This window comes from Phaseolus vulgaris, chromosome 3 (genome assembly GCF_051622355.1).
Source record: "Phaseolus vulgaris cultivar YP4 chromosome 3, ASM5162235v1, whole genome shotgun sequence".
In the NCBI taxonomy this organism is placed as follows: Eukaryota; Viridiplantae; Streptophyta; class Magnoliopsida; order Fabales; family Fabaceae; genus Phaseolus; species Phaseolus vulgaris.
This window is the reverse complement of record NC_143500.1, coordinates 39,529,676-39,599,582: the sequence shown is the minus strand read 5'-3', so window position 1 is coordinate 39,599,582 and position 69,907 is coordinate 39,529,676. Positions and strand designations below refer to the sequence as shown.

Below are 69,907 nucleotides of genomic sequence, written 5' to 3'. Positions count from 1 at the left end.
TGTTTATCTTGCAACATGAGTTAAAAAGGTTGAAACTTGAGCTCCGGGACTGGAATAAAAATTCTTTTGGTAATGTTCACAATGCAGTTCTTCTTAAGCAGGGTATCCTCCTTGGTATTCAAAAAAACTTAGAGACTGCTAGTTTGTCTGATAGTGATGGACTTCTCTGTCAAGAAAAGATTGCTAAGGAGGAGCTTGATCATGCTCTTCACTGTCAATATCTGTTTTGGAAAGAAAAGGCTAAGATGTTATGGTTCAAGGATGGAGATCGAAATACCGCTTTTTTCCATGTTGTGGTCAAAAGGAGAAATAATTCTAGTGGGATTCATCGTCTACGGATTGATAATGAGGTTACGGAGGATCCTAAAATCATTGAGGATCATATTTTGGACTTTTATAAAAATCTTTATGCTGAGTCTATTTCTAATGTTCTGGATGTTGATAATATGGAAGATTTTATTGGTACTTATATTCCTACGATGGTTTCCTCTGAGGAGAATATGATGTTGATTAAATGTCCTGATTTTTCTGAAATCAAGAATGTTGTTTTTAATCTTAACGATAATAGTGCTCCTGGTCTTGATGGTTTTGGTGGTGTTTTCTATCATTCTTGCTGAGAAATTATTGGGACAGATGTTTGTAATGCTGTTCAACAATTTTTTAAACAAAATTGGGTTCTCCCTGGAATGAACAGTAATGTGGTATCTCTTATTCCTAAGATTCAGGGTGCTGATTCCATTAAAGATTACAGGCCAATTGTTGTTGCTAATTTCAAATTTAAAATTATTTCCAAGATACTGGCGGATAGGCTTGCTCTTGTGGCTGCTAGAATCATTTCTCCTAATCAATATGGGTTTGTGCAGGGTAGACAAATTCAGGATTGCATTGGTATTGCTTCTGAAGCTATTAATATGCTTTCTAAAAAGGTTAGAGGAGGTAATGTGGCTTACAAAGTTGATATTCATAAAGCTTTTGACACTCTGAGTTGGAAGTTCTTATTATTAGTTTTGAAACGCTTTGGTTTTCACCCCTCGTTTGTCAGTTGGATTAGTACAATTCTCTGTTCAGCTATGCTTTCTTTCAGAATAAGTGGTAGTTTGGTGGGTTTTTTTCCCTGCAGTCGAGGTGTAAGACAAGGTGATTCATTGTCTCCTTTACTTTTTTGTCTTGCAGAGGAAGTTCTTAGTAGAGGTATTCTAAGCTTGTGAATGATAAGAAGATTTTAAATATGGCTAGTCCGAAAGGTTATCTCACTCCCTCTCATATTTTGTATGCTGATGACATTTTTATTTTCTCTAGGGGGGATATTAAGTCTCTTTGAAATTTGAGTACTTTTCTTAAAACATATGGTGATTTTTCTGGTCAATATATTAATAACTCTAAAAGTAGTTTCTTCACCATGGATAATTCTCCAAGATTTGTCACCAAAATTCAAAATATTATTTCTTGTAGTCATGGTTGTTTGCCTTTCAATTATTTAGGAGTGTCTATCTTTGTTAGTGCTCCAAAGTGTCGATTTCTTCAACCTTTGGCTGATAAAGTCAAATTGAAGCTAGCATCTTGGAAAGGTAAATCTCTTAACATGATGGGTCGGATCCAGCTGGTCAATACAGTGATTACTGGATTTCTAGCTTATAGTTTTAATATGTATAAATGGTCAGTTTCACTTATTAAGCAAGTTGAGCAGTGGTGCCAGAATTTTATTTGGACTGGTGATATTATGAAAAAAGGTATCGCTACTGTTAATTGGGCGAAAATTTGTTCACCTCTTGAGGATGGAGGCTTGAATATTATTAATCTTCATCATGAAAATAATGCATATCTTCTTAAGCTTGCTTGGAACTTCGCTTATAGCAACAAACCTTGGTCTTTACTCTTGAAAGCCAGAGTTCTTAAATCAAAATACGAGTTTAGAATGGTTTATAGATCCTCATCTCTTTGGCTTGGAATTAAACAATTTTATTCTATCATACTTGATTATACTTCTTGGACTGTTGGTACAGGTTCTTTTATTAATTTCTGGAATGATAAATGGTGTTCTACTACTTCTTTAGCAAATATTGCAGGGTTATATGATGGGGCTAACATTCCGGATACAGTCTTTCAATTTTGGTCAGGTTATGATTGGAATATTCCCTTATCTTTACAGTAGATGCCGCATTTTTTTAATCATATCATGGTTAGAGAGGAACAATATATTCCTAATTGGATTCTAGATGAGTTTGGTCGTTTCACTCTTAAATCGGCTAGGACTTTTTTCTTGGAACCAGGAGTTCCAGGTGGTTGGGGTAAGTTCATTTGGTCTTCATCTATTCCGCCTTCCAAAACTTTAGTACTCTGGAAAAATTTTCATGGGCGACTTCCTACAGATCTGCATATTCAGAATAAGGGTCTGTATAAATGTTCTATGTGTACGCTTTGTGAAAAGCATGAAGAATCTATTCAACATCTATTTTTTGAATGTTCTAATGCATTACATATTTGGAGTTAGGTTCGACAGATTTTTCTTACTTCTCATTTCTCTAATAAGGATGATCTTCTTTCTTTTATTAAGAGTGATGGTAGTCCTTTGGTTAAATTGATTAAACTTGCTGTGATAACCTTTTCTATATGGATGGTATGGCGTATGAGGAATTATGCTAGATTTCAGGATAAGATTGAGGTTTCTAAGGCTATTTCGGTAATTAAAGATTTAACTTGTCTAGTGGGAAATTCGTCTGAAGCTTCAATGAAGAATGATATGTTGGATTTCAACGTGATTAAGTTTTTTGGTATTAAGACTCGTAGTGGGAAAGTTCTTCATCCTCTTCCAGTTAGATGCGAATTTCCTTCACCAGGCTGGGTTAAAATTAACATTAATGGGGCTGCTAGGGGGTATCCTGGTCTTGCTACTTGTGGAGGTATTTTTCGTGGGAGTATGGGAGAATTTATTGGTGCTTTTTCAGGGTTTCTTGAAGTTCAGACTGCTTTAGTTGCTGAGTTTTATGGAGTTATACATGCTATGGAGGAAGCTCAAAAGATGAGACTTATTGATGTTTGGCTTGAATGTGATTTTGTCTTGGTTTGTGCTGCGTTTACTGCTAGGACTAATGTTCCGTGGATGCTTCGTAATCGATGGAATACTTGTCTTAATTTTTGTAGGACAATCAGGTTTAGGGTTACTCATATTTTTCGTGAGGGAAATACATGTGCTGATAAATTGGCTAATTTAGGGTTCATTCATAGAGATTAATTTCATTGGTATAATAGACTTCCATCTAGTTTGTTCTTAGAATTCTTTATGAATAAGTATAGTCTACCTATGTATCGTTTTTGTTAGCATGTGAGTTTTGGTCTAGTCCCCCATATTTTTGTATTTTCTTTCTTTTTCCTTTTTTTAATAATACTTTTTTCATGTGATGGCAGATGATTGTTGTTACTTAAGGTATCAGCCTAGCTGAGATGTCAAGTTGCATAGTAATGCCTAACATGAAAACTTTCATTAAAAAAAATAAAACTACTCATACTTCAAACTAAATTATCAATTATAAAATTAGACTTTTGACTAATCATTTCATCGGTTATTAATAGAGAATTGGTCTAAAATATACAATGGAAGTAAAATCCATAGACATATGCAAACCAACCTAACTGAATTTGCGAAACCTGTTTTGATGGCAACAATTTTTATGACTTATTTTTGTCTTTGTTAAGTCAATCTTTAAAAAATAACAAAATTATGGTTTGTTAAATAATACATCAAGATAGAATGTATTTAATGAGCAGTGACGAATCTTCATAAAATATTTTGGGGGTGTCAATATTTTTTTTTATAAGTGTGCAAAAATTTAGAGATTTCAAATATATAAAATATACTAAATTAAAAAATATATATTTTTATTTATACACAAATTTATGTATATAAAAAAAAGGAGGGATCAAGGCCTTCCTCGTACAATACTAAGTTTCACCACTAGTTGCGAGTAGGATATCAATAGTGTAAATATATCACTACCTTACTCAATAAAGAAAGAACAAAAATCAATCATGTATTATGTCAAAATCTTTAAAAGAGAAAACTTTGAGTTTGATGTTCAGGAGATATCAACTCCTCAAATTGGTCAACTATCAATACATTGTTAAATTAAATGATTTTGTGTAGTTTCAAACTACTTGTTCTCGCATCATTATCACTTATTTCTCTTACCATTTATGAATATTGAACATTATTGTCTCAATGTGTTTGAATATTTATAAAACTTGTAAAATTTAGTTTCATTCAATTTAAAATAAGATGATTCATCATGTTATATGACACCAAATTTCATTCCAATCCTCACATGTCCTCAGAAAGTCAAGAAAATCATATACTACTAAAATTCATACCAAAATTAATGAACCAATTAAAAATAAACCAAACAAATATTCCTATTATCAACACTAGAAGTCATAGTGTAAGAAAAGTTATCCATATAAACAATAACAATTTTTAATTTTAATTTTAATTTATTTAAAATATTCATCTCCTTAATATTTTTTTCATTCAAATTAGTGATCTACTTATTATTTTTTATTTCTCAAATTACATTAAATTAAAATCATTAATGAACTACATTATGCAAAAATGTGGTATACGTACTTAAAAAAATACAAACATTAATTTAAAATTAAGAAAAACATGTTAACTTTTAATTTTTCAAAAAAAATAATAAATCACATTTTTAAAAAAATTAAAAAAATTGATTGAAGAAAAAAAAATCTACTTAAATAAATCATTAAAAGTGTGCTTAGAAGCATGATTTTAATAAAATAAATTAAAATAACGATTTAAATAGGAAAAAACAGAATTTAAAAAATAAAAATAATAAAAAGTTCTTGAAGACACGATTTAAAAAAAGTTAAATAAAAGGAAGTTATGTTTCTAAATACAATTTCACTAGTCGCTGAACATAATGTATCCAAATCCATAGAAATTTTAAAATTTCTTTATTTCGATAATAAAAAGAATGAATTATTATCTATAGTTATAGTTGACAACTAGTATTTATTTCTTAAAATATAAAAGATAACTAACATTTACGTGTATATATTTGAAAATAACAATTTTTGGAAAGAAATTACAAAAAATAACAAGTGATATTTTAATGTGTTTTGTAGCATGGTAGAGAAGGACAGGCTCTGAAACTAACTCTTATCACTGGCCAATGGCTTGTGTTGCAGGCAAGTAATCATCAAGAAGAAGAAGAAGAAGAAAAGAAGAAGAAGAAGAAAAGAAGAAGAAGAAGAGAGGCAAAACCATGGCGTGTGTGTCAGTGTCCCCTTCCATTCTCCACTTTCTCCCCGCCTCCTCTGATCCTCCCTACAACCTTCTCCAAAACCACCCTTATCTCACTCTCCTCTCCAATTGCCCCAACATCGCTACCCTCAAACAAATCCACTCCCTCATCATCAAAACGGGTCTCCACAATACCCTCTTCGCTCAGAGCAAGCTCATTGAGTTCTGCGCCCTTTCCCCTTCCCAGGACCTCTCCTACGCCCTCTCTCTCTTCCATTCCATCCAACATCCCAACATCTTCATCTGTAACACCCTCATTCGGGCCCACTCCCTCACCCATTCTCCCAACTCCTCATTAGAACTCTACAACCAGATGTTACACTCTGGCCTCCACCCCAATTCCCACACCTTCCCCTTTCTATTTAAGTCCTGCGCCAAAGCCAGAGCCACCCACCTGGGGAAACAGCTCCACGCCCACGTCCTCAAGTTCGCCCTCCATTGTCACCCCCACGTCCATACTTCCCTCATTCACATGTACTCCCAATTGGGTGAATTGAAGAATGCGCGGTTGGTGTTTGATAAAAGTGTTTTGAGAGATGCTGTGTCATTCACCGCTCTTATTACTGGGTATGTCTCCGAGGGCCACGTGGACGATGCCCGACGCCTTTTTGATGAAATTCCCGCCAAGGATGTGGTTTCGTGGAATGCCATGATTGCCGGGTATGTTCAAGGTGGTCGCTTTGAAGAAGCCCTGGCTTGCTTTAGCAGCATGCAAGAGGCTGACGTGTCGCCGAATAAGAGTACAATGGTCAGTGTTCTTTCTGCTTGTGGGCATTTGGGATCGCTGGAGTTGGGAAAATGGATTGGTTCTTGGGTTAGAGATCATGGGCTTGGTTCGAATATTCAGCTTGTTAACGCTCTCGTTGATATGTATTGTAAGTGTGGTGAAATTGATACGGCTCGTGAGCTGTTTGATGGGATAAGGGAAAAAGATTTGATTTCGTGGAATACTATGATTGGTGGGTATTCCTACCTGAGTTTGTACGCGGAGGCCTTGGCGCTGTTTGATCTCATGCTTAGAGAAAAAGTGACGCCTAACGATGTAACGTTCTTGGGCGTTCTTCCGGCTTGTGCTTGCCTAGGTGCTCTTGACCTTGGCAAGTGGGTTCATGCATATGTTGATAAAATCTTGAAAGGCACGGATAATGCTTCTCTTTGGACTAGTATCATCGACATGTATGCAAAGTGTGGCTGCGTTGAGGCCGCAGAACAAGTGTTTAGAAGTAATGGGTCTAGAAGTTTGGCTTCTAGGAATGCTATGATATCAGGGTTCGCTATGAATGGACATGCAGAGAGGGCTCTTGCACTTTTCGAAGAAATGATCAAGGAGGGGTTCCAGCCCGATGATATCACGTTTGTTGGAGTATTGTCTGCTTGTACTCAAGCTGGTTTGGTAGATCTTGGACACCGATATTTCAGTTCAATGAACCAAGATTTCGGGATCTCACCAAAATTGCAACACTATGGTTGCATGATAGATCTCCTAGCTAGAGGTGGGAAGTTCGAAGAAGCTAAAGTTATGATGGGAAATATGCAAATGGAACCGGATGGGGCTATTTGGGGTTCCCTGCTTAATGCTTGTAGGATTCATGGACAGGTTGAATTCGGTGAATATGTTGCAGAACAACTCTTTCAATTAGAGCCAGAAAATTCTGGGGCATACGTTCTTCTGTCAAACATATATGCAGGAGCTGGCAGGTGGGACGATGTTGCAAGGATAAGAACCAGGTTAAACGACAAAGGAATGAAGAAAGTTCCCGGATGCACCTCCATAGAGATTGATGGTATTGTGCATGAGTTCCTCGTTGGTGATAAGTTGCACTCACAGAGTGAATATATTTATAGAATGTTGGACGAGGTAGATAAGCTTTTGGAGGAGTCTGGGTTTGTGCCTGATACTTCTGAGGTACTCTATGATATGGATGAGGAATGGAAGGAAGGGGCTTTGACTCAACACAGTGAGAAGTTGGCTATCGCCTTCGGTTTGATAAGCACAAAGCCAGGGACTACAATTAGGATCGTCAAGAATCTTCGTGTTTGTGGAAATTGTCATTCGGCTACCAAGCTAATATCTAAGATCTTCAATAGAGAAATAATTGCGAGGGATAGAAACCGTTTTCACCATTTCAAAGACGGGTTTTGCTCATGCAATGACTGCTGGTGAAACTTTATCTCTGTTCAATGGTATATAAAATTTGCACTTGCGTAGAAGAAAGACCAATGATTTTTCATTCTTGTGATTAACTGATGTTTGGTACATATGTGTTCTCTCATTGTATATTGAATGCAAACCTTTCTTTATCATAAATTATAAATACACATACAACAAAATAAAATTATCTTTATCATTTATGAAAGACGGGTTCTGTTCAAGCAATTAGTGGTGGTGAAACTTTATCTACCTGTTCAATGGTAGATAACAAACACTTGGGTAGAAGAAAGGCTAATGATTTGCATTCATATAACTGATAATCGGTACAGATTTGATCTCTCACTATATATTGAAATGCAAGTCTTTCTTTATTTTAAATACATATATATTTTAAATACATTAACCCATGATCGGGTTAATGCTACTAGCCCGATTAGAGTAGTGCAGCTGAATCCAACAACCAAGTTGTCGGTTTGGAATTCATGGGTTGGAGGGTGCGTTGAAGGAGTTCTTTCTTGCAGTTGCCAAAACTGTCTTGTCAGCTACTATGAAATATGCTGCTCCAGCCACTGCTTATACAATGTGCTAGTTAGATCACTAATTCCAACAATGATAGTAATTGTTATGAGGAAATCATTGGAGCACCCAAGAATGAGTAATAGTTACCTGTCGAAATTATGAGAGCTTGAGCAGTGTGATTCAGATTTGCTTTTGCCCAAGGCAGCATCTTTACACTAGCCATCTGCAGATCAAAGAAATGTAAACAGATTATGATTCATGATAATTTCATGTCTAAAATAAGAGGAAACAAAGAAAATTGAATAGGTGGAGTGGAAGTATTAGTTACAGTTGGGATGGCAGTGGCAATAGTAGCAACAACAGCTGCCTTGGCTCCTGCCATCACACCCTCTGTTGCACACAAATGAAAAATGCAAATTAAAACCAAATAATATTCAGATATAGCAAAATTTGCAGATCTCATCAATGAGCATAATTCTGAACCACTTACACTCCAAAGCTTATCACTCCAGACATGAAATAAGGGAAAGAAAAGAGAATGTTATGCATGCATTACCTTTAGAACAGCGCTTGGCCAAGGCCAACTTTTGATCCAGGGAAGCCAAGCTTGTCCTTTCAAAAGAAGAATTAGCAGCAACATTTCTCTTGGCCATCTTCGAAAATTTTGTTGGACAAAAAAGTTAAGAATGGAAGTGTTGTTAAAACAGATGAAAAACAGGAGTAGCTTTGGTTGAGTAGCTGATGAAGTTGCTGGCATATTTATACTGAAATTTGGAGAAGAAATTAACTAATTTACTTAAAACTATTTCCGAAAAAAAGAGAAGTTGAGGAGTTTGGCAGGGTGCAGTTTGATGGTTTCAATTGAAATCCACTGTCTCAGACAGTTGTTTTCACTCTAGTTTCGGTTTCGGTTGATGCTTTTGTTGCTTCCTAAATTATTTTCAGACTTTATCCAAATTTGGGTATGTTGGATTTTTGTGGGAATGGTCACGTGTCTAGTGTAGGAAGGAATGAAGGTGCTTGTGTTATACACAGGTGGCATAAAAGTCCAAAAACAATTTCACTCTCTTTTGTTTTTACCTATGGTTCTGTATCTCATTGTTTACTCCGCAACATTCTAGTAAGATAATTAAAGGTAGAGCTGGTGGTTTAGATGGAAGATGGACAAAAACCATGGGCATTTCCTATTTATCAATCCCAAAAAAATAAATATTTTACAAGCTTCAAGATATCAGTCAATATCATAATACATTTTCAGGGATAGGTTAATAGATTATTGTACTTGTATCTACCACTGGAGTCTTTTTCTTAAAACAGAACAAACAAATAAAGGATGTGATAAAGTTTCTATATAAATTACAAATACATTTATAACCTCGAAACATGTTCTGATTTTTTTGGAACCAGCAGAATCTGTGCAATGTAATAATTTTATTTATATGATCAAGTGCGTGGGCAAAAACTGTTTGTTAAACGTGATGAATCATTACGCACAATAACCATGAACGACATTAAACATCGGCATCTTTGTTAGATTGCAACACACGTGGTACTCAGCATGTGCTGTAAATTCTCACTGTCGCACTCTAAAAAACAGTGGCAGTATAATAAGTTTTTATTTTCAAAGAGAGAAAAACCTAGGAAACATATTTAATAGATATACCCAAAAATAAAATAATTAATACTGAAAATATAATATTATAAAAATTGAAACAAACTGATTTAGTCATCATGAGTTGCAATCACTTATACTTTTTCCTCTTTTAAACTGATGCTATATATGTTCATCATCTCCACATGATATAGTTATTTTCCAGTTTCCAACATTTAATATAGTAGCCTGAAAATGTATATGCTCAAATCTAAATTAGGAAAATACAACAAATTTTATTAAACTATTAGCCTGAAGTATTAAGTGTTCATGACTTTAATTTACTAAGCATTTATTTCTCTGTCTTTCACACAAAAATTGTGGTCTTATTACCATCTTAACTCACTATCAAATAGGTTATTAGGGGTAGTTTCCAGAGAGGTTTTGGGGAAAAAAGCTGTACGTAAAAATGTGAGATATTTGTCGGTATTGTTATGTGAATTACTAATTTACTTCCCATATATTTTCTCAGTTAATAATTTTTTAACAAAAAATTTAATATTTTAAAAATATATTTAAGGATAAATTTAACATTATAAATAATCTACTAATATTTATTGATTCAATAAAATTAATTACATATAGTAATAAATTTTTTTGTGGCTAAGCAGAGGAAATTTTAAGTCTGCTAAGAGCTAAGATAACATTTATAATGAGTCAGTTGCTTCATCCAAAACATTGTCTCAATCACTCTATCATAACTAAAAGTTTTTTATATACAAATTCCTTCTTAATCTGATAAAACACATTTTAAAAATTAAACCGTTACAAAGTCATCAAGTTCTAAAATAAAGAATAATTTAAACATATTAATATTTAAAATATTAGTGTTATATATCACTGTGACATATCTGATGATTGTAATTCTAGTTCAATTAAATTATTTGTTTTTCTCTATTTAGTTGTTCAAAGAAAGAAATAAAGGAAGTGAGATAAAAATGGGTGAAAATAGAAATGATTTGATGAAAAAGAAATATATTAAAATAATAATAAAAGAGTTATTTAATTGATTAATTTGTTGACAGTATTACTTTATTATTTATTATATATTTTCTAATTATAGGGAGTAAATGACACTTGCAGAAGAAGTTGGGGGAAATAATATTAAAATGGTAAAAATTTCAATGTAAAGTACACTTCGAATGGAGTGTGATTAGTATTCGTGGGTGTATGTTTTAATCAAATAATCTATATTGAAATCTTCATGTGAGTTTGTTTGAGTGGTTCTAAGAAGAAAAAATTCTAACAAAAAAAATATTACATTTCCTAGATGTTTATTTAAACTTTAACATAAGAAAAACATATTTTTTCAATAAATAAGTTAAAATAACTTATTTTGATAAATTACTGTAACTTATTAAAAAAAGTTGGTCTGGAAGCTATTTTAAAATACACGGAGAAACATATTTAATAAAAGTATGTTTGTTTCAATCAACAATTTGAGTCGAGCTTTTTATTAAATTTTTTTAGCTTTATTTTACTTTTTATTTAAACTTTAACTTACAGGTTATAACTTTAAAATAAACCAGACAAAAACAGAGTTTTAGCGTTAATATTTGTTTGAGTTTGTTGGTCATGTTTTGACGTGATTAATGCTTTATAATTCATGTTTTTCCTCCATTGTACAGGGCAGTTAGCACAGAAGAAGCCATACTTTACCAGGTTAGGAACAATGTTCATGACTCCATCTATTGTCTTATTGTTTCAATTTTTTTTAACTTTTTAATCTTACGTAAATGAATAAAAAGTTATAGCATATTTTATTATTTAAGTATTTAATTTTATAAACTTTACCGCTCAAATTTAAGTTTGATACATTTTTTTATTCCTATATTTTTTTTATACATTTTATCATTATTCTTTTCTACGTTTTACTTATTTATATATTATATATTACATTGATTAATTAATGATGTGATAGTGTTGATCCGCGATACCAGATTTTATTTGATGATAACAATACATGTAATATTGATATTGACATGAACTAAAGAAATAGATAACTTAATTTTGCTACTTAAAATAAATACAATTTTTATTTAAAATTGTGAGGAGGAAAATATATATTAAGAGAGTCTTAAATATAGGATATTACACTTTGGAAAATGAGTCTTAAGTATAAGATATTACACTCTAAAAAAATAGGTGATAAACTTAATTAAGAAAGTTTAATTTATAGCTTAACTTCTAAGTATTTATACACATGTGTTTGTTTATCCGTCTTTTTATATATATATATATATATATATATATATATATATATATATATATATATATATATATATATATATATATAAAAATGGTTGTTGTTAAGTAGCCATGACCACTCGCCTTCACATTTACCTTAGTACAGCGAGTCACTGTTTTTATTTTTTTCACTCTAGCAAAAGGCAATATTGTCAATAGTGTCAATATATCTATAATGTTAGGGAGTGTTTGGATAGGTGGATGGTTTTAAAGTAAGGAATGAGAGGATATTGATTGAGAAGTCATCTTTGTGCAAAAACGATTATAAGATTAACAAATTCCCTCTATCCTTGTAGCTTCAATGGATCAATACTGGTATTGCAGCTCTCCCATATATACATTAACCATTCTTTAACCAACAACATATGTCCCTATGTCATCCCTTGATAATAATTTACACTCAAACAATATGAATTGTGTTCTTTAGTTCACATCAAAAGAAAAAAAATAAAAATCTTATAGTCAAACATGTACTATCAATTCATACAATATTTTTAAAACAATATTATTAGATATTACATCTAACCACAAATAGTTAATTTAAAAAATTTATGTAACTCAAACTTCTTTTAGAACAATTATTGTCCATCTTTTGATGAGAGTTGTGAAATTATATTTTTTTTTAATTTTAAAATATTAAAAAAAATGGTAGATTTCTCAATTGCTTGAAGAAAAAATGGTTATTTAAATAAATCTTGATTTGTCCAATTGGACATTATTTTTCATAATTTGCTAATGCGTAAGATTAATTATTTTTTTAGTTTTGTAATTCATTTTTGTGTATCTCTAGTTTTTATTCTGAGTTTTGTGATTCTTAGATTGTACCATAAACAAATGAAAACACTCTCATCTCCAATAAAAATATCATAAATTTTACCTTAACCACTAACATTTACCACCAATAATTACAAGCAATGATAAAAAGCAATCAACACACTTTTTTTTTCACTGAATGAATATTGTTGGACAAAAGAAAGCATACAGTGCAGGGAGAAATTGGAATTCAAATAGTCCATAAGTACCTCCAATATCCTTTACTTTCAAAAATTTGTTTGAATGAAAAACTTGAGTGTAAAGATAAAATATGTGCAATTTTAAAAGTAAAAAAAATAAAATGTGCGAAATGAATAAATAAATATTAAAATAAAGTACTTTTTGTGTTATTTTATTTTACACCAAATAAGTCACATGAATATTTAATTAATAAATAAAAAATAATTTTATAAGTACTATTATTACATTTTTATAAATTATATATTTTATCTCCTTTACTATGAATCATTTTACAAATTAGTTATAATTTCTTGAAATAATAATAAATCAGTTGAAACATGCATGCTAAATCTCCAAAACTAGAGGTGGGGAGTTCGAAGAAGAGAAGGCTATTTGGGATTTTGCAGTTGATGTTTGTACGATTCATGAACAGGTTGAATTGGGTGATCAGAATAAGTCTGAATAAGTCTTTCAATGAGAGCAAGAAAATCTTGAGGCATACTTGTGCCTTTTGTCAAACATATATGTTGTACCTCTGTAAACATTCAGGGTCAAAATATTCACAGAATAATACTCTGAGGCAGATAAAGAAAGTGTTCTCCATTCACCTAATTATAAAAAAACAAAGTAAAGTATCATATATGTAAATGTTTTTATCCAAACTCTAACTTATTATATGGAATTCTTAATGTTCTTTTCTTTTTGTTTTACTATTCCTCTCTTGTTTCAAAAAAACTTATTTGTCAATCAATTTCTAAAAAAAAATCATTTTCATACACATCTGTTCGGCATATTTGAATAAATAATTACAATTCAAGAATTGCCTTTAATTAAAAATTTATGTTATTTGTCCAATTTTTATTGAATGAATGTAATTCGCTGAGCAAATTTCTGAAATTAGATTTTTCTTGGTTTCTCTTCAATCTATCGCAAATTTTTACTTTCATATCATCAACATAATTTGAATTAATATTCTATTTGGTATTCTAATATCAAACCTGTTTTTTCCTATTTTATTCACAAATTAATATATTTAGATTTATTGTACAACAATAAACAATAGAGCTATTGGAGGAAACTGGGTTTGTGCCTAATACTTCTGAAATGAAAGGCCAATGATTTGCATTCTTATGATTAACTGATGTTTGATACATATTTGATCTCTCACTGTATCCTTGAATGCAAACCCTTTTTTATTATAAATTGTAAATACATATTATTTCATTTGTGATGAGTTCGATGATCGGTTAATGCTACGCAATAGCTCGATGAGAGTAGTGCAGCTGAATCCATTAACCAAGTTGTCGGTTAATTTATGGGTTGGAGGGTGCGTTGAAGGAGTTCTTTCTAGCAGTTGCCAAAACTGTCTTGTCAGCTACTATGAAATATGCTGCTCCAGCCACTGCTTATACAATGTGCTACTTAGATCACTAATTCCAACAATGATAGTAATTGTTATGAGAAGATCATTGAAGCACCCAAGGATGAGTAATAGTTACCTGTGGATATTATGAGAGCTTGAGCAGTGTGATTCAGATTTGCTTTTGCCCAAGGCAGCATCTTTACACTAGCCATCTGCAGATCAAAGAAATGTAAACAGATTATGATTCATGATAATTTCATGTCTAAAATAAGAGGAAACAGAGAAAATTGAATAGGTGGAATGGAAGTATTAGTTACAGTTGGGATGGCAGTGGCAATAGTAGCAACAACAGCTGCCTTGGCTCCTGCCATCACACCCTCTGTTGCACACAAATGAAAAATGCAAATTAAAACCAAATAATATTCAGATATAGCAAAATTTGCAGATCTCATCAATGAGCATAATTCTGAACCACTTACACTCCAAAGCTTATCACTCCAGACATGAAATAAGGGAAAGAAAAGAGAGTGTTATGCATGCATTACCTCGAGAACAGCGCTTGGCCAAGGCCAACTTTTGATCCAGGGAAGCCAAGGTTGTCCTTTCAAAAGAAGAATTAGAAGCAACATTTCTATTGGCCATCTTCGAAAATTTGGTTGGACAAAAGCTAAGAATGGAAGAAGTGTTGGTTAAAACAGATGAATAAGAGGAGTAGCTTTGATTGAATAGCTGATGAAGTTGCTGGCATACTTATACTGAGATTTGGATAAGAAAATAAATAATTTATTTTAAACTATTTCCGAAAAAAGAGAAGGAGAGGAGTTTGGCAGGGTGCAGTTTGATGGTTTCAACTGAAAACCACAGTCTCAGACAGTTGTTTTCACTCTTTTTTTTATCATCTCAGTTGTTTTCACTTTAGTTTTGATACTTCATGTTTTTGCTGTTCCCTACTCCTAGATTTGCTACTTTACTTTTCATAAAGTTGCAAATGACATTAGTTTTATCCAAATTCGTTCATGAATTCTGGTCCATCCTCTGAAATTGTGTTTATAAGTAGTTTAATCTTATAAAATTAAATTTAAAAATAAAGATTATTCTTACTTAGATGATATTTTAATTTAGTCATATATTACTGGTCAGTGTCTCACAATTTGACAAATTGAATGGAAAATTTGCAAGATCAAAAATAATTTGATTGCTAAATTAAACTTTAAAACCATGTTAGAACTGGATTTTTTGTACTCAACTTATTTCTATATAACTAACTTTTAAGTTGAAAATTCTGGCTCAGTTATACTGTTGAATCGGATTATATGTTTTCCACAGGTTGACTTATCCTGTTATAACCAGGCAAGAAACAACGTGCTTACATTATCCAAACGTGGGACATAAAAATGAATAAAACCAAATATTCCGCCTTTTCACTAGTGATCCTGCATGTCTTTGTTTTCCTGCTGCATTGAATAAAACTCTCTCTTTTTTGGCAATCGCAAGGGCAGGAGCAGGTGGTTTAGAGTTTAGAGCAGAGATAGCCACAACAAAACCATGGGCACTGAGCTCTGATGCAATAATGAATCCAAATATTTAAAAACCAAACATTAAACGCAGTAGAAGAGGGGTTAATCTACATTCTCATTTGTAAAAAAAATCACATTTTTCTTACAACTTTATTTTATTTATTAATATTTTCTAAAATATATTCATTGTAATTCATGCCTGGTATTTGGTTATACCATCATAACATGTATTGTTGTAAAACGATGGATTGCAGCTAGTGGGTTAGCACTTATCTTCATTGGATCCGTTGGAGTGGTTCTGCTATGTTGCTTTAGATTGCAACACGTGTTGAACTGAATGCAGAGAATGGCACTAACAGCAGAGAGGTGTTTGGCGTATTTTTGTGGCAAAGGGAGGGAGAGGCCCTGGTTTTGGTGGTGAAGTGGGTGGCCAATTGTAAAGTTAAGCGTCAACATCTTAAGTTACTCTTTTCTGCAATTTCGGCATCTAACTTTGATTCTCTATCACATCCTCACTTTCCAATATTTTTTTTCTATTGTATAACTCAAAATCCATACAAAAATTTGCATTCTATTTATCTCTGCACGCCATCTTTTCAACACAGAACAAAAAATCAGTAATCACTATTTTGTATACTGTGATACTTATACCTCTTAGTTTCAAAATAAACATCTTTATTTCTTTCTTATCGTTCTTTTTCGTGAAATGACGTTCACATCTTTAATTTTTACGTGGACACTTATATTTATAATAAACAACATTTACCTCACTTATATTTTAAAATACCATATAAGATAAAAACATAAGCATTAAATTTTTAAATATAAAATTAATATTTTTTATATAAAATTTGAATGATTTAATTATTATATATTAAAATATTATAATAAACAAATTATAAATTGTCTTTAAAAATATAAATATTATATTTATGAGAAAATAATAATTTAATATCAAAATAAATAAATATACTATCATATTTTTTTTATAAAACTCTCATAATTATGAAACTTTACATATCAAACTAAAATATTGAATAACAATAATTATCAATCATCACATGAAAAAAAAATATTATCAGAAAAGGAAATACAATAAATATAGAAAACTAAACCAGCATTTCCTTCACAGAAAATATAAAAAATCTTAAATTTGATTTTACTACAATAATATTAACTTATTATATACTTACATATAATTTTAAAGCAAACACAGATATAAATATAATGGATTGTGATAGGTACTTCATTAAAAAGAATATAAGAAAAAGTTAATAACTGTTTTAAAATTAAAATATGGTAATATTCTTTTAATCTTAGAAACCGATTTTTAGGTTATTGATTATAACCTAATATTGCGATATTATGATTATGGGTCATGATAATTGACACATTGCGCCAAAATACACCTTCAATAAAATTTTGATTGATGAAGTAGATAGATTTGTTAAAGGGTAAAAATAACCTTTAAATGTGTTGTAATCTGGTGCAACTTAAAAAAGCAGTTGTCAAATAATAATTTTTCTATGATTATTAATTGTCCGACGAAATATTTGTAAATTATGTAGATTGAGCATGAGTACAACTCTCCGAGTCACACCGTGTATGCTATTTAAAAATATATTAGTAAGATAAAAGTTAATTTTCTATTATTAAATCATTTATTTTTCTTTTTCTTTTTTAATTTTTATTTATATTTTAGTAGATATTTTATTTGTAAATAAACTAAGAAACATTTTTTTTGGTAAACATAAAAATGATATTCATTTAAAAAACTAGAGATACGAGTATTATTATATTAAAAATATTAAAAAGATGTATCTATTTTAAAATTGTAACGAGGTGTGAGATTTATTTAACATGGCTTTAATAAATATAATTTCCTCTAATTTTTTATACGAAATATGCTATGCATAATGAATTTAATTTTAATTTGGACATGACAGTTTTGACGGGCTCCGTTGGGGTATATAAAAAGGTGTTTACATACAGAGGTTAAGAGTCACATTACAAAAAAAATTGTTTTATTTTACCTTTACCTTCTTTGAGTTGAATAAATCAAGAGTTATATTCTCACTAAAATTAAATTAATGAATCCACCTTTACATAAAAAAAAACTTTAGAGAATCCACCTAGAAATGGTATAATAAGGCAAAGGTTCTAGCAAAAAGTTAACGAAACCCCACATAAAAATTTTCAAACTCACCTAAACCAATATGAGATATGTTTCGATGTTCCATCATACTTTCACCTACAATTTATGCATGGTTAAATAGATAGATAGATTATGTTATTATTATTTTTTTTGTCTCTTGGGGTGTTACATGGTTAAAAATGGAGATGCCCCAACTTCGGTGAAACCGCGAAAATAGATTAAAAATTGAGAAGTTAGTTACCAATATTTATTAAGGAAATATTAATTTAAAAAAAAAGTCTAAAAAATTAAATTTGAATTTGGAGAATACAAAAAATATAACAATGTAATTTTTCAAATGAAATAAATATTGCACACATTTTAGATCTAATTAAAGAGAGAAAATGTAAAACAAAAAAAATAAAAGTTAGACACATGTAAAAAAAATCTAAGAATATGAAAACACAAAATAAAGGTTAGACACTTATTCAAAGAAAAACAACTAAGATTCATGTCATTTGATATTTAAGCTCAGAGCAAAGATTGGTGAGACCCAGCTTTGAACAAATACTCTTGAAAGATTAAGGACTTAAGACTTTGGTAAAAATATCTTTTAGAAGTCTGGTATTCATGTCATTTGATACTCAAGCTCAAAGCAAAGATCGGTGAGACCCAGCTTTAAACAAATACTCTTGAAAGATTGAGAACTTAAAGATTGAGAACTTAAGACTTTGGTAAAAATGTCACTTAGTTGTTATGTGGTGAAAATGAGAAGTAAATTGATGAGACCATTCTTCAATTTTTCTCTAACAATGTGACAATCTATTTGTATGTATTTCATACGCTCCTAAAACAAATGGATTTGTTGTAACTTGTTGAGTCATCGTCACAATATAAAAGAGATGGAGAAACAACCTTGAACATCAATGAAACAACTAACATATTAACTTTCTGCCATGATGTAAACAATAAGTTGGTAAGAGTAGAAGCTTTTATGGTTTCATCAATGAAACCTATATTATTCTTTGAAATGAGACTCATTTGAAATGAATGAGACCAATGATGATAGTTTGCTCCCTCAAGAATAATATTGACAATGAAAAATGAATGATTATGATATGAACGAACATGATAAGGTGAACAAAGATCTTGTGAGAGATAACAACTTTATCCATAGATAAATGTAGCTATTGATACCATGTTATAAAAAATAACAGAGATGAACAAAAGAGAATAAAGAAGACAAATGATATGAAAATAAATATTTCTTCTATGTTTCTCCTAAAATCAAAGCAGAGGGTCTGATTATATACAAATAGAATACTCATTCTAAGTCTAACTAAAGAAAAAGAGTGTAAAACAAAGAACTAATAAATGTTAGATACCTCTGAAAAGAAAAACAACTAAGAATTAGAAAAAGACAAAGTAATGCATTACAAGAAAATCATTAAATAAAAACAAAAAAAAATAATTAATCACTATATTAACTAAATTATATACTATTTTAGAGACTATAAAAATTATTGGTATATAAAGTAATTTCTATTACTAAAAAAATTTATAAACTAATTTTTAAATTGATATTTAATTAATTATGAAGGTTCTATCTACCAATTATCTAAAATTGATTTTTATTTAATAATTTTTTGGTAGTGATTAAATTGATATTAGTTTTCTTATAAAAATTATGTATCCATATATATATATATATATATATATATATATAAAAAATATATATATACTTTGTAAAGTAATATTATGTTCTTTCAATTTTTTTTATTTGGAGATAACAAATACTTTGTTGAAGTATTTTCGTAACTGTCTCTGCTTCATTGGAGTTAAACATGTGTTATAAAAATTCAAGCGTCTTATTCAACGAAGCTATTTGACAAAATATTTTTATATATGTAGACAACTAATAAGTAACTATAATAATGTGTCTCTATTAAGGTTGGCACATACTTTAAATACTTTATTTTATTAATTTATTTTTTATAGATAAAAAAAGTGTCTCTAATTTTCTATGTATGTATATGTATGCGTTTCCACCGTGGACCATTTAACGGAAATGTTTTCCCAGCATTCATACACTACATCTCAGGTACATTGAATTCTATAACAAGAGATTAAAATATATTCAATTTAACAATTTAACTTGTTAATATAATCACCCACGAAGATGTTGTGACAAGATTTTGATGCTGCAATGGGCATGTAGAAATTCACATGGCAACAGTTATTTGAATATCCATTATTATTGTATCCACCAATGATTCATGAAGCACTAGGTTGAATACCTATGTACCCTAACACTAGATTAAATACAAAATTTATAATGCATGAATTAGTTGTTCAACATCCTCGTAATTGTCCATGTTATGGATCCTGTGCAACTATATATAGTTGTTTATATAAAGACTTTTTAACAACGGAACAAATTGTGTATGCCTCTATAGACTATTAGAGAGATTTTTTTTTTGCCTAAAATGATTAAAAGGAAAGAGAGAGAGAGAGCAGAAAGGTGATGAAGATGGTGAAAGAGACGCTCAAGACAGGGAAAATGATATGATAGATCACTATACTTATGATATTCAAAGTGAACTATATGAGTTATTATTAGTTTTAATTTAATTATTTCGCTGTCTTTACAGCAATTTAACTATTTAATACATGTTTCTCTTAAAACCAATAATAATTAATGTAATGATTAGTGTAATAAGTTCTCTTTCTAAATAAATAAAATAGTCTATAAGTGGTTTCACATGAGGTAAAATAAAAGACAAGAAGGGGTAAAATAAAAATGAGGAGAATGTAAATTACGAAAAACATATATTTACATAATTTTTATATATGAATAATATAACCATCAAGCCATAAAAGACAAACAATGTCCTGCGGAACGAGTAGCATACAAACAAAAATGACCTTCCATGTTCCGCTTGTTGGAAAATGGTTAGAAATCTATATTAAGGCATTCCTAATAGAAGATGTTGCAACACAACATTGGATGAACTTTTTTTATCATGAACTCCTAATCCTAGTACATACAACACCTCACCATAAACTAAAACCCACATAATCCATTTTTCTCCAATAGCCCCACACATGCACGTCTTTCTATTAAGAAGTAGAAAAAAAAACTTATTAAGAACGACCAATAATGAGGTTTTATACTCTCCTGGTAGATAGCTTGCCATAAGGATGTACAAGATATGGAGAAGGAAGAAAAAATCCTTGGAAGAGAGAAAGAGAGAAGTTAATTTTGGAGAATGAGATTCTTGTTATTGAAAAGAAGAATTAAAATGTCCAAATTTCTAATAGCACGCTTACCTTGCAAAATTCACCCCTTACTCACTAGCTAACACCTCACTCTCATATTATTTTTTTTTAACTTTAAAATGTTCTTATCCCACTCATTGCTAAAAAAAGTTCAAAACCTTCAGATTCAATTTTGTCTTTAGTATCTATAACTCTCGTATAAGCACCCATTAGATAATATATATATAATCAAATAAATTAAAACTCCAACAAAATTTTAAATTTAATTTTCACTTTCACACACTTATATAAGTTTAAATTAAACTTTAATGGCAATTTTATTAATCTATAGAAGTACTTACCTTAATTCATTTTACAGTACCACAAAAATATACATTAATAAAATATGAATGATTATTAAAAAATATAAGTTATACATGATAATGTTGTATAACATGGTTGTGGTGCTGTTTATTCAAATAAAAACAATACAGCTTGAAAGATTATCGGTACATGTTGATGGTGAGAATAAATTCATATATAGTTTATCATACTATTACATTGGATCTCCACGTAAGTATACTTAAGCAAGATTAATATTAGAAAATGTGACTTACAAATAATTTATATCTCATTCTTTTTTATGTCAAAAATAGTTTCCCTGTATACTTTACCTCTTTCTCATCAATCATCCCTTCAACTTGTAAAATCAATGTTTCAAATTCTGTTTCGATTAGGAGACTATTGTAATAATTACCCCTATAGAATTAAATTAACTCTAATATTTTCTGAAAACCCTGTGACTTTTATTACCAAACTTAATAATTGATTACCCATTTCAATTGAACTTGAGTAAAGAGAAGCAGCACCCCTCAATTTAAACATAGAAAGCATTAGATAATCACCATACATAAAACTGAAAAATCTGATTTTCAATCTTAATTGTTGTTGAGAATTCAACTTAATTTTTGGATGCTTACGTCACCAAATAGTTCTGACCTGCTTGTGCTTCAGTTTTGCAGGATGGGAAAGAAGGAAAATTTGAAGTGCGTGGATATCCATGCTAAAAAAGTGAAGGTGAAACTAGGCTGAGATGGAAGAGAGATCACGAGTAACGAGGGAAATCCAAGAAAGAAAAAGAACTATCAAATCATATTAGTTGGGTTGGAATGGTATAGTGGCTCCAACATAATTAAGCTTTTTCACACAACACATCTGATGCAAATTAAAAGCATGATTACTTTTGTTGCCTCTAATTATTTGATGAAAGTTGTGATTTTCTGTTCTGTGCTGAAGGAAAGGAGAAGGGTGCCAATTTATGTGTGTCTGCAATTGGACGACATTGTCTGTAACCTGAGGGGTCTGTTTCTGCTAATAGACATGTCACCTCTGAGAGTACAGTGTATCAGTCCATAATTTTATCAATGAAACTCATTTTCAAATACATCTTATGCTACTCATATCTTCTTCATTGATCAAATTAATAAATTTTTCACGAAGATGATGATAAATTTATTTTAAAGAACTTATAGAAAGTCTCGTCCCAAGGTAAAAAATGAAATTGTTGGCGGCCAAACCTTTGATAAACAACCTTCAAAGCCCCGAGATTGAAACTTACCATGCGCTGTCACAAAGAAAGGAAAAAACTGCAGCACTGACATAAACTACGCAGTCCTCAGTCACTTCAACCCGAGATCTAACCTTCAAAAGAAAATAAAAGGGCTGAAAGAAATGAGAAAAAGTCAAGTAAGTACTTGACTATTTGGACACACATAATCTTACAGCTCATTCATGCTTAAAGAACTGAACCAATGACATGATAAAAGCTGATGCTTGCCCATATAATGCTGTACTCCATTAGAATGAAAATCTAAATTGTGACTCATGCTGTCTTCTTTTTATTGATATATGGCAATATTTACCACTTAAATGACAGAGTCTGTGTCAAATTTAGGAAACTCTTCTCTATGGAGAAGAAAGTCACCACACCACCATGGTTTTTGAGTTAAAGGGGTGTGGTTCCATTTGTCAGTATGTATGAATATGTTATATATTACTTTTTTAGTTTTTCTCATTATATTCTTTAGTGGAGATGTGAAATGAATCTTAGGAAGTCACAGTCCACGTAAGATACTTCCAACTAAGACTAAGGCACAATGTAAAATTGAAATAAGTTGTTCTCTCTCTATACATATACAGATAAAAGATACTAGTCTGCATCTTTATGTTGCATTTTTATAACCAATAGAAAATGAAGAACTTTTACTCCAGGAGGAAAACAGTCCCTTTCTTTTGATTACGGAGGCAGAGAAAGAGAAGGGATTCGAAGTACGTAATGAACGTTTATTGTAATTCGAGCTGCCATGGAAGAGAGCACCAAAGTTTTGGTTGTCATCCATAATGCACTGACTCATGGTAGGCATTTGATTTATTGATACTTTAGGTAAGAAAAGGGTTCCTGTTGGATTTTGATTGGTTTTCTTTGGTTTAAATGTTACGATCAAATTATTGCTGTGATTTTTTCACTGCATTCAAAATGGTCCACACTGCCTACAAGCCTTTTATTCCCCTCTCACCTCATCATTACTGTTAGCAACACATTCCCAAATCGCCTCTACTTATATTATTAACTAATTCCAGACATTCATTACCCCTGATTTGAGAGATTTGAGAAATTAAGGGCTGTTTAGATACATTTCTCTCTCCTAAAACCATGTAACCCAATGATCATAAAAACTCAGATGAGCTTTAAGAACCTTAGTTTATTATAAAGGGCAGTAGATAATCACCACAATTTATATTTTACCAAAAAACAATCAGAAAAAAAGAGCCCCATGAAACGTTTTCTTTTTTATTTCTTTTCTTCGTTCGGTGAAAAGGACATGTGAATGCGCAGATGTGAAAATAGCCATACGAGAAAAAGGTATACAATGTTATAAAGTATTGTTAGAATAAAGTGATTTTTATCTTTTCTTCCCTGCAATTTTCTCATCAATGAGAAGTGTAATTATTGTCATCACATGACTTCTTAAGCTTTCATGAAAATCACATTAGGACAATTATGGGATCCCACTTTTTTTACACCTACAAATCCTCAACTACTGATAATTTTATTGGTAGAGACATATCGGTATTATTATAATGAGAAATAAACTGTGAGTTCAATGCATAGTGCCCTGGTCATACATATACTACCTTTTCTAATTCTTTCTCTCATCAGTACATAGAAAAAAGAAAAAAAAAACAGAAAACAAGGGGAAAAGAGCCCTTAATATCTTTAATGGCAAACACATATTTGCGGGAAATCCTATTTTTGCTACTATTTACATTTTTTGCAGTTAGAAGTATTCAAAATGATGATTTCTAAGCTGATATGGCTGATCCCTGTCTGTTTTGCTTAGTTTTGGTACCAAAACCCTACTCCTAATTTTGTTCATATCATTAGGGACTTCAGGTGGCCTAACTGATCTAATTAAGGCCCAATTTACACCCTTGAAGAACTCATGCCTTTTGATCTCAACAGAACCCATACAGCTTCCAATTCTCTTATTTGGATTCTTCACTAACAGCTTGCTTATAAGGTCTTGAACTTTCACCATCTCTTCATAATCCTTGCTGCTGCTAGCTGCAATTCTAGGGAAAGCCAATGGTTGCTTCAAAATGTTGACGAGAGTTTTCTCATTATTTTCACCTTTGAAGGGTGTTCTCCCGTATAACATCTCATACAAGAACACCCCAAACGTCCACCAGTCCACTGCACTCCCATGTCCTTGCCCCAATATCACTTCTGGTGCCAAGTACTCATGTGTCCCCACAAATGACTTGGATTTGGCATCAATAGGCTCAGCCACCAGCTCCGGATCAAGCTCTTCCACCTCAACATTTTCCCTTATAACTGTTGTCACAGTCGCTTTCTTTTTCTTGCTTGATGCCAAGAAACATGACAGCACAGGCTGCATGGGGGCAGTGCAGGCTGGCACAGATCTCTTTGTACTCTTGATACTGCGTTCCACTCTCGTCTTACTCCTTAACAGCTTGGGAACAACGTCACATTTGAGCGAAAGATCAAAATCTGAAAGCATAATGTGTCCATCCTCCCTCACAAGCACATTCTCTGGCTTCAAATCCCTGTACACTATGCCCATCATGTGAAGATACTCTAATGCCAATAGAGTCTCAGCCGCATAAAACCTGTGTAGCGTTTTCCAAAATTTACCCCAACGTTAACACCTCACAATAAATAATCATCATAATTGATGTTAAGTTAATTACACTCTCATTCGACCATAAATTACTTTATAGGTTTTATGAACTTTTAAAATATTACTATAAAATTGTCAGTGGTTGAGTACTCAGATATAATTACTTATTTTTCAAATGCAATATTAAAAAGTTGAGAAAAGAATAAACATAGTTCTGAAAAAATAAGCTGAAACTTTCGTAAAGGAGAGAGGGTAAAAGGCTTCGGATTCTCTACACTTGAATGAAAAAGCATGATTAAGAAGAGAGAGTCGGATTAGTGATGAATGAAGTAATAAATGGTTTGTATGAGAAACATGATTAAAAAGGTAAGGAGATAAGAAAAAGTGCTTACTTAGTGGAAGTAATGGAAAAGCGCTTCCCGGGCTGGCGTTGGCGTGCAGCGTACAAGTCACCTCCGGGGCAGAACTCCATGACCAAGCAAGAGTAATGAGAAGCGTCAAACTCAGTGTACAAAGTAGGCAAGAAGGGGTGATCAAGCATGGCAAGAATCTCCTTCTCCATCTCCGCCCTCTGCAGCTTCTTCCTTATCGCAAGTGCCTCTCGGTCCACCACCTTCATCGCATAAAAGCACTGCGGCAACCCCACCACAGGGTTCCTTATCTGGCAAAGGTACACGTTCCCGATGTCGCCGCTTCCCAGCCGCCGCAGCAGGCGGAAGTGCTCCAGACCCACCTGCCCCTTGTCCCGCCGGAGCCGCCGCATGACCTCCCATGCAGCCTGGTTCGCCTTGTGGGGCCTCGCGTGCGGGCTCTCCAGGGTGGAGGAGCACAGAGAGACCGAGCTCCGGCGGCGCCGACTGCCGAAGCTGAGGTTGGTCATCCAGCTCCGGCTGGATTCCGGCACCGTGATGGAGGAGGAGCTGCTGTCGTAGTCGGGTTCATCCCTACTCGGAGGTGTGGTGGTGATAGCGGTTACAGTGGTAGGAGCATTCATGGTGGGTGCATGTAGGTGTGCGAGAGTTTTTGAAAGTGTGTGGGTTTGTGATGAAGTGAGGTTTTTATATTGCATAAGTTGGCTTTGGTATGGTAGCTTGCACATGCGAGACCAAACAGTGACGTGGAACAAGGAGCAATTAACAATTTTACAAACTCACTTTTAGTAAATTAATTGAATGGCATGTTAACTAAAACTAGGTTCTGAAACAATTAAAGCCAATTTTTGAGCGTCCATTTCGTGTTAATTTTTTGGGTATATAAATTGACAGAATGTATATATAAATAGAAATGGGAATCTTTTTTACTGAATGAGAGGCTACAGGGCGGCAAGATGTTGATCCTAGGAAGAAAATATGTCAAAAGAAGAATAGTGAAGATTCCTAAAATATTAATATTCTGTGTGATAGGCTACGTTTAGGATTGGATTAATTTTTGGTGGTTGAAAGATGAGATTTTGTGTTGAGAAGGAGTGGTGGGAAGAGGGCATCAAGGTATTTTTTGGATGATCCTCACGTTCTTACCCTGTGGGATTGTATGAAATGTAACGACCAAAAGGTGTAGCAACTAAGCTTTTCAACTTGTTTATGTTTGAGGCATGTTATCTCAGGCACCAGAACTTCTCCCGACCAACCCACTACCTTTTGTTCACTCTAAAACTTATTTCCAAAAAAACCAATTCCCAAACTCCACTATTCATTCTCTAAGCTTAAAATTCTCACTTTTCTTTTTTCCAATCATTTTTTTTATTATCTACTCTCTCGTAACATTTACTGCTTATTTTAATCTAATACATCAATATTCATCTATAATAGTTTTTTTTTTAAATACTTTTATATTATACTTATTATTTTAAATTTACTATTCTTATTATTTATTTTATCACTTTTAGCCTAATATAATTCAAGATATTTTAACTATTACACAGATTAACACCATAAAAATAAAACATTTATTTAAGTTTATATTCTTTATACTTTATTTATTTTGTTTTTTATCTAAAGATATAAAAATAAAATTGATAGTATAGTACGTTGTATGAAAAAATAACAATAAAACATATGTAACCAAAATTGAAGGTCTATGAATAAAAGAAATTCAAATTTCAAAATGTAATCTATTGGGACACGATAAACGAATCAGTATAAAAATATGGTATATTTTTTTTCTTTCTTTTTTTTCTCTATATTTTATGTTACTTGTATTTTCACTAATGAAAAAAAAAGAGAGTTGTTGAGTACCTAGTACAAATAAAACATATAAACAAGTAATTTGTTACTATCTACCAATTTTAGAATCAAAATAATTGGTAGCTAATTAGATATCAATTTAGAAATTTTTTATCAATAATAGAAACTAATTTAACTACCAATAATTTTTTTAGCCTCTAAAATAATATCTAATTTAGTTAATATAACAATTAATTATGTTTTATTTCTAAAATTAATTTTTATTTAATAACTTTACTGTTGTATTAATTAAACGACATATATTTACTTGACTAATAGTATAAATTAAATTTGAAAGATGTTCTACATTGGACTTTGATGAGAAAATGTAGTACCCTAAATGCATTAAGTTGTGGGGTGTGATACTGAATTAGATGTTAACATATGACTTACTCACTATGAAGGTGTCATAGGCTTTTAGTGCTTAGACTATAAAATGGATGAGTGATAAATGTATGGATGTGGTTGTCCTTTTGAATATTGTAAATATCAATTTGAATGATTGTATATATGGATCTAATTTCATATAATATATATGAAATTTATGAAAATTTATGAGTTGTGATTTATGAATGTTAGCTTCCGATTGAACGTTGTTTTGTGTGTAATTACTAATATAATCGTGCTTAATATGTGAGCGGGAAACGTTGTACGTGTTGGAAAACATCCAAAAACTACATATATAAAAAAGAGTGAGATGTGTTACTGTAGAAAAACAATGTATTGTAATTATTATTATTTAGTGTTGTAAAATGCTAATTTGTTTATATAGTGAAATGAAATTATAATTTAGTAGTTTTAGTAATCATTTTGTATTGAGTAATATGAGATGTTATACGCTTTTCTTTTAAAGAAATGTACTTGTAAAAGATGTTAAAAATTACTTACACAAATATTAAGCAAATTAAAATTTAGAATATGTTAGTACTAGTAGTTTGAAAAGGGTTGGATTAATATCAAGAGAAAATGGATGTTAGGCTTGGATGAATAGTATAATTTAATTAACTTAGAAATGTTTAGTGTGAAATAGTTTGGTTTAATGAGAGAAAATGGACAAGTAAATACTACACTCTGATGAATAATATGCTTTAATTAGACGAAAGGTGAGAAAAAGAAAAAGAAATAATGCTTTTTAAAATTTATAGTGAATAGTGACAAACATGTTATGCGCTGCATTTGAAACAGTTTGTTGGAAACCAAGTTTTAGATTTATGAAAGTGGAACCAATAATGCACAAGAAGACAGCATAAAGCACGGCGTTAAATGAGTATTTATTAATTAGGTAAATATATGATTAAATCATTGACAATATCATCGTAGGTAATGTGTGCTAAGTTTTATTTAATTTCCTTTTGTTTTAAAAAATTAGAAGTTACTTTAATAATTAGCTTTCATAAAAAAAAATCATGTTTTTTAGACTTTTGTTCATCAGAAAGAAAAAAAAAAAACTCTTATTTTATTATATTCAATCTGAGTATTTTTAAAGAGAAGAAAACAAGTTTGAAAAGTTAACTCAAACGTTAGTTTAGTATTGATATAATAAAACACGTTAGTTTAACAGATAAATTTCCTCTAACTTTATATGTTTAACTGATTACTAATATTTAAAAACATTACTTGTAACTCAAGAAGTATTTTTGACTAGAAATTAGAATAATAAATGTTTAGCATAAATTTGTTCACCTTTTTATGACAAAAATAACCAAGTTTAACTTCTTCGTCCTCTCCACATATGAATGTTTGGGACATTGGATGCACACATTTTGAAATGCTAAAATTGCTATAAATCAAATTACATCTATGCGCGTTTCGTAATTATTTTTTACAATAAATTAAGGATATAAAATTATGAATTAATATATTTATAAATTAACAGGTAAATAAAATAAATATTAAGTTATGAATTGCACGAATAACAGTTGAAAAGTTATGTTGTTCGTAATGAAATTTTACTCGTGACCCAACCATGCATGTTAATGTATCTTTTGGTTTTATTAAAACAATTCCTGTTTCCTTTCATTTACCTTATTGGGACAAAATAGCAAGGCTCTGTGTATAAAAATGGAATTATTATTTTAAAATCTTAAAAAAATCAACATATTTATTTCTTATATAAAGAAAACTAGTAACAGTTGTCAATTTATAAGCAAACATCAATCTTAAATGTTTCCCTTTTTGGAGGGCAAATTAATTAACTAAAGTAAAGTTTGTGATGTTAGATGGCTTCAAATAGATTATAAGATGAATCCAAGACAAATATTTCTTCTTTTATTTTATTTTTTTTGTAAAAAGAGGTCTTTATTTTATCACCGTTTAATAATAACGATAATAGAAAAAACGTCTTAAAGGTGGATGGTCAAAAGCACACTCTCTTTGTGTTAAAGCTTATGCAACCGCAAATCAAGAACATTTTAATTTTTTTTAGTTTTCTTTTGGACTAACAAAGCAGAAAGCAGAAGCAGCATGCAGAGGACATCGTAAACTCTGCCATGGATGCTTCTTTTTGTCTGATCAACTGATTACTTGAACTCTTGTTTAAGGATATATCATATATATTTGGATTCTTTCGTATTAAGTAACCAATGCTATGCATGTGAGATATTAAAGAAAAAGACCCACAGAAAATGAAACAAAATTCACTGAACAAAACAGAGCAATAAATTGTTACCCATTAATCCCTGCAACGAAATCGCCGGTGAGGAATGAGAATGCAGGAAGAACCCGTGCCCCGAATTGAATTCACCACCCCGAGTTTTGAAATTGGATGGGAAATATTATTGGCTTAGGTGTGTCCGTATAAATTAATGTATGTAATTATTAATCATACGGTACAGTGTATAGAGTAGTGTAACGATCTTAATTTATGGTATCCTTGCGATGCATGTGAAGCAATATTAGCTTTGCAGGTGTGTGGGTTGGCCACTTACTTTGGTCCATAGCCGCGCCCACCTCACAAATACGAAATATCTCGTATATACTTTGGAAAAAGTGGTGCACTGCTACTAGCTACTACTACGACTCAATGATGTCATCTTAATCATGATTCTTGGAAATGCTCTAGCTCTAGGATTTGATTTTGAATTGAACATGTTTTGATGAAGCATTGGTGCATCACAATCTGATGTTGTTCCATAATGTAACAAGTTTATCACTTCAAGTGAAAACTATGATATGGTCCATCTTACATGCTCGTGTTTGCATTGCATTATTATCTCTTCGTAAATCCCACTTCATTGCATTTTTGCAAAGGCACGAATGCACCATCATGTACCTCACTTTTGAAACTTTATACATCAGTCAATAAAGGCTTATCCCCCCATCTTTCTTTCTCAAAGTAGTCTGACTAGTTGTCATGTTTCCATTTCATTATCTTGATCTTGTGGACCCTTGAACGGTCATTTTTCCTTTTCACTGTTAACTTAATAATCATGCATGGATCACAAGAACAACAAAACATATTCAAGCCCAACTTATTCATGCAAAAAAAGCGATGATATAGGTTGATTAGAACCGAATTGGATGTATGCTTGCTGGCATATGTATGTCAAACCAGATCTTGTTTCTCGTTTGATGGCATCTGTCATTTGTGATTCTACAGAATTCCCTTTGAATTGTTGCTTCTTGCTATTCATGTTGAGGCAATAATTTTAATCATTCTAGAGTGTGTAACTGTGTATAAGGAAGTACATACATAAATTTTTGTTTTTTTTTGTTTTCCATTTCTCTCCTTTTTATCTGCAAGATCTTGTCGCGTACACTTTTGGTCACAATTCTGGTAGCAAACCAGCATAAATTGCAGTCATGCAGAGAGGCAAACATATAGGAAGACTCGAAGCTCCATCACTTGCTCCATAACATTCTTCTCCCCAGACCTTCAAAAAGTGCCCTCATCTATCCTCCAACGACCCACCTTTATGATGTCTACTTGTTTGCATGCTAAAAGGAAAAGAACCCACAAAGAGTTTGGTGGGATAGAAAAAAAAGGCAAAAACTTTAAAATAAGAAAAAGAAAAGAAAAGCTAAACAGAACAAAATTACTGGTTACTCTTACCAGTTTAATTGGCGATTTCGAGTTTAAATTCACTTGGAGTTTTTTCTTCTAATCACGTTACTTTTATTCGCAACACATAAATTTCAAATTTTGTTAAGGAGAATGTGCAGTAAAGTAACTAACACTCAGACTCACTATGTTAAAACATAAAGAAAAGCTTGTTACTTGTAGTAGTAATCCAACTTAATTTGAATATGGCTGATTCTGATAAACGTTCTTGTACCAAGATATTGAACTGGATTATGTATGGAGCCCACTTATATGGATGCCACAACAGGGAAAGGAAGAGCAGAAAAGTCCAGATATAACTTGATTTGCTTAATTTAATTTTTTTTCTTGAGATGTGAGGGAGGCACAATTAATGGTCTAAGATTTGAAGTGTAGTTTGTTTGTTGTTGAGTTCAACATAGAAATCTGCAGGTCACACTTTGAGTCTCAGCAATATTGATAATGAATTGACAGAATGTGGTAGATTTAACGACATGAGATGGTGAGAGGATAACTGCAAAGGAAGAGGAGGCAGAAACAACCAACTTTAACATCTCTGAGAGGCAGCAGAGTAGTCAGAGTTCCATTCCTTTAATAATTTGGTGCATACACTGAAGAAAGCGTGGCCAATCTGGCAACCGTGCAATGTGATGAATCATATACCAGAATGAATATAAAGAAGCAGTGCAGAAGGGAAATTGAGAATCAGAACCTAAAAATTAAGCATTAAAAAATTGTGGAAGCATATAATATTGGGAAGCATAAATTTCAGTGAAAAGTGGAGGAAGTGTAGAAGGACACGTACGGATGCATATAGCGGGAAAATAGCAGTGGCAATCTTATGCGATCTTCATTTGTTGTTGTCTGGGACATATCATAATGGGCATGCCAGCTTCTGCTCATGGGGTCCAAACTAAAACTGTATATATTTTTATTTCCTCTTTTATGCATGAGTTTGAGTTTAAAGCTATTAAAAGGGATTATGGACCATACAATAAACTATATACTTTGGCTTTAAATATGTTTCTTCAAATTACTGTTTACCCACAAATTATATGAAATAATTCTACAAATTCATTTAATTTAATTATTGATAAATCAATTTTTTTTCTCTTACCATTTCTTTCTAGAAACAATCATACAAAAATTCGTCCAAAAATACTCATATAATTATTTAAACATTTAAAACAAATAAAATATTAATAAAATTTAATAAATAAGTATTGTATTTTTTAAAGACTAAAAATATATTTAAATTTGTAAAGGAAAACTTTGTTGCGGGAGAATTGTGTTAACCTCAGTCCTCATTTATAAGGAAAAAAGATATTGAGAGTTAAAATATTTTACAAAAAGTATCATCAAATAAATTAAAAGTAGTTAAAGTTTTTTTTATATATTTAAGAAAAAATAGTGGGATGGGATTTATTTTTGAGAAGGGAAGTAGTATGAATTTATCACCTAATTTAACTTATATATTAAAATGGTGGATAATTTAATTACGATTTTTCTTTTACAGGAATCTAATTATACTTTTGAGTCTCATGGTTGTATGAACTTAAGTAAAAACTTTTCAATTTGAATGCTTATAAAGACTTCTCATAACATCCTATAATTTAAGTAATAATCATATTTTTTTCCTTTCAAAAACTAATTTAATTTTATAATACAAAATAATTAAAAATTAAAACAAAGACTTTAATTATGTAAATAACAAATAAAATAGCTAGTTGAACGACGTGTAGTTATCATATTGAGCTATAATCTGTGAACTTATAAGTAGCTTGGTGTTGCATTATGCACCCCCATTAATTTAAATCTGCATTCCCAAGAGGAGGTGAAATGACAAACATATCTGAAAAAATATATTTTGAATTATATATTTCAAAATGTATTTCTAAATCTATCCAAGATGTATTAACACATTTTGGATTTGTGCAATCAATAATATTTTAATACATTACGGATAGGTATGTGTTTCTTGAAAAAAAAAACTTATAAATAAAGAAATTGAGTATATAAATTTGAAAGTATATAAAAAATAAAATGAACACTGTGCATAAATAAAGTCAGTCTCGTTTGCAAGAATAACATATATACATGTAATTCCTAACATTTAGGTAAACACTTGCATCTTGTACTAACATAATATGAAAATCATAATTTAATCTCCGCATAACAATATGTAAACCATAATACGTCTACAGTTGTATGGAACAACCTTCCTGAAATTTCACTTACACCAGTTTTCATCATATAATGGTAAGTAGTTGGAATACGAATATAAACACACTAAAACAAACGTCAGAAAATACATAAACAAATTGTGAATCATGCACATGTCCTATACATATGAGTCTGTGCATATTGACATTTGTGGGAGGCTTTCTTCGTAATGGAAATATGGTGATATTTTGTTTCAACGATAATCACACTAAAGTAACATTATATATACTAGCAATCATAGATCCCATATCGAACATAATCATCCATTTATCTATGTTAGCCTGTTAAGACTACAATGTTAGTTAGATAATCATCATTGTAGCGTGGAAGTTGGAAAAAAATGTGTTTGGTGTGTCATAACTTATCATTGACATCACATTCACAAGTAATCTTTTAGTTGGTCTACCAATTCATAGTTACCCAACAATGTAGCATATTCATATCACCATTGTCAATTTCTTTAAACAACTCCATTTTGACAAGTGGTCACGAATCTTCCTCATTCCCAACAGTGCATTTATAAATCGATAATCATAATGCCCATAAGCCTTGACATCATGTATGTGAAGGTGAGTAGTGAGATTAAATTGATCCAACATGTATTGCTTTAATCTACAAGGGGACCATCACTTTTCCCCTTTTATTACTTGACTTCCATGTAAAAAAACTATCATTTATTAAATGAATAATATCAACTAGGTCAAAATATGAGGGATCACACTTTGTAGATCTCACCAATTTATTTGATTGACATTTTTGGATCCCTTAATTTTCACCTTATCTATTGGTGACACATTGATGTCATGTGTGTGCATACTCATGCATTTCAAATTACATGTTTTGGAATACAATCTGTATTACCAAAATGTATTTTGAAACGTAGAATCTGAAACATATTTGTTTTTTGGATTTTACATTTTATAATACATATTTTATATTTTAAATTCTATGTTCTAAAATATAAAAATACTAACTTATAACATTCTGTACAATCCAAAGGTCACCAAATTATACATTCTAAAACTCAACTTGCAAAATAAAAATTACAAACTCACAAAAATCATCCCGTAATTCAACCGATACCACCGATCGACACCACAAGCACACCAACCACTCTCTCCAACCAGCGTGAGCCACACATGCAGTACCAATGCTCCAAACCTGAAAAAATGCTACAAAGGAGCACAATGTCACCAACATCTCAACATTTACTTTCAAGTTGTTTTCAAAAGGGTAAAGTGGTCATTTAAAATTATATGGGATGCAAGATTAAAATATGAGGTGCAGAATGCAAACCCCTAAGTAGCATGTTGCGCGTGGGCCCATATTTCGGCACAGTCTGTAGATCACCAACCCAAATGCGACGGTCATGCCAGAATTGAAAAAGTGGGTGATGTTTGTATTATGGGAGAATTTAGAAATTATTCTAAAAAAATAAATACTATATTTTGAAAAAAAGTATACCTTCAATTTATATAAAATAAAATAATGAGGTTTAAATTAAATTTTAAATTCTGTATTTTATAAAAATAAAGAAATAATTTAAAAATATAAAATACTCTCAATCTACTAATTCAATTATATGGATCACTTCATTAACCATTCAAAAATTTTAATTATTTATTTTTAAGAATATACTGTTTATTTACGGTTCACATTCCAGTTTAAATATTTCTAGCTACTATTTAAGGAAATAATAAGTTTATAAAAGTAATTCACCTTCAATAAAGCATTTGAAATTTAAAAAGCATTTCATTGTATATGATGTTTTTCTATTTAAAGCTTTTAATAAATTGAAAATATTTATACAATTTTTATTTTTAATTTTTAATTTCTGTCACAAGAAATGCATGTATCTAAATTCATTAAAAATTAATTGAAAAGGTAAAGATACAGATGACATAAGTGTTGTTTTTAAACTTTAAAACTAAATTAACTAAAAACAAAAATCTTTAAAAGAAAACACAACAATTAATAAAGGAGGATAGAACATATAATAGTACAAGATGAAGACAAAATATTAGTATAAATGAGAAAAAGATAACCAATATTGCATAAAACTTTGAAAATATCTCTAAAGGAAAACAAAAAATCTAAACTTTTTTTTAAAAAAAAAGGGCAGTATTCTTCTTCAAACGTCCTCTTGTAAGACAAAAAAAATATTATAATAATATAACCAAATATCAGACATTAATTAAAGTTAGAGTATTTTAGAAAAATATCATCACGTAAAATAAAAGTAGCCAATTTTTTTTTTTTGAAAAAGTGAGTTTTTTTTTTATAAAAATGAATTATATATTACTATTCATAAGTATTATAACAATCAGTGAAATTTATTACGTTGTTTACCTTCTTTTTTCTTTCTCTTCAACTTGGAGGATCGGATGAAAGTTTTGTCCCTTCCCTCAATGCAAACTTAATATTCGAGTCAAATGAGCTGAAAAACTATACTATTTTGGACTTGTTAAATTGCTCCATCACTGCATAATGAAATAGGTTGTTTCTTCTCCACCTTCATTTTTTTATGCATAAATCAAGTGAAAATACCATTTTATCTTTAAAAAATACATTTTAAATCCTACAATTTAAAAAAAATTAAAAAGTATTTTTTATTTATTTACACTTTCTGGATTGTAGAATTCGATTCTGAATTACAAAATCTGAAAAATATTTTTTAATCCAGAAATACTTTACCAATCTTATAGTCTAAAATACGTTCTAGATTTCATAATTTGAAATATATTTTTTTAAAGAAACTAATTTTAAATTATAAAATCTGAAAGGTATTCTCAATCCATAAATAATTTCTGCACTGTATAATCTATAATTTTTCTGAATTACTCAGTACAAAATAAAAAAAAACCATCAATAAAATAGAAGACATCAATAAAATCAAAGGTATTTTAATGTAGTAGGTATTTTAATGTAGTGGTTCTAAAAGAAACATCCCTGAAATAACGTCTGGTATGGTTCGCCCATGTTGGACACATTCTTGGGATGCAGGATAGACCCGTTGTACATACTGTACTATAATAGATCCTACATTTTATGCATCACTCAGTTTTCCTTACTTTCCAGGCCTTGGAGATTCTAATCACAAACATTGTAGCAACCACAAGGTTGCATGATTCAGTGAGCGATCTGCCTCATAAAAAGCTGCATTATTCTTATCGCTCACAATTTCATCTAAAATTCACACCAAAACTAAATACATCATGTAGGTAGAGAAAAGACCATGCTTTACATATTCAAGTCACATCCAAAAACTAGAAATTTCTTCCGGAAGACTATGGAATTAAAATACATCTCAAAAGGTTGTTGTTGTTGTCAAGTATTTAGGAAAGAACTTGTAAAAGATTGTTTGAGATGTTTTAGTGTGGCTACATGAATGTAGGAAATGCATAACTATAGAAATTATATCAGATATTTTTGTAAGAGTGTAATTGTACTCTAGTATAACTGAAACTTTTGCCTACAAGAGGGTGACTACTCACAAGGGTGTGAGAGATACTCTCATAAATTTAGTCAAAATTTTGTTGACAGAAGTTTGACTGCTCACAAAGGTGTGAGACACACTTGTATAAAGAATAGATTACAAGACCACTAAGATATATGAGCCTCAGCTTACATGAGACATGCTATGCATTAAAAATTCATCCACAAAAGTTGTGAATTCTATAAGAATTTAGGAGGTATGCTAGCATAAAAAATGCAACAATTGTTAAATGCAACAACTTCATAGCGATTTTGAGCATTGTTACTGCTGTGGTAGCATTGTTACTCCTATGGTACTTTTTGTGATACATTACATGGGATGAAAACACTAGAACACATTATTTTGGTTATCATGAACTTCTGATGGCAATAAATGACTAGTGTTCTCAGGGCTTCAACATACTTCTTTGCAGTTTTGACATTCGACTGAGCTTTGTTTAGAATCTTAATATTGATTGCATTGTTGATTGTGTTGAACTTGGGAATGTTTAGACAATGATCTTGATATTAATCTGCACGTTCCAATTCTTCTCGGTTAAGCTATCACAATGCTCAATATCCATGCCAAAAAGGTGAGAGATGACATTATGACAGTACATTGTTCATTATACTTTTAGAAATTGTAAGTAATGCCAGCTTTATTTAATTATGATTTTGATGAAGATGAGATGACTATCTTTTTGCTGCAGTATAGGTGACAATATTTTGCTACATAATCTCTGTAAATCCCACTTCCTCTGTTAAAAGAAATGAAATAGAAAAACACTAAAACATTTTTTTGACATTTTTGTCATTCAAGTGACACTGCAACTTACTTTTCCATGAATCTCTTCCATTGCTAGTAAAAATAAAAGATGAAGGAAATATGTTATACTATTTGGATGGATATAATATTATAAAAAATAGTAAAATTTATTTTTATCTTATTTTTTACCTTCATTTTTATTTTCCTCCAATTTGGAAGAAATGGGATGGAGTGAAGGTTTGTTCCTCAATACAAACTTAAATTTTGAGTTAAATTAAATGTATTGATGTTTAGGAGTTGATAACATTGTTCCTTCACCATTGCACGCTGAAAGAAAGTCTGATATGATTGGCCTATCTTGATAATTTTTCTAGGATGCAAACAAGACATGATGAAGATAGGGTTGAACTTGGAATTTTAGCTTTAGATTCTTGCACATCATTAAATTCTTGACCACCTCCTATTCATTTCAGAATAGGCTTTAGGAAATATATTTTGCATTCCGAAATAATCGTTCCAGAAAGAACTGGAAGTGAAAATTTATAGGTGAAAAACCCTTCCATACTTTCTGGGTTAGAGATTCTAATCATAAACATTGTAGCAACCACAAGGTTGCATGGTTCAGTGGACCATCCAGATCGTAATAGGCTCCATTATTCCTACTGCTCACAATTTCTTCTCATAAAGTGACACCAACACTAAATACATCAGATTTGTAGAGAAACAAGGATGTACTCTACATATTCAAGTAACATCTAGAAACTATAAACTAATTTTGGAAGACAATGGAACTCTTCTTTCTGGCAGCAACCAACCGTCATCTTGAAAACATAGTAGAATACTGCAAGGACTAAGGAATAAAATCACTAGTGAAGAAGATGTTGCATCTTTTATTATTGATGTTTGTGAAGAGCTACTAGTGCAGGTAGTAGGCCGCCGTTGTCAATTGAAGCAAATGATGTAAGAGCTGTGGCTTTGCTCTTTCTTTCCGGGGCCAGTTGATAGCAGATACTGTGGTCTGGTATGCATTTCTTGACATCATTAAATCACCTTTTTCAGTTCCTCAATGGGTTTGTTAGGGTGTTTTCATTGCTCATTAGAATACCTGTTAGAAAGTTGCTAAAATAATTCTCAAATTGGTAATTTGTTTAATTTCATATTAAAGCTTCGGGACTTTCATGTTTCTTGACATGAATTCTTCTTCCAGTTTGCTCATACCTTTGATGTACATTTTGTTTCTACATCAAATTTTTATTTATCTCCAAACACCACAGGTGTTGCATTTGAGGCTGAAAGAGTATTGCTGACTGCAAAAGACAAGTTCGATGTTATGTTGTTAAAGGACAATGTTTATGCGCTACATGTAGTGCTGCTTGTTTGACATGGCTTTGTGAGTGAAAAAAAAAACCCTTGGTTTGGCACATATACTAAAATGCATTAGCTGACAACCTGATAAGATTTATTAGTTGAACCATAAACATTTAACGCACCTCTGTGTTGAACTAATCCAGTCCTTAACTTCTTCAAAGACTATTATTGACTGCAACTTCATGTCCAAATCACATTCTGCACGGCAGACTACATCTCTATATTAGATATTTTATTTTCTTACACAATTTAACCTGAAATAATGTGTAAACAAAAAGCAACCCCCTTCTGCAAGAAAACAAGTTTACTGGTACATCATTAACCTGGCAAAAACCAACCCCCTTCTGCAAACTATAACAAAAACGAAACATGAAAAATTATAATAAACTTAAAGTTATAATTTTAAGATAGAGAAGAAAGCCACTTTAATAGCAAATAAAGTTTAAAGTCCATCAGCATCTCCAAACGGATCACCGCCAAGCCACACAAAAAAAAAGTGGACACGTTTCCCCATTTTTGTAGGTCAAGATTTATTACAGAACTATTGTCTAGCTCTTTATATTCTATTATTGGGAAGGCAATTCAATCAGCAGAAAAATGATGAATATGTGGAAGCTCTCGGAACGCAAAATACTCTTGATCAAGTCACTTGCTTAATCATCATCCTTCACATTCTAAAGGAACAAAATAAATGCAGCACTATCCATCTCAAAATCTCATAAAAGTCACCCATAACCTTTTCCCAGACAGTTCAAACAACGTTGAACCCTGCAAAATTAAGAGGAAACATTACAAAACTACTGCGTAGTCCAAAAAATCATAATGCTTGATGAATGATGTTAACTCAAAACAAATTTCTAAGAAGGTAATCTCCTTATAATTCCACTTTAAGGCAACCCCAATAATCAAATTATCTTCTTTGTCTTACATTTTCTCGGCAACCTACCCCATACTCGAAATTCCCATCGAATATCGAACTAGGCATAACATGAAGCGGAACAAAACAAAACCAAACCTGTTTCCTTCGCAAGTAGGACAAACGCAGGGGTTAATTGCAATAGGGTCGAACATGGGTGACCAAGCTATGGCGGCATTCCCATTGCACAGTTTGCATATATAAAACCCCTTCCCCCTACAAGCCATACACGGCAACGCAACTTTTTCCTACATACAAACCCACAAAACATGTTCCATTACATCAATTTGCTAAACAGAATAGGATAAACCCATAAAGTTCAATAATCCTTACTCGTTTCTTCTCGGACGCAAATCGGAGCAATTTAATGGTAACAGTAGAAGTCAAGTTAAGAGTGACGACTCCACCAAAGATAACTGCAGCCATCCTAACCAATGGCATCAGTGGCCTTGGATTCATGTCTTGTCTTCCAATATCTATACTTATTCCTTTTCTCACCCAATTTCTCAAACAACTGATCCGCACTGCAACACACAAGTCACGAAGTACTGAAAATAGACACTGTTTATGGGAAATAGATAATAATTGTCAATACAAAACGACTGCGTTTCAAGCCGGAGTTTTTTTTTTTTTTTTTACTTTTCTCTGAAACACGTGACGACATGTCGTTTTGATGTTTTCCACATCATCCACTGTCGCTGGAGCAGAGTAGCACTGCACGTACTCTTCAGCGGTGAAATTGAAGAAGAACGCTTCTTCGATGAAATAATGAAATTCGTAATTGCGAAGAATCCCGTTAATCTTATCAACTCTCATGGTTCACTTGTTCTCTTTGGCGTTCCTTCCGTTGAGCGCACTTTTCTTCGCAGTTCGAGCGCCAAATGGACGTGCGGCTCCAAGCCCCTCATGTTTTCGTTTTCTTCCTTGAGAGCTGGATGCGCTTCTTCTTCTTCTTCCTCGAATATGTACGGAGGTTGGGACGATCTCGGCAGTTCAGACGCGCCCGGTGAGTCCCACGCCTTGCGCAATCTTCTCGTTTCTATTGGAATCGATGATAGGAAGAACGTTTTCGTGTTCCTCTTGGGCCTCGTTTGCGCGATGGCGATTTCTAGGGTTAAGGTTTCTTCTATTGTCGTTCTTCCTGCTTCCGCGTTGATTTTCGCCGTCGGTTTCACAGTAGGGTTTTTCCGGAACGGAGCGTTCGGTGAGGTGAGGGCGAGTGGGAGTAAGAGGAAGGAGAAGGAGGATAATTCGAATTCGAAGCTGTCTTCAGAAAAATTGCGAAGTTTGGTGGAATTTTTTGACGAGCTTGATCTTGTGGTCAATAACTTGAAGAGTGATGTGCAAAGTGCTATTAGGAATAATAAGGTCCGAGTGGATGATTTTTATGGTTATGTTGTAATCACAGATAAGATTAAAATTTCGCTTAAGAATGCTAGGAATGTTGTTAGGGCTTTGATTGGCAATGAGGAAAACCCTGGTGGTGTTTTGGTTGAGAACCATAAGAGTGGTAGAAGAAAGAAACAAGTTGGAGAAGGTGGGTACCAGATGCTGCAGTCTTTTAGCAGTTTGTTTGGGGAAAATTTGCTTAGCTCCAATTCGACCAAAGTCAGGGAAAATGTCAAGCAAGAGGCAGTGGATAGCATATTGGATCAAACTAGAGGAAACGGTACAGTGCCTGTTGTTGAAGACAGGGCTTTGAATTTTGTTGATGAACATAAGGGAAATCGTGAGTTGGATTTAGATCCTACTCAAGGCTCGTCTACTAACTCTGTTTTGGATATGAACAAAAATGGAAGAATAAGAACTACTCCCGAGGGAGACAATTTTGGCTTAGGGGACATACGGAGAAGCAAAAATAAATTCTTTGACGATAAAGAGCATAGTTACCGGAATAAAGGATCGAGGTTCACAAATAATCGTAGCTTCTCTTTCAAGATGGATTCCAGCAGCGTAACAGACATGTGGGAATCCCATGACAATCTGCTTGACTCTGAGAGCTTTAAAGTCAGAACGAAACGCATGGAAAGTGAGTCCTCTTTTACGCATGAGCAGCTTCTCAACCAAGGTCACAATACCTTCAGGTCTTCTCATGAGTTGAGGGAGGGTGGTTCTGACAGGTCTCAATATAAAGATGATACAGTGAATTACAATGATCATCGCCACCTTGCAGATGATTTGTCTGCGCATGAGAATGAATTCAATACCGCTTCATCTGCAAAGATTTCAGATGATATGATTTTCGATAGGTATCTTGATGAAGCATCGGACCTTTTAAAACAAGCAAAAGAGTTTATAAAAGTTAGGCAGGATGAAGAGCAAGCTGAAATCATGTTATACAGGTCCTCAGACATACTATCCAAAGCTGTGAACTTGAAGCCCATGAGTTTGTTGGCTGTAGGCCAGTTAGGAAACACTTACCTTCTTCATGGAGAATTAAAGTTGAAGATTTGTCGTGAATTGAGAACTCTTCTTTCTGGCAGCATCCACCCATCATCTGAAAAACATAGTAGAATATTGAAGGGACTGAGGAATAAAATCACTAGCGAAGAAGATGTTGCATCATTTCTTATTGATGTTTGTGAAGAGTGTGAAGAGCTACTGGTGCAGGCAGGCAGAAAGTATAGGCTGGCGTTGTCAATTGATGCAAATGATGTGAGAGCCCTCTATAATTGGGGTCTTGCTCTTTCTTTCCGAGGCCAATTGATAGCAGATATTGGTCCGGTATGCATTATTCTTGACATCATTAAATTACCTTTTCAGTTCCTCCATTTGTTAGGGTGTTTTATTGCTCATTATAATACATGTTAGAATGCTGCTAAATTGATTCTCAAATTGGTAATTTGTTTAACTTAATATTAAAGCTTTTGTGATTTTAATGTTTCCTTGACATGAATTCTTCTTCCAGTTTGATAATGCATTCCTTTGCTGTACGTTCTGTTTCCACATCAAATTTTAATTTGTCTTCAAACATCACAGGGTGCTGCATTTGAGGCTGAAAGAGTATTCCTGGCTGCAATTGACAAGTTCGATGCTATGCTGTTAAAAGGCAATGTTTATGCGCCAGATGGTATTGTGTCTATAAATTTCTGAATTTACCATTTTGATTTTCACATACAGGTGCAATTAAGAATACTATGTTCACAGATTCTTCATAAATTATATAGCCTCCTGTGGACTGTTAAGGTCAAAAACATGTATCTAGCTCAAAACTAATTTCATAAAAAATCTTTGTTGGAAAAACTGCATTAAGAATAGGAAATTATATTTTTGTGACATGCACTACAGCCTTAGATACGCCCACAGTTTTACACAAACACCACGGTAATGGCTTGCTATGTTTGATGACATTGTGATCATGGAAATTTTTAAACTAGAAAAAGTTATCTCCGGGATACCAACACTTCTCCTGCATTGATCTCATCATTTTTTGCCTTTCATTTATCCTTTTTTAAGTGTTTCCAAGGTCCTCTTGTTATTGAAAAGAAAGTCCTGTTGTAATCTGTTGAATTGCAGCTCTGTTTAGATGGGGTGTCGCATTGCAGCAGCGATCTCGGTTAAGACCAGGAAGCAGTAAAGAGAAGGTGAAGTTACTGCAGCAGGCTAAAAGGCTATATGAAGATGCCCTTCATATGGACACCAATAACATGCAAGTGAAAGATGCCTTATCCTCGTGTGTCACTGAGCTTAATTATCGACAGTTCTAGCCAATTCAAAAAAGAGTTGCCCAGAAGAATAATTTTGGTTTCAATCCTTGTTTCCAATTATTTTATATCTGTCTGACAGGTATATTTGCACCACCAGAAACAGGTATATTTGCATAAGTGTCATTGAACACAAATGCTATGGTTCCAGGGTCGTTGTCGCCTCTGTATTGACTCTCCCTAGAATCAGATAGACAGCACGTATAATAACAGTTATAATAAGGATAAAATGTAATCATTTTATTTATGCACAGTCTTGGACACAGGGTTCACTACTTGTTGTAATACACTTGTTTTTTATTATCATTCCTCTGAAAGAAGGGAGTGAAAAGAAATAAAGGAGATGGAAAGAGAGAAGTAAACAAATGGTTTAAAAACCTGTGATGATTTTTAGATTATTTAATTAAAAAAAAGGAAAATAAATATGTATCTAAAACATAATTATCCAAAATAAGAAATTAGGCGTAAGTAGGGTATTTTTGTAAATGAAAAAGCAAACTGTATTGCTATTATGATATGAATTAAGACGTGTGTGTATATATATATATCAATTAGTTTGCTAGAGTAAATTTAAGTGTTCGAATGCTTTTTAGTTGTTTGTTATATAAAATTGATTATTAGTATCTTAAAATGGACTGTGTGCATAGGACATCAAATAGTAAAAGATATTCAGTAGTATATTTAAGTTTTTGGCGTTTCACTTAATTACTATTTTTTAAGAATGGTTCTTCTTTTCATTTGTATTGGGTCATACTTCTTCTTTTTCATCTCTTATAAAAAAAAATTCCTTTGCATTTTTTGTAAAATATGGATGAATTTCAAACGAGATAACACAAGAAAAAAAGAAAAGTTCAATATCATAGAATTACTCAAATCTTTATACAAACAAGTAATATTAAGATCTCTCTTGTTAATAATAAACACGGTAAAATCGATAAAGAGATTTCTCTCAATATATTGGTAACTGTTATTACCACTCAATTTGACTAGAAGAGAGCCGATGTAAGTAATCTTAATGAATCAAATGTACACAACTTTATTCTTATTATTTTTATATTTTTTAATACATTTCTTAGTTATTCTCAAACGAAATTGAGACCAAAAGAACTATATAAGTTTCTCCTCCAATTGTTTGGTCACTTGGTCAGTTTGCACTTTTGTTCCTCTCCAAGCAAACTCCTTCCTATTCTATGCTCACTCTACCCCTCAACCTTCACGTAATTCAGACTCAGATGGTACTTGCAGAAGACATTCTGACGCTCAAATCAGATTTAGTATTCGACACTTGCTATTTTGAGTATTGTATAATGACGTACTTGACTCTTAGATTTTGTGCCTATTTATATGATTCTACTGAACCTTTCTTATTGGATCAGGTTAGAGAGTTGGGTCATGTTTAGAAGTGTATTACCTAGTTCTTGATTGTTGATTAATCTCACTAATTCTGCTTAAGCGTAATTATTGGTTGTGGTATCGGTCGACGTAATGACTGGGTCCGAGACATGGTTCTGGTCGTGCAGACCCTACCAATACATAATTTTTCAGGCGACAAACAGAACTTGGTTAAGAGAATTTCAATACTTTCCACACATTAAATTGCTGCTAAACAATTATAATTTTTTTTGAATGAATACTTATTTATTTAGTTTGTCTAATATAATAAGAATGAAGATTGTAAAATAAATTAATTTCTATATTGAAGAATTTTCAATTTTGACCATATCTTATATAATTTAAGAATAGTCATAATATCATCCAAATTGATTTTTTTAAATGATATTTTGTAGAACTTGTAATCAATCTGAGACGAAAACTTACAATGATTAATCATGTGTATAAAACAGTATAATTTAAGAATACTTACATTAATCTTTTATAAAATCAATAAAATGATGAAAAAATTATTTATGAATTATTGGTTTATTTAAAGTTTAATCACTGTATCAGATTTTAAAAAAAAATTAAAATTGTTACTCTGACAGTGATTTTTTTTAGCAATCTCTAATCGTACGAATTGGATCAAGTATTATTTTTAGGGTTTGCACAACAAATTTGAGATCTAAAATGTTATTTTTAAATGTGAAAGACTGATTTTCTAAAATCAAAAACTAGATTCAGATGAAATTAAAAGAAATAAAACTTAAAAGTATAATTAAGAAAAATAAAAAATAAGTATTATAGGAATAATATTTTAGCACAACATTTTTTTTATAAATTTGGATGTCTGCAAAATATATTTTATATAACTGCAACGTTGGTTCCCCCTCTCGCTACAAGACCCAGCTCTGCAAACGGAATCAGTTGCCGCCCAAGAGAGTGTGCTTTTTCACTCATTAATTCTTCGTTGTCCCATCCGTCATCCCTTCACTCATCTACAGCATGAAACGGTGTAGATTTGTGCTTCTGTTGTTTCGTTTTCGATAATTGTCGCCGTTGATTTTGGATTCTGGATTGTTTCTTATTAGGGATTGTGGTTCTTTTGTTTGGGATTTTGCTTCTTTTGTGTTTTCGATTTTAAATTATACTTATTTTCCATTTCGTGTTTGAGCAGACTCCGTTGAAGGAGTGGTGGCGTGGCATTCGGTATCTTATAACTAGAGGACCTGAATCTCATCAACTACCTCCTACAATCTCAAACATTCCGTTTAGTCGCAACTTTTTTTCGGGTAACTATAAGCCCTATTTTTTTCATACCTGATCAATTTCCTTGGGTCTCATTTCCCCTAGCTCTAATCTTTTTCACTCAGATACCGATTAGTTTTACTTTGATGTTCAACTGTGTTTAATTTGTATATTCTACACTTGAGTTCTTTCATCTGCTCGCTGTGTACTTCTTTTAAGTAGTTCTTGTGTGCATTTTTATTTGTTATGATCTTGTCCTAGCACAGCTGTACAGGAAGTGTTTTTCCTGAGTTGGATCGTTTTATTGTTACTTATCCATATATGCACGCATTATTATGCTCGTCTTGTGGTTTACTTTATTTATGGTTAAACTAACTATGAGTCTGTGTGTATAGACTTTCTCATAAGCATTTATATGGGAGAAAAAAAAGAAGGAAAAAAAGAACTTCCTATATAAACTAAAATAATTTGTGTACAAGTTAAAAATAAAAAAGTTTAGAGAAATTACATAAGAGAGTGTTTACAAATTATCTTATGCATAAACTAATTTTAACTTATCGGAGAAACTAATTTCAATTTTTTTTCTTTTTTTTTCTCTGCTATAGGTGCCTATGGACAAACTCTTCTAAACAGGTCATGTGTATTACTTCAACAAGGAATTAATCGTCTTGTTGGTTACTGTCTGCCGTGTATCATGGAAGAGTAATATGTAATTCATGCCGACTTCTGCTTTGACTGAGTAATTTTTTACTATTGAGGCCACACTTTCATGCTACGGCACAAACAGTTATAGGATTTGGTGGAGTTCTCTGAGAACATGGATGACAACATGGACTTGCAAATCTCCCTGGATAAGCTACCAATCAAGCGATTGGATTCCATTGAAGAAAATGGGATGGAACGATTCCCACCGTATGTTTTCCTCTTGTTTCTCACTCATTTTAAAAAGAAAAACTATTTGCTAATGATGATGGCCTTTCAAAAGTATTTACAGGAACAAGAACATTGGACCCTAATTTTTGTTTGCTTTCTTCTCTGTAATTTTCTCTTAATATCTGCTTGTCTATTTGTGTTATTGCAGAGATGTGGACTATGATGAGAAGCGGCTCTCCCTAATCAGGCGAATTGACTTTGCTTGGGCCATTGAGAAGGACGAGGAGAAGAAGAAGCAGAAGAAGAGCTCCAAGGAGACCTCAACACCATGGCAATGGCAGAGCATGGTAGAGAATTTGCAATTGGCACATCAGGAGCTCTCTGTCATCATAGATCTCATCAATACTGTGAGTTGTGCTTGTTGCCTTTTGCATTGAACAACTCATATTTATGTTTTTGTCTATTTTTTTAGGAACCCTTATGATAAGTTTAATCTTCTCCCTGGGCATCTGTTTGAAACAATGTAGTAAGCTTGAGGGTATTTGGTTTTTGACACTGGTGACAGATTGCTTTCAATGGAACTTTCGTTAGAAGAAAATGCTTGTTTGTGGCTTATAGGAAAGTATGTTGGTTTCATTCTTAAAGGAATGGAATAAAGTGTTAGAGAACTTCTATAATTTCAACTGACATTGCCAGAGGAACTAATAATCATTGCTTCATCACGCGGCATCATCCTTATTTGGTCTTAATGGAATCTCTATTTTATAACCAAGTTTTGTGAATTTTGGGTGGCACGTTTGTTTTGAATATTGATTAGGATTTGATTTTGGGTTTTTTTGGCACTGTTTTTAGTGACTGTGTAAGTTATGAAGAGGCTTACAATACAAATATGCTTTGTTCAAATTATTGTGCTTAGGTGGAAGCAAATGATGCAGTAACAGTGGCTAGCATGACAAGACCAAAACTACAACCAAATGAAGCTTTGTCTGACCTGGCTGTATCTGCAGCATCCAAGCTACAATGTTACCGTGTAAATATTCTTCTATCTTCTTTTTCTTGAAAGAAGAACTCTACTTTTTGTAATGTTTATTTTTGTTTATAATAGTAAGTCAAGATCAGTTCCCTTTGTTAGTGTAGCAAGTTTATTTGCTTAAATAAAAAGAATACAACTCAACTCGTGGCAAGTTTTTGGTCTCTTAAAACTTGTCTATGCGGCAATTGGTTAGCTTTTACTGTGGTAATTTGTAATGAAATATTTGAACAAGCTCTCTATCATCTACAGCAAGTTGGAAAATACTTCAAGCAATCTGCCAAGGCTTTTGAACAACAGGTTGCTCGGGAAGCTAGGTTTTATGGTGCCCTTATCAGGTGAATTCCAATTTTTTCACTTTAATATTCACTTATCTGGGTCGATGCTTGCAAGTATTTGAGGACATGTTTAGACAGCAAATAACCATGTTTTGTTTCTTCACAAGCTGGCACTTGCCTTCATCCATTTCACCAATAATTAAAGAAACTCGCCTTTGAATAATGCTTGTTTACTTAGCTTACATCACACCTATCACATGTCCTAACAAATGGACAGGTTGCAGCAAAATTGGAAGGTTAAACGGCAACGTCAGGCGGCTATTGTGCCAGGGAATGAAGGCTTCACCTTTGATCTCTTTGATAACTCATATGATCAAGCTTCTATTATTCGGTCATTGTCTATGTCCACTGTTCGAGTCAATCATGATGCCGCTGGAATGCTGGCAATAAATATGTCTCCTGATTTATGTCGTTCTCTCCAATTTGGTTTTGTTGGTGCACAATCAGATGATATACCGAGGAATTCCAAAGGAAACAAATCTTACTTCTCAGTTGAGCATAGTTTGGGTGAAACTGGCAAAGAGTCCTTAACTGATGAAGAGTGTGTTAAGAAAACACATGCACTCCTTCGTGAAGTACATGAAGCAATTTTCAATGAGCATGTAACTAATTCTTTCATTATGTTGCTTTGGTGTATCTAGTTTGTCCTTTATTCTTATTTTGACCATTTCCTGTTGGTGGTTTGTTGCTTTGGACTCTTATTCTTTCAGGTGTTTGATTTGGTGAATCGAGAAGCATTTACCACAGTTACAGGTGTTAGTGTGACTGGAATACGGGAAAACTATTTAGAATTAAGCTTAGGTCGAGGAACCTCTGTGTACTTATCACTTGTGTCCAATGGTCAAGATCATTCCACTGTTGAAAATGAACTTACCAATAATGCAGAAAATGCAATGTTACCTCCAGAATCGTCTGATGAAATGATGCTCGAAGCCAAGCAGAATGCCCCTAAGAAAGGGCTGTTTTCTAATTCCATCTGTTATGAGATTTACATTCAGCAGATTTTTCATGAGCATATATTCGGAAAAGGTGGCGAAAAACCAATTTCCTCTGGAAATCGGTTGTCTGGGGTTCAGGCAAAGGAGACAAAGGATGGTGGATCCAATCTTCTTGGTCATTTCTTTATGTCTTTGTCGCACAGGATCTTTTCAACTAAGGTTCTTGCGGAGCTGGAAAACGTGGTATTACTCTTTTCAAAATTAAATTTAGCTGGTTGAAAAATAGACATTTTGTTAAGTCTTTGATACCTGCAGGTATCCAAGGTCCCATATCTACAGCTAATTTCTAATCCCACATGGCATTCTCGGGCTTCATCGTGGACTCTGTACATGGAGGTTCCTCAGTCTATCCTTCGTGGTAGCCAAATTAAAACATCAGATTATTTTGAGAAAAATGCTGTCAAGCGTCAGTTTTGGATTAAGGCGGTGGTAAATGACAATTGTATCAATGTTAAAGCGGAAGGTTCTCCAAATGTCGCAGGCCTGTTCAAGGGAAAAATAGAGGAAACGCACTCAATAAACAAATATAACTGCAACTTAGCTGATCTTCCTGTGATTATTCTGCAGCAGGTAAATTGATGCCGTTGCAATGACTTTTAAATGGATGTACGTAGCTAACTCACAAGGGAGTCATACATGTAATAATAAAAGTTGCTTATTTCTGCTATTGAAATTATGCAGGTTGCGAGCCAAATTATTAACTGGTTATATCAGGAAGCTCTCATGGTTGGGATAAAAGCAAATCGGGATTTCTTATGCTTATCTTTTGAGCTGGAGCAGGGTGAAACACTTGGCCTGGTTGCAAGTGTTGACCCAGAAGATAGTGAAGGGTGTATATCTTGGTGGTTGGTCATGGAGGACAGTTTTGCAGAAGAGCAAAAGCTTCACATGAACATCACTGATGGTGCATCTGAGTATAGAAAATTCCTAGGTCACTTGTCTCTTGATTTGCTATACGCAACACTGATCGACTTAGTAGGCTTGTGCAGTGGTGGCACTAGCCAATGAAACTGAATCAAATGTTTTTCCTGGACTAAGTCGAAAATCTAGGAGATGTCTCATGCGCAACCATTGTATTATATGTTTGCCATTTTAATATAATTTTTGTACACTACACCTCAACTAATTTGCTTTTGTGATATTTACTTAGGGAGAAATAGTCATTTTGAGATTAAGAGAAAAACGTTAAACTTAATACATTTGATTTTTCAAATTATAATGTGATGTCACATAAGTAAAAGTAGACTGTTAGCTATCATTAATTTACATGAAAATTAAAAGGAAAAAAACTTTGTTGAGGTGAGTTCATTTTTAGAATGATCACGCCTTCGTATATTTTTAGAAAAAGTGTACGCGCAGTGTTTTTAAGTTGACAAGTCTGAATAAAGAAGAATACTAAAAAGTTATGTAAATATTTTTAGTACACATTTTGTAAAAGCGTTTATTGTAGTTTTGTAAGGGTGTGTGTTAAAAGATAAATGTATGTATACTGTAGGATGTTGATGATTTGGAATTTTTTTTTTTGCCAAAAAACAATATTGTTCAACGTGCGCACTGAAGAAAATGTACATTTAGACATCTGGTCTTACGGTTTTTAATTAGTGATTTTGGTTTCTCTTTTTAACTTATAATTTATTATTTTGGTTTCTCTTTTTCTTAGCTGCAACTTGTAGTTTTTTTATTTAAAAAATTATTAACATGAAAAGGGGATATATGATTTAGAAATTTACAAAAAATGTTGAGGTGGAAATAGAACCCAGATCTTCTTGCTTAACCACAATAAAATGTATAACTTCGGCTCCTAAAACTAAAGTAACTTACGATTAAGTTTAGAATTCTTCACACTTTCTCTTCATTCTTCTATAATAATTTTGAAAAAAAAAAATGAAATGGAGACGTATCATAAATAACAAATTATTGTTTATTTTAAAAAATGTGAAAAGAGAAAATGAAGAAAAAAAGAAAGATTTTTTAGTTTTTACAATTTTAAATTTATTCTTTTCACAATGAGTGTATGACGTTTTTGTTTGGTCAAAAGAGGTTAGGGTAAAGGAGAATTTACAATAAAAGGATAAAAGTTACTAATTTCTTTTGAGTTAACTGCGTATTATATGTATCATTATTTTCAACTCTAGTTTTTTTTTTCTCTCTCGTTGTTTTAACCTTTGTTTATGGATAACCTCTTCTCCATTGTTGAGGCTTCTTCCATTGATTTCGTCTTCGTCTTGAAAATTATCTTTAATGTTATTTCTGTGGTTAGGAATAATTTCAAGAAATCCGAACACTTTTAAGACAAATGAAGTCTGAATTGGAAATGAAAAATTTAGACAATACTCTAGTAAAGGTGAATTTGAGACAGAAAATTGCAAAAGAACAACTTGTAGATCAAACAATGTATGAGCAAATGAGATAGTGAGATTACAAAGGAATTTTTTATGGGAGTGGGGATATGATGGAAGAAAGGTTGTCTGAGCTTCTTGTAAAACGGTGTGTGAATCACGTGAGACTGGTGGTCTTGGCATCATTGACTTAAGGGTTTTTAATTTGGCGTTGCTTGGTAAATGAATTTGGTGATTGGGATCTGATAAGGGCGGTTTATGGAAGGAGATTCTTAAGTCTAAGTAAGGGGGTGGAGAGTTTTGAGAAAGGGAGGGAAAAGTAGTAAGGACTCTCTTTGGTGGAGAGATCTGAAGGAGGTTTGGAGTTCGGAGGGTTGGGGTCGGAATTTTGAAGATGCTATCAAGTGGAGGAGTGGTACAGGGAAGGAAATTGTTTTTGTTTTTTGGGAAGACAATTGGGTGGGCAACAGAGCTTTGAAGGAAGTTTTCCCGAGGTTGTTTTCCTTGAGTTTGTCAAAAGAATCTAAGGTGGCCGAGTTTGGGGCGTGGAATAATGGGCTATGGGCTTGGACATTCGCCTGGAGAAGGAGTCTTTTTGAATGTGAGAAGCAATTGGAGTGCCAGTTCTCAAAGGTAGTACAAGGTGTGTGTTTGGACTTGGAAAAGGAGGATATCTGGGTTTGGAAGGATGGGGAGGGGTTATCATATACGGTTAATTTTGCCTATAATCGTCTTAGGAGGGGTCGGGAAGGAGAGAATGTCATCGTGTTTAAACAGCTTTGGAGATGTAAAGCCCTGCCTTTTGCACTTGTTACTGCCTGGAGGGTGTTGGAAAATAAGCTAGCTACTAGGGTTAACTTGGAAAAGCATGGGATTGCGGTTGAAAGTCCTTTATGTAGTCTTTGTAGGGTGGAGGTGGAATCAAATAACCATTTGTTTTTTGAGTGCAAATTTGCTTAGCTAGTGTGGAGTCGTTGTTTTGCATGGCTTGGAGTGCAGTTTGTGTCCCATAATGATCCACTGCTAAATTTTTCTCAGTTTAGATTGTGTAATGCATCTGCTTTAGCAAATGAGATGTGGGGAGTGATTTTGATTGCAGTGGTAAGTGAGTTGTGGAAGCATAGAAACAATGTAATCTTTAATGGGGGAGTTGTCGATGGTTTAGAAGTGGTTACCTTAGTTCAAGTGAAGACTTGGTCTTGGATTACGTCCAAATCTCTCTTTGGTTTGTTATCCTTTTCCGAGTGGTGTCTGGAACCTTTGATCGGTATGATGATGGTTTCTTGAATAATTTTTTAGCTCAGATTTTATGGGTTGAGTTAGGATTGTTTTGTAATTCTAGGCATCTAGCAGTGTGAGTGTTGAGATGAAGTGTCTTAGGTATTTTATGTTTGTATAAGGGTTGAATCACCCCTAAAATGGTTCATATTTATTTATTTTTTATCGTAAAAAAAAAATAATCTACGAGCTCTTTGAAGTGCCTATCAATAACAAACCTGATTTAAAACTTGTGGGGGGTGATGATCAGATTCATAGGTGAGCCAAAGAAATCTCATTGGTCAGCTACTAATAAAAGAATTGAAATATGTTAAAAGGAAGACCGAAGTATAACATTTTGTTCGCCTTGAAAACAAAGAAAAGACAATAATATGTTGGGGTATTGTGAATCTGAAACAATTGAAATATGATAGGAGGAATACCACTACTTACTTCAGGACAGAGGTGTCCATGGATTAGTTCAAATATAATCTAGATATAAATAATTGGATGGAATTAAATTTAAATTTATTTTTTTTAAATAAATTAATTTGGACTATAAGTTTAAATTTAAATTATTTGATTTGATTTTAAATCCAAATCCAAATTTCTTTTAAATAATAGTTTGGATGTTTATAAATCATTATGATATTGATTTTAAAATTAAGAACTTTTTCAAAATCAATTTTAAATTTAAAAAATTAAAATTATTATATAATTTCAAAGAATATCATTTTATAATGAAAATCTCTTACTATTTTATAAATGTTAATCAATAATCTTACACTCCAATTTTTTCATAATCGATACATGTTTTCTATAAGATTAGGTAATGGTTGAATGTGAGTGCGCGTTACTCCCTAATAAGAATAAATGGTGTATTACTGAAAAATTTAGAGTTGAAACACAAGGATTAAGAAATATCAATTAAAATAACTTAAAGAGTAATGTAGAAAGTGCTATTAGGAATTATAAGATTCCAGTGGATGATTTTTATGGTTATGTTGAAATCACATAAGATTAGAATTTAAGTTAAACTTATCTAGTCCTTAACTTAAACTTCTTCAATGACTATTATTCACTGCAACTTCATGTCCAAATCACACTCTGCACGCCAGACTACAACTCGAGATTAGATGTTTTATTTTCTTACACAATTTAATCCGAAGTAATGTGCAAACATAAAGCAACCCCCTTCTTCAAGAAAACAAATTTACTGGTACATAAAAAACCTGGAAAAAAAACAACCCCCTTCTGCACACTATAACAAAAACATAACATGAAAAATTATAATAATAAAGTTATAATTTTAAGCTAATGATGAAAGCCAATTTAATAGCAAATCAAGTTTAAATTCCATCAGCATCTCCAAACGGAGCACCGCCAAGCCACACAAAAAAAGTTGCCATGTTTCCCCATTTTTGTAGGTCAAGATTTATTACAGAACTATTGTCTAGCTCTTTATATTCTATTATTGGGAAGGCAAAATCACACGCCTGCTAAATATGTGAAGCTCTGAGAACGCAAAACACTCTTGATCAAGTCACTTGCTTAATCATCCTCCATCACATTTAAAGGAACAAAATAAATGCAGCAGTATCCATCTCAAATCTCATAATAGTCGCTCATGCATAACCTTTTCCCAGACAGTTCAAACAATGTTGAACCCTGCAAAATTAAGAGGAAACATTACAAAACTACAATAGTCCAAAAATCACAATGCTTGATGAAATTATGTTCTTTCTTTTACATTTTCTCGGCAAGCATACCCCATACTTGAAATTCCCATAGAATATCGAACTAGGCATAACATAAAGCAGAACAAAACGAAACCTAACCTGTTTCCTTCGCAAGTAGGACAAACGCAGGGGTTAATTGCAATAGGGTCGAACATGGGTGACCAAGCTATGGTGGCATTCCCACTGCATAGTTTGCATATATAAAACCCCTTCCCTCGACAAGCCCTACATGGCAACGCAACTTTTTCCTACATATAAACCCACGATACATGTTCCATTACATCAATTTCCAAAAAAACAATAGGTTAAAGCCATGAAGTTCAACTCATCCTTACCCGTTTTTTCTCAGACGAAAACCGAAGCAATTTTATGGTAACAGTAGAAGCCAAGTTCAGAGTGGCTACTCCACCAAAGATAACTGCGGCCATTCTAACCAATGGTCCCAATGGCCTTAGATTCATGCCGTATCTTCCAATATCTATGCTTATTCCTTTTCTCACCCAATTTTACAAACAAATGATCCGCAAAAAATACTGAATTTTTTTTATGGTATCAACATCATCCTCTTTCGTTGCAGCAGAGTAGTATTGTACGTACTCTTCAGCGGTGAAATTGAAAAATAACGCAAATTCTTCGATGAAATACTAAAATTCGTAATAGCGAAGAATCCGGTTAATCTTCTCAACTCCAGGTTTCCCTTGTTATCTTTGGCGTCACTTCAGGTTTTCGTTTTCTTGCTAGAGAGCTTGGTGTGCTTCTTCTTCTTTCTCCTACTCGAAAATGTACGGAGGTTGGGACGATCTCAGGAGTACAGACGCGCCTGGTGAGTCCTAGGCCTTGCGCAGTTTTCTCGTTTCTGTTGGAATTGATGATTCGGAAGAACGTTTTCGTATTCCTCTTGCGCCTCTTTTGCGCGATGGCGATTTCTAGGGTTTGTAGCTTTCTTCAATTGTCGTTCTTTCCTGCTTCGGCGTTGGTTTTTGCCGTTGGTATCACGGTAGGGACTTCCCCAAACGGAGCTTTGGGTGAGTTGAGAGCGAGTGAGAATAAGAGGAGTAACGAGGATAATTGGAAACATAATTTTTAAATGTGAAAGTATAATTTGTATTTTTAATTTAGAAGTGAAGATTATATTAAGATGAAAATTAGGCAGTTTCACATCTAATAATATATTTTAAATTATATACTTTAAATTATTTTTTAAATAACATATTTTAAATTTGGAGAAAATAATTCAAAATATGAAAATGTATTAATGTATTCTAGATTAGTAATCTATTATGTATTTTTATAAAATATTCTACTCGTGCAAATATATTAATTTTTATTTATCTTATGTTAGATAGGTTTGTTTTATTTTGAACAAATTTGGCTTAAATAAGAAGTGGTGTTTTTCAATTCATTCATAAAATGAGACTTAAGTTAGAAATGACAAGATGATGAAAATTTTATCTCATTTTCATGAGTTAATTGGTACTTCCAAACTCAAATATTAATTGAATAAATTTTTATAAAATATAAAAATTACAACAAAGAAAATATGCATAATCATGAAATAGAAACCAATTTTTAGAAACCAAAATAATTAGTTGCAATAGTAACTAAATTAGAGACCATTTTAGAAACTAAAAAGAAATTTGGTTTCTAAATTAGTTTCTATTATTTTCTATTATTGTTAGATAGTTTCTAAATTGGTATCTAATTAACAACCAAGGTTTTAGAGACTAAATTTAGAAACTAAATAATTGAAATAGATATTCTATGAGATTACAGAGTGACTCAGGTAAAAATTAAATAATAAAAAAAATATTAAAAATTAGAAGAAATAATAAAATATGTCTTAAAAACTATTTGATTTAATGAAATTGAGGTTTGAGTTTCTCAAATGCAATCCAATATTTGAATGAAGCATCACAAATGAAAAAATGTGTAATCAAAGTTGTGATAAAAGAAAAAGTACCTTAGAAATATCAATAAACTCTATGAATTGTGTAGCGAAAGAAAAAAAAGATTTTAACGAAACTAAGAACTAGAAAGATCACTGAAGATAAGATTTTTGTTTAAGTTACCCAATAAATTATGAGTCTTTTAGTAATTTAAAATGAAACATAAGAATGAGGACTGATAAAGACATAGGACAAATATGGACATACTTGTCCTCATCCTCATACCCAATTCCCTCATCCTCATATCCAATTTAAAAAACTGGGTATTATCCATACATATACTTGTATTCGATCAATACTGGGATTCTTCACCCAAATTAGAACGACTTCATACAATATTTGCGAAAACAAGTTTATTTATCATCATTAACCTACTCTATTTGTAGAAGATCACAATTCAACATCTTATGCAGATGGTGTTAATGTAATGGATGCACCTGCAAAAGAATATGTTTAATATGAAGGATTTCTAAAGGGACCAGTGGATATGTTGATCATATTGTTAGGAGACCTGAGACTGAAACAGTGAGGTAAGAAATATAATTTATTTAATTAATCATGTGCTAAAAAATTATTTTCTATGTACTAACAGATTGAATATTTTTTTTGGATCATGGGGAATTGAACTTGGTTTTCCATAACAAGTTAAAATAAATTTGGAGTCTCATGTTACCAGATGTAGGAATTGGTGCAGAATTTTAGGTGTTATAAGAGAACTAAAAAGGGTTAGTCCTTGCATTCATTAAAATGTGATACAAAGAGACAATAGTTTACATCTTTTTGTTGGTGAGATCGCTATCACCCTATATTATATGCAACTTCAACTTTGATTGTCAACACCAACAACAACTTTCTGTATCCTGATTATAACATCTTGAATCGGATCTACATTCTTCTGAATTGTAGAATTGATGACCTTTTGCACCTTGTCTTTGTTCTTTTGTATGGCTAAATCAATGTGAGATTTGAGTGCTTTAAGGATTGAATGTCCATTGTAGACTAAGATGTGGTGGTTTTTGTTTACCTCCTAGTGAATACCATGCGACCATTTATATAGTTTGACGGTTCGAGATATGTGACATTATAATGGTAATTTTTGAACATGTTAACTGAATAACTTTGATTCAATTAATTTCTTTAATCAAATTAATTTGATCCGATTAATTGGGATAGTTAAATGACTTTGATCTAATTAGTTGAGATAATCAGATGAATTTGATTCAATTAGATCTTTAATCAGATAACTTTGATCCGATTACATATTTTAATCCCATAACTTTGATCCGATTAGATAATTTTTAAATTGGATAACTTTGATCTGATTGTTACTCATATAACTTTGATCCGAGTAAGTTTTTAATCAGATAACTTTGATCCGATTAGTAATATTATTAATAAGATAAATTTGATTAAATTAAGTGTTGATCAAATGACTTTGATTGTGACCCGAGCTAAGGAAAAAAATACATCATTCTTGTTACAAGAATTTAACAAATATAACTCAAAGATAAGATATAAGTTTAATTGTAATAAATCTTGAATTGAGTGACATTTTATGTTCGAAGTAAAAATTTGTCAATAAACTTTTCTAACTTTTAAACTCCATTTTGAAGAGAGTCAATAACTTGATATGGGACATCCCCATTAGATGTTAATTTTTCTTATTGTTTATCCTTTTGGGTGTCACTGAGTTTGCGTCATACCAAATCTTTCTTGCAAAAGACTCATCCTCTAACATTTGTATTGTATCGTTTAGTCACTTTTGACCGTGCAACTTCCTCTTTAACCTGAACTTCTTCTCAGATTTCATGAACAAGATTGAGTTCAATTATTAGGTTGACATCATTGTATTGTTCATCATCATTCTGCCTTTGCCAAGAAGTTTCTCCAAACTCCACAGGAATCATAGTGTCTGCTCCGTAAGTTAAATAGACAAGTGTTTCTTTTGTCGAAGACTGAGATGGGCAATGATATCCCTATAAGATGTCAGGTATATCTTTTGTCCAAAAACTTCTTGCTTGTTTGAGCTTTTTCTTAAGCTCCTTTAAAATGACTTTATTCGCTACTTCAGACTAACCATTTGTTTAAGGGTGCTTGATTGATGATATTTGGTGAATGATGTCGAATTGCTGCAAAAACTGTTCGAAACTTTTATCTATGAATTGCCAACCACTTTTGGTGACGATATAATGGGAGCAAACCATGTCCGCATATAACATTTTTCCAAAAGAACTTTTGCAACTGCTGAGTTGTAATAGTTGTAGGGGGTTCAATCTTTATTCATTTACTGGAACAATGATTATAGACTGGAAATTAGTATACTATGTAAGTTCTTGAAAAGAGAGGTGAGTCACCAATGAATGCGTTTAAATACCAAGTCTTTTCTACACACGAACTTTTACACTACTACACTCTATATTCAATAACAAAAATAATTCTTTTATGATGTGAGAGATCATACCTCAACTAAATAAAAGAAGAACGGACGATTGAGAGGTTCATGATGATGATGATTAAGCAACAATTCTATTTCTAGTGAGTACCATAAAAATTACGGAGGTAGAAATAGTAGTGATCAAAATGTGACTGTTTATTGAATTCTAGTAAGCTGAATTCAGTTTAATTAGAACTTATTTTAAAACAAATTATTTATTATCTATCTATAGCTCATTTATAGTGTTTATTTAACATTAAGCACCTCCAAAATATAAAAATAATAAAATTGATAAAAATAATATCTAATAAAAGTAGAATAATAGAAGAAATATTTTACTATATATCACTAACAATATATTAGAGTGATTTTTTATAATTTAGAAAGGGAGATAAAAGTAACAAAAAAAAAGCATCTCATAAACTTATTAGTAACATCTCATAATTTTTGTTTAACTTTATTATTTGAATCATATCTCACCACCGGTTAGAGTTACATGTTTTTAAACACCATCATAAATAATAATAATAATAATAATATTTATTACTGATAGATATAACAAGATGTTCAAAATCCTATATTGAATGTTCTTATCATGTATCTCTTAATCACATATGTTCAATTTTTTTATTAGAATAAAATCCAATAAATCATATTTGTTAAATTTTAAGTGCTGTTTTAACCAAATTTTAGTTTCTGGTTACTTTAATCAAAATCTTGTATTTTGAATATTTATTACGTCTAGTGATTTAGAAGTATTCTCTAACTATTGTATTTATAGACTTTAAGTTTATAAGATATAAATAATCGTTTTTATTTTCCAACATTTGTCACAATAGGTAATTATATTTACACAAATATATTTATTACATTATCATAAAGATATTTATAACAATAAAAATAGTTATAACAATGAGATATTCAAATAACTACAAATGATTTGTTTTTATCACTTATTTAGTTGTTTGTTAATGTACAATAACGTTCTTTATAATATTTTTTTGTTAGTGGATAATAATTTAAACACAATGGTACCGTTACAATTACAATTATTTTTTTTATTTATTATTTTTCTTCCAATTCCAACGGTTAGAAAACAGTAATATTATTCCTTAAATAATTTTACAAAATAATGATGAAATTTCATATTGAAGCAAGAAATATTTGATGGTTGAATGTTGAAGGTATGAAGCAAGTGATTTTTTTAAAAATAAAAAATATTTAATTCTTAAATATAAAAAATATAAATTAGTTATAGATTTTCATGTCAAATTAATTTTTAAAAATATATTTTAGACACAAAATAATCCTATATAGTTTAATCATAAGGTTTATTAATATTAACACTAACTCAAATGGTTTTGACTAAATTATTTAGCTGCTGTAAAGTAAACTAAATATGACCAACAACTGGTCTTGTGAACAAGCAACATGGTAGGAAATAAAATTGAGGAAACTGAAGGGATGGAACTCACCCAGAGAAAAAGTTCTCTCAACTCAACGATAGCAGAGAGAGCCAAACACGTCTTTTGACTCAAAAGTAACCAACCAATTATCTCAATCAACTCAAAGTCTAATGTTTTCCTAAGATTGATTGATGTATGTGTGGTGTGTCATGGACATGGATCTGTGTTGGGTGATTTCTTCTTCTAGCTCCATGTCCATGAAATAGAAAGTGTTTCCTTTTGTAACTGCTTTCCTCTTTTGGTAATTTCGTTTGTAAGGTTGTCCTGTTTGTGCTGGGTTCGATAATTTTTAGATTGCTGCTACAATATGGGTGTGGAGAATGCCTCGAAGTCCTTTTCCACCTCACAATGCGACGACCAACTTAGCAACAGCAGAATCAACACACTTGTGCGTTTGAATGTCTACGATCTCACCCCTGTCAATAATTACGTCTACTGGGTTGGATTTGGCATATTTCATTCTGGCATTGAAGGTCTCTCCCTATCTCTCTGTTTCCTTGAACTTTTTTTACTAACTTTTATGTTGTGTGTCAGATCTGATATGTGTACAGTCTTTTTTTATTTCAATTTTCCAACTTTGTATTGCTTTGAGAAATTCACGATTTGAATTATGCTGTGATATTAAATATGTTTTCTTTGAGTGCTTTTGTAACTTTTCTCCATGAATTGAGAGAGCGGAGAGACTAGTATAATCTTCAGTTACTGAGTAGTAATGTGTGATTAACAACACCTCACCAGCTTGTGGCTTCTCAGATATTGAATTGGACAGTTAACTTCATAAGAGGGGAAAATAAACATGTCAATTCAATGATTATAAACTAAACCCAGAAGACATTAGATGTACCAATTGTAAACCAGTTCAGTAAGGTATGTTGAGGTCAATTTTTTAATGAACAGTTTTGGGATAAGAGATGAAGAATATTTTTTAGATAAAATTAGTTAATATATAAGTTAAAAAATCCTCTTTTAGATAACCAATATAAGAGTATTTGAGTAGTTTTAAGGGATATTCATTGTTTGATCCTCTCCATCTTTTTTGAGACAACACGTGAGGGAAACTAGTTACATATAATTTTTGGTTCACAGTAACTCCATAGTCAAATGTTTTATAAATAAGGGCTCAAAATGAGTTGAAAAGATTAGCTAGTTTTTGAAATGTTTTCACTTTACTACTATTTTTTTGAATTTATATATGATTACGACATTTATATAATTTGATCTTGATTAGTACTATTAAACTATCAAATCTTATTATTGTTGTTTGCTACTTGGTTTTATTATGAGTTATTTTGTGTTGAGAGTATTATGTTGTGCATTACGTTCGGGGAACCCTAGGTTCAAGCTTTCCAAGTATTTCGCACACCCACAGCCACAATTATAAATAATCCAGATTACATGTCTGGAATGAGAAAGACAAATGATGTTATGATGTTCAGTAATGACTTGGAATTCAGAAACACTATCAACAGTATTTACTGTATAATAAACACAAAGGATTTTTGGCTGGAGTAAGGCTAACAAGTTATAAAACTGAAACATCTATTGAACTTATAATAGCACAAATGCAGCTCAATTTCTTTGATCTTATGCTTGTGGTGGCAGATTTTGTATATTCTGAAAGTCTCTAGTCTGTTGAAGTTCATTGAATGATGAGAATCTCATTAACAGCCTTCCAATCCAACAGCTCTTCTCATAGTTGTCTTAAAAGATTTCCCTGAAGTGTCAAACTCCTTACTCTGTTTTGAACATTTGTATTTTGCAATCTTCATGTTTGGCTCTCCCAATCTTCGTTATTGTGTCTAAAGACTTAAATAAGACTAATCCATCTGCTCTAAACTGTATTATACCGTTTACAAGAGGATGTAGAACTATGAGTGTGCTTCGCAAGCTACTCTAGTGGCTTATAGGCTTGTTGATCAACTAATGAGCGCTGGCTTGTCCAAAACCAGTCTGTTTGTTACAATAGCTTAATATTTTGTAATCTGTAGATTTGAATGATTAGGAAAGTCCACGAAATAAGGGATTCTAGAGTGGAGCGGAGAGAAATTTTATTTCCTAAAATAGAATAGAACCCTCTTCTGTATATATGTTGTATGATTATTCAGTGGAATGAAATCAATTTGTTCTTCCCTAATTTTCCAGAAATAGAAGCTCCAATCTCACTGTCAACTGTAAGCTAACATGCATACATCTTAAGTTGCAATAGAGACCTTGCTATCATCAAAATCATTTTTTATGTTGCATGTTGGTTGTATACGAGGTTTCATGCATCTAAAAGTTGTTTTCCTGGTTGATTGAGAATCTGTATTCAATAAAATAAATAAAAAGAAAATTAGCATATTTAAACTTACTAATTTTTATCCTTTTGATACACTACTCTTTATTTATAGCTTGAGTTCTCAAACATTTCATTTTCGTATGATTGTTTGGAAACAACCATTATTGTCAGAATTGTTCTGAAGATACCCCAGAAAGTCTTTCGTGATTTATGCCGACGAGTTTCCTGCTGTTGTAACTGTTGTTTTAATTTGTATTTCTAATGCTCTAATCTGGTGAAGTTTTTTTGTCTTGCTTTGTTTCTTTGATTTTGAAACAGTGCATGGTAAGGAGTATGGATTTGGAGCCCATGATTTCCCAGCTAGTGGAGTTTTTGAAGTGGAGCCAAGGAAGTGCCCTGGATTCGTATATAGATGTTCCATCACTTTGGGTCAAACCAATATGAGTGCTTCTGAGTTTCGTACATTTATTGAAAACATGGCTTCCGAGTATCATGGGGATACCTATCACCTTATAACTAAGAACTGCAATCATTTTACAGAGGATCTCTCCAATAGATTGACTGGGAAACAAATCCCAGGTTGGGTGAATCGGCTTGCTAAGCTAGGTAAAACCGTACTAGGAAATTCCTTGTAAGCTTATTTTTTACACTTTTATGCGTGATTATCTTTTTATTTCCATATTTATCTTCTGAATTCTTTTAATGAACTAGATGGTAGTTGCTTTCTGCTCTCTTTTCATCTCTTTAGGGAGACACTTGTAACATCAAGCTTCTATCAACCCAACCCGTCAGTTACAAAGTTTAGGGCCATTATAGGACTTGCATATTTCTGAAAACATACTTCAAATAGACAAGGAGAGAAAATACTGTCTTGAGATATCAAGTTATAGGCTCTGTTATGCATAAAAAATAATTAGAATCGAGTTCAAGTCAGTTGTCTAAAATATATTCTGACAATGATATCATGTTTTGCCAATGTTTAAATTTTAAACTTCAATCGATCAACTTTTTTCAAGTTATTCTTGGCAAAGAAAACTACTTTGAAAATATCAAACATCAGTTGCTTTTAGGTGGATAACACCATTTGTAATGTCATCAGTTGAGACTAACATCATCTTGGGTGACGGGCCTAATCGAACGCATTGATTTTCTCTTCTAGTTCTGCTCTATGCATTTTATGTCATTTTCCTCCTAAAATATAAAGAGCATACTCCTAATTCAGCCTTTGGTAAAAATTGTAGGTGCTTTATGCAGTTGTCTACTTCCTGAAAGTCTTCAAGTAACAAGTGTTAAACAGCTACCTGAATACCATGAATGTTCAGGTGGGTATATCTCTTGCTCTTTGTTTCCTCCCAGTTAAAATGTAGTATGAATGATGCATACCATCTTACTAATATCTGCAACCTTTTTTGCTGTCTTTCTTTACGAATGTTTGCAGAAGATGAATTTGTTGAATCTCTTTCACCTGCCACACCCCGCGAGTCAACAGAAATATATGAGGAGCAAGAAAAACACCTTCTTTCATCATCAACTGTAACTGAGGATGTTACTTTTGTTAGAGAAAGCCAAGCAAAATAACTGGTATCTTTGACTTTAGAAATTACACAGGTTGCTTGGAATATTTATCCATTTGATTTGCAGTGATGATTTTTTCTCAATTTTCTAATTCATCCATGTGTTTGGGTTCCTTCATTGAAACTGGAGAATCCAGTGTTGTGTATAAATGTGATTTTCGAATGGGGCTTATTTGTTTGTTTTTATTTTTCTTTGAGGGAGTGGAAAGTGGGGCGAGGTTTTTGAGGCCTACAAGTATTTTGTCATGTTTGAAACTGTAAGTTATGAAATATATTAGCCAGTTTGTTTGACGACAAGGCAGAAAAAGACATCTTCTTGTTGAGGATGAAGGTATAATGTTGTTTTCTTAATGTTGGAGATCACTCCTTAATTTAATGGGAGATTATAACTAATTAATATTGTAATATTATTGTGGGGAGCTGAATTTTTGATACCCTCAATTAAGTCAATTAAAGGGAATAATTGTTGAGAATCTCTCCTTAATTTAATGGGAGATTATGACCAATTAATATTGGTAACACTATTGTGGGAGCTGAATTATTGATACCCTCAATTAAGTCAATTAAGGAGGACAATTATTGAGAATTTCTCCTTAATTTAATGGGAAATTATGACTAATTAATATTGGTAATCGATCCATTGAATATATTTAATGATGATCATTAAAAAGCTTTTTTTTGTAAATTGTAACTTTGTCTTGAAAATGTAATGAGCATTAATCTCTTAATGAAGAAGTCTTCCTCTCATTCTCTATATAAAGAGAACTTATGAGGAAGAGAAAGATGAAGCAATGAAGTAGTGAGAAGAACAACATAGAGAAAAAAGATAAAGTAGATATCCATCATAATAGTGAGATTAAAAATCCTAGTGAGATGCTAGAGAGACTTTGTAATCTCACTTTCAGTAGAGGCGTTTCATTCACATAATGATGAGTTTTCCCACATTAAAAATTCTATGTGTCATTATTCGTTCCTACTATGAGAGATGGAATCTAGAGAACTATTGAAGAGCTTCGTCTCCTTTTAGTAAAAAGGGTATTTAGCACTTGGGGGTGTACAGTGATAATGATGTACCTTCCTTTTTGGAATGTGTGTTATTTATATTATTTTATTGGGCTGATTTAGTGGAATGGATCGCACTTAAAGTCGTATTACCTAATGGTAGTTTAGCTTCACGGACCTTGATTTGAGTGTGAAATGGATTAAGTGTGTCGGTCGGCCTGCCTGTCCTTGCAAGTCTCGGTCAGGGAGACCGAGTTGTGGTAATAACCGGTTGATCCATATCAGTACAAGTTTATTTGCTCTATTTTCTATTATTTGCTTATTGCTTCCACAAATGTCCATCTTATCTACGATTAATTTCTGAAATTTCCCAGAGAGTCTCATATCCTGCACAGAAAAAGTAAAAGAATGAAATGGCACGATTGAGTAATAATGCCGTCCCATTGATACTTTTTTTTTTTTAATGTCATAGAAATACTTATTGTGATTTATAAGTGTGTATATTATTTCCTTCAAATGAGTAAAATTTTTATGTTAATTAGGGTTAGGATATAGTTTCTGTTATTAATATATTTAGGGTTAGGATATAGTTTTTGTTATTAATATACTTTATATTTCATAATAGAAACTATAGTGAAAAGTTTGGCTAATTAATATGTAACCTTTGGAGATAAATATTTATATAGCCCGTGAATGAAGAATTTACATGACAACATATTGATATTTAGATTAGACGTTGAATATTTGTATTACCGTGAAAATACTCTAATACAACATTATACACTAAAATTTCATAATTTATATACTTTATCATAATATTTAGTAGATTATGAGTTTTTATTGGTAAATATTATTTCGTTGACAATTTTATTATCATTTTAAAATTTCCACATAGTTGATTTATTACTGTTGATAATCTGATACACCAATGACTTCACAAGATGGTGAAAATTTACGTAATGTTATTTGTTACTACACTAGATTACAAAATATATATATATATATATATATATATATATATATATGTATGTATGTGTGTGTGTAATGTAAATTCACATTTAAAAGAATAATTTTTTATATTAATGTAGTGACAGCACGGTGCATTAAAACATATTATGTATGATTTAAAATTATAAAAAATAAAAAAATGAATAATTTTTTAACTAATATTGCCTATCTCCAAAATTTCGTTCATGCCAAAATTATTTATAAGTTTTCTTTAACTTTTATATTGTTAGGGCTTGATGATTATTAATAATAACATATGATTATATAATGTGTTGATTTATAGATTTTTTTTTTAATTGTTCATTATCTTAATATATCAAAGCATAAGGCATCAAGATAATGTTGAGAAAATTTTAAATTGAAAAACTGATTTTATGTTTTTACTAAACATAATAATCAATTATTGTTAAAAGTGGTTTTTACATATTTTGCAAATAATAAATTATTTCAGAAAATAATTGATTATGTTGGACAATGTGAAAAACTCAACATTTCATAAATAATCAATTATGTTAAACAATTTTTAAAATGTTTTTTGGGTTGCATTAAAAACATAATAAAGTTTCAATTATAATCCATAATATTAATAATTATAAAAAAAACTTTTAAGAAGAAACTTCTCTCATTTGAAATCATTTCATATTTTTTGAAAAAGACAGTCTTGTTTTTTCTTGAGATATTGTGAAATCGTTGTTACATTTACATCTGAATTGAAAAATAAAGTGTTTAAGATTTATCAAGAAGAAGGATGATTATGTTACACATTTGTTATTATAAATCTGTTATATTTTATGTGATATTTTTTCCTTTTCTTTAATAACTGATATTGATAACTTTGTACTAGTGTTTGGTGTGTTGTAGATAATTGAGTCTTTTAATTATCTTTGTTAATCTTCTTCATGGGTGTTTCAAGAAATAGTTTTATTTTCTTATTTTAGTTAAATAGAAGCACTTGTAATTAGATAATTCAATATGTTTAGTAAAAAAAATTAACTCAAATTGTGTGGATTAATTGTATGTGAAGTCAAGAAAAAAACATGATTTATACTTAATTTCTCTAATTATAAAGAGTTTAAGGAAATTTTTCTTTGAAATTTTTAAAAGTCACTTTTAAACTAATTCCCTATCTTTTTTTAAAGCATTTTTAGTCATTATAAAACATTCAATAGACTAACAAAAGACAAATAAAATAAGAAAATTATACTATTTAATACACCAAAAATTGATTAAAATATGATAAAAAAAAATCCATCAATCCACCAAAACAGATCATTAATGTATCAATAAGAGTATTATATATAATTGCAATTAGTTTTTTAAGTTATTATATACATTAAAAAATAGGTTTAATATGATTTGTAGAAATATATTTATATATATGCAAATATTATAAATGGGAAATAATATTTATATTATAATAGAAAGAAGAATAAATTAAATCTTTTTTAATTTTTCAGCTATTTCGTTTTTTTTTTCAATTTTCTCATATCCCCATTCTCATTTTTTGTATGTAGATAATAGTTTCAAAGATTAAAAATGATAATTTCTTCATCATACTTAACATTTTATACATAGAATTACTTCAGACAAATGAAATAGTGGATATTTCTTTGAATATTTTTAATAGAGAATATTATTCAATAATTCTACATTTAAAATTATGTGCAATATGATACATCTAGTTGTTTGTATTTAGCAGCCTATCATGACAATTCCTTATCCCTCCCAAGTGACTTTGTTTTCCTTAGTTTTGACAAATGATTCAATCTTCCAAATAAACTTGACAACAGTTAGTGGCGTGAAATTCTCTTATTTGTTATCTTGTGAAAATACCCCACTTTTGGTGAATAATCCTTCCCAAACTTTTAAGATCAATGACTCAATACACTTCTTCAAATTTCAGACTTTCATTCACAATAGTGTGATATATATCTTAGTAAGAAAATTATAACTTGAGAACCGAATAATTGATGAGATAAAATTTTTTTATATAAGAAAATATAATAATAAATTGGGGTGCTTATATATTAACACTATACACTTCACTTTAATAAATTAATATTTTATTTATTTATATTATTATATTATTATAAATACTGTCAAATGCATGTTTTTTACTATTCATAGTGTCAAAATAAACTTTTTTTAATAAATTGTGTGCAGAAAGAATACCATACTTTTTCTTCAATTAAAAATTATAATTGCCAAATAATTTTTGATGTAAATACATTATTCGGAAGAAAAAATAATGTACCGTTGGTCTTTTTAGATGGAAATTACCCAGAAATTATTTAATATTTTTTTAAAAAGAGGTCTTGATTATTCTAAAATTCATATTCGTTTAGGTGAAATTTCATTTTACGTATGCTTAATATTTAAAGCTCACGCGCTTTATTATCGAAGTCAACATGAGACTTCGTTTAATAATAAAAAAATTGTTAAAAACAACGTATGAAAGAATATCAACATTTGTCTTTGTCCTGAACAAGTCAGATGTTAAAGGATTCGTCTGTGCTGTATTATGACAAGTTAAAATTGGATATATTTAGCAATAGCATTATGTTGACTGAAATTATTATGGGAAACGCGGTAGCTACAGAATCAAAACAAGAATGACAGTGAAGTGATATGCAATATAATTTCAAGTCTTCAAATGTAACACGAAAGTTAATTTATAAGGGAATTACCTTTTTTCTGTTAAAAATGAAAACTTTCTGAATAAATAATCAAGAAAATTATGAAATAGAAATTAATTTATTAAAAAGAGTTTAAAAAAATTTAAAAAAAAATTAATTTATATAAACCAAAATAATTAGTTACAATAGATACCATTTTAGAAATTAAAAAGAAATTTGATTTCTAAATTAGTTTATATTATTTTTTATTATTGATAAATAGTTTCTAAATTAGTATCTAATTAGCAACCAAAGTTTTTCTACCA

The 69,907-nt window shown here is 31.6% G+C and overlaps 9 protein-coding genes across 13 annotated transcripts; 4 read left to right on the top strand and 5 right to left on the bottom strand.

Moving 5' to 3' along the window:
* Positions 1-5,140: 5,140 nt before the first annotated feature.
* Positions 5,141-7,651, top strand: OTP82 (Tetratricopeptide repeat (TPR)-like superfamily protein). Its single transcript, XM_068608185.2, has one exon. The coding sequence runs from the start codon at positions 5,277-5,279 to the stop codon at positions 7,476-7,478; it is 2,202 nt and encodes a 733-aa protein (XP_068464286.1). The 5' UTR covers positions 5,141-5,276; the 3' UTR covers positions 7,479-7,651.
* A 95-nt stretch (positions 7,652-7,746) lies between these two features.
* LOC137807506 (early nodulin-93) lies at positions 7,747-8,872 on the bottom strand. Its single transcript, XM_068608186.1, has 4 exons — positions 8,542-8,872; positions 8,314-8,375; positions 8,133-8,208; positions 7,747-8,035 (listed from the first exon to the last, which is right to left on the bottom strand). Exons 1-4 carry the CDS (start codon positions 8,636-8,638, stop codon positions 7,947-7,949), a joined length of 324 nt encoding a protein of 107 aa, XP_068464287.1. The 5' UTR covers positions 8,639-8,872; the 3' UTR covers positions 7,747-7,946.
* A 5,101-nt stretch (positions 8,873-13,973) lies between these two features.
* LOC137805910 (early nodulin-93) lies at positions 13,974-14,970 on the bottom strand. The gene is made up of 4 exons (XM_068605790.2): positions 14,785-14,970; positions 14,557-14,618; positions 14,376-14,451; positions 13,974-14,278 (listed from the first exon to the last, which is right to left on the bottom strand). Exons 1-4 carry the CDS (start codon positions 14,879-14,881, stop codon positions 14,190-14,192), a joined length of 324 nt encoding a protein of 107 aa, XP_068461891.1. The 5' UTR covers positions 14,882-14,970; the 3' UTR covers positions 13,974-14,189.
* A 9,361-nt stretch (positions 14,971-24,331) lies between these two features.
* On the bottom strand, positions 24,332-26,402 carry LOC137807503 (protein kinase PINOID 2). Its single transcript, XM_068608184.2, has 2 exons — positions 25,743-26,402; positions 24,332-25,339 (listed from the first exon to the last, which is right to left on the bottom strand). The coding sequence occupies exons 1-2, from the start codon at positions 26,342-26,344 to the stop codon at positions 24,487-24,489; spliced, it is 1,455 nt and encodes a 484-aa protein (XP_068464285.2). The 5' UTR covers positions 26,345-26,402; the 3' UTR covers positions 24,332-24,486.
* A 12,165-nt stretch (positions 26,403-38,567) lies between these two features.
* LOC137807502 (uncharacterized) lies at positions 38,568-40,824 on the bottom strand. Of its 2 annotated transcripts, XM_068608183.2 has the most exons (5): positions 40,692-40,824; positions 40,458-40,606; positions 39,565-40,210; positions 39,293-39,381; positions 38,568-39,179 (listed from the first exon to the last, which is right to left on the bottom strand). In XM_068608183.2, the coding sequence occupies exons 1-3, from the start codon at positions 40,815-40,817 to the stop codon at positions 40,168-40,170; spliced, it is 318 nt and encodes a 105-aa protein (XP_068464284.1). In that variant the 5' UTR covers positions 40,818-40,824; the 3' UTR covers positions 38,568-39,179; positions 39,293-39,381; positions 39,565-40,167. The 2 variants fall into 2 exon arrangements, with proteins under 2 accessions (XP_068464284.1, XP_068464283.1); XM_068608182.2 differs by having other exon boundaries at positions 38,568-39,381.
* A 107-nt stretch (positions 40,825-40,931) lies between these two features.
* LOC137807501 (uncharacterized) lies at positions 40,932-44,439 on the top strand. The gene is made up of 3 exons (XM_068608181.2): positions 40,932-43,082; positions 43,338-43,428; positions 43,875-44,439. Exons 1-3 carry the CDS (start codon positions 41,127-41,129, stop codon positions 44,063-44,065), a joined length of 2,238 nt encoding a protein of 745 aa, XP_068464282.1. The 5' UTR covers positions 40,932-41,126; the 3' UTR covers positions 44,066-44,439.
* Positions 44,440-46,274: 1,835 nt separating this feature from the next.
* On the top strand, positions 46,275-51,045 carry LOC137807500 (RNA polymerase II transcription mediator). Of its 2 annotated transcripts, none has more exons than XM_068608180.1 (10): positions 46,275-46,449; positions 46,614-46,728; positions 47,290-47,596; positions 47,766-47,964; positions 48,474-48,587; positions 48,840-48,925; positions 49,143-49,527; positions 49,636-50,106; positions 50,179-50,493; positions 50,605-51,045. In XM_068608180.1, exons 3-10 carry the CDS (start codon positions 47,502-47,504, stop codon positions 50,929-50,931), a joined length of 1,992 nt encoding a protein of 663 aa, XP_068464281.1. In that variant the 5' UTR covers positions 46,275-46,449; positions 46,614-46,728; positions 47,290-47,501; the 3' UTR covers positions 50,932-51,045. The 2 variants fall into 2 exon arrangements, with proteins under 2 accessions (XP_068464281.1, XP_090156981.1); XM_090300855.1 differs by having other exon boundaries at positions 46,303-46,449; positions 49,150-49,527.
* A 3,805-nt stretch (positions 51,046-54,850) lies between these two features.
* On the bottom strand, positions 54,851-56,343 carry LOC137807499 (uncharacterized). The gene is made up of 3 exons (XM_068608179.1): positions 55,594-56,343; positions 55,358-55,506; positions 54,851-55,187 (listed from the first exon to the last, which is right to left on the bottom strand). Exons 1-3 carry the CDS (start codon positions 55,717-55,719, stop codon positions 55,145-55,147), a joined length of 318 nt encoding a protein of 105 aa, XP_068464280.1. The 5' UTR covers positions 55,720-56,343; the 3' UTR covers positions 54,851-55,144.
* Positions 56,344-61,037: 4,694 nt separating this feature from the next.
* On the top strand, positions 61,038-65,247 carry LOC137807498 (deSI-like protein At4g17486). Of its 3 annotated transcripts, none has more exons than XM_068608177.2 (5): positions 61,038-61,178; positions 61,398-61,577; positions 63,701-63,988; positions 64,624-64,704; positions 64,821-65,247. In XM_068608177.2, exons 2-5 carry the CDS (start codon positions 61,412-61,414, stop codon positions 64,958-64,960), a joined length of 675 nt encoding a protein of 224 aa, XP_068464278.1. In that variant the 5' UTR covers positions 61,038-61,178; positions 61,398-61,411; the 3' UTR covers positions 64,961-65,247. The 3 variants fall into 3 exon arrangements, with proteins under 3 accessions (XP_068464278.1, XP_068464277.1, XP_068464279.1); XM_068608176.2 differs by having other exon boundaries at positions 61,040-61,178; positions 61,363-61,577; XM_068608178.2 differs by having other exon boundaries at positions 61,063-61,237.
* The last annotated feature ends 4,660 nt before the right edge of the window (positions 65,248-69,907 follow it).

What these genes read in the sequence shown, in the direction of transcription:
- LOC137807501 (XM_068608181.2), top strand. Translation starts at nt 41,127, where the DNA reads ATGAAATTCGTAATTGCGAAGAATCCCGTTAATCTTATCAACTCTCAT. An exon ending in TGATAGCAGATATTGGTCCG is followed by an intron (nt 43,083 to 43,337) that starts GTATGCATTATT and finishes CAAACATCACAG; the next exon opens with GGTGCTGCATTTGAGGCTGA. An exon ending in CAATGTTTATGCGCCAGATG is followed by an intron (nt 43,429 to 43,874) that starts GTATTGTGTCTA and finishes GTTGAATTGCAG; the next exon opens with CTCTGTTTAGATGGGGTGTC.
- LOC137807499 (XM_068608179.1), bottom strand. Translation starts at nt 55,719, where the DNA reads ATGAATCTAAGGCCATTGGGACCATTGGTTAGAATGGCCGCAGTTATC. An exon ending in TTTCGTCTGAGAAAAAACGG is followed by an intron (nt 55,507 to 55,593) that starts GTAAGGATGAGT and finishes GTTTATATGTAG; the next exon opens with GAAAAAGTTGCGTTGCCATG. An exon ending in CCTACTTGCGAAGGAAACAG is followed by an intron (nt 55,188 to 55,357) that starts GTTAGGTTTCGT and finishes TTAATTTTGCAG; the next exon opens with GGTTCAACATTGTTTGAACT.
- LOC137807500 (XM_068608180.1), top strand. Translation starts at nt 47,502, where the DNA reads ATGGATGACAACATGGACTTGCAAATCTCCCTGGATAAGCTACCAATC. An exon ending in CCAAGCTACAATGTTACCGT is followed by an intron (nt 48,588 to 48,839) that starts GTAAATATTCTT and finishes TATCATCTACAG; the next exon opens with CAAGTTGGAAAATACTTCAA. An exon ending in TTTTATGGTGCCCTTATCAG is followed by an intron (nt 48,926 to 49,142) that starts GTGAATTCCAAT and finishes ACAAATGGACAG; the next exon opens with GTTGCAGCAAAATTGGAAGG.
- OTP82 (XM_068608185.2), top strand. Translation starts at nt 5,277, where the DNA reads ATGGCGTGTGTGTCAGTGTCCCCTTCCATTCTCCACTTTCTCCCCGCC.
- LOC137807498 (XM_068608177.2), top strand. Translation starts at nt 61,412, where the DNA reads ATGGGTGTGGAGAATGCCTCGAAGTCCTTTTCCACCTCACAATGCGAC. An exon ending in ATTTCATTCTGGCATTGAAG is followed by an intron (nt 61,578 to 63,700) that starts GTCTCTCCCTAT and finishes ATTTTGAAACAG; the next exon opens with TGCATGGTAAGGAGTATGGA. An exon ending in TGAATACCATGAATGTTCAG is followed by an intron (nt 64,705 to 64,820) that starts GTGGGTATATCT and finishes GAATGTTTGCAG; the next exon opens with AAGATGAATTTGTTGAATCT.
- LOC137807506 (XM_068608186.1), bottom strand. Translation starts at nt 8,638, where the DNA reads ATGGCCAAGAGAAATGTTGCTGCTAATTCTTCTTTTGAAAGGACAAGC. An exon ending in GGCCAAGCGCTGTTCTAAAG is followed by an intron (nt 8,376 to 8,541) that starts GTAATGCATGCA and finishes TGTGTGCAACAG; the next exon opens with AGGGTGTGATGGCAGGAGCC. An exon ending in AGCTCTCATAATTTCGACAG is followed by an intron (nt 8,036 to 8,132) that starts GTAACTATTACT and finishes TTGTATAAGCAG; the next exon opens with TGGCTGGAGCAGCATATTTC.
- LOC137807502 (XM_068608182.2), bottom strand. Translation starts at nt 40,817, where the DNA reads ATGAATCCAAGGCCACTGATGCCATTGGTTAGGATGGCTGCAGTTATC. An exon ending in TTGCGTCCGAGAAGAAACGA is followed by an intron (nt 40,607 to 40,691) that starts GTAAGGATTATT and finishes GTTTGTATGTAG; the next exon opens with GAAAAAGTTGCGTTGCCGTG. An exon ending in CCTACTTGCGAAGGAAACAG is followed by an intron (nt 40,211 to 40,457) that starts GTTTGGTTTTGT and finishes TTAATTTTGCAG; the next exon opens with GGTTCAACGTTGTTTGAACT.
- LOC137807503 (XM_068608184.2), bottom strand. Translation starts at nt 26,344, where the DNA reads ATGAATGCTCCTACCACTGTAACCGCTATCACCACCACACCTCCGAGT. An exon ending in TTTTCCATTACTTCCACTAA is followed by an intron (nt 25,340 to 25,742) that starts GTAAGCACTTTT and finishes AACGCTACACAG; the next exon opens with GTTTTATGCGGCTGAGACTC.
- LOC137805910 (XM_068605790.2), bottom strand. Translation starts at nt 14,881, where the DNA reads ATGGCCAATAGAAATGTTGCTTCTAATTCTTCTTTTGAAAGGACAACC. An exon ending in GGCCAAGCGCTGTTCTCGAG is followed by an intron (nt 14,619 to 14,784) that starts GTAATGCATGCA and finishes TGTGTGCAACAG; the next exon opens with AGGGTGTGATGGCAGGAGCC. An exon ending in AGCTCTCATAATATCCACAG is followed by an intron (nt 14,279 to 14,375) that starts GTAACTATTACT and finishes TTGTATAAGCAG; the next exon opens with TGGCTGGAGCAGCATATTTC.